Raw genomic sequence first — 72,089 nt, forward strand, 5'->3', positions numbered from 1 at the left:
TCTAATCAAATTAACTAAAAGTTTATCTATTTTGTTGGGTTTTTCATAAAAACAACTCTAAATTTTATTTATTAATTTAATGGGGTTTTTTTAGTTTCAATTTTAGGTCTTTCAGTGGTCATTTTATCTTATGATTCTATGATATCTGGGCAGTTCTCTTTGATGATTTCCTGAACAATAGTGTCTAAGCTCTTTTTTTCATCATGTATTTCAGAGTCCAATAATCATTAGGTTGTCTCTCCTAGATCTATTTTCCAGGTTGGTTGTTTTCTCCATTCGGTATTTTACATTTTTTTTCTTTCTTTCTTTTTTTTGGGGGGGGGTTTGCTTGACTGATTCTTGTTGTCTTATTGAGTCATTCATTTGCATTTGTTCAGTTCTGAATTTTAGTGAATTATTTTCTTCATTTACTTTTTTTACTTCTTTTTGTATTTGGCCAATTGAATTTTTAAATGAGTTGTTTTGTTCTATGAATTTTTTTCCATTTCACAAATTCTGTTTTTTAAAGAGTTATTTTATTTTTCTGTTTCACAAATTCTGTTTTTCTGGGAGTTGCTTTTTTGTCCATTTTATCAAATCTATCTTTTAATGAATTATATGGCTTTTCCAAACCCTCTTGCACAGTTTTCTTTTCTTTCCCCCAAGTTTCTTGTAGCTCTCTTTTAAGATCCTTTTTAAATTTCTTCTAAGAGAGCCTTGTGTGATGGGGACCAGGTTATATCACTTTTTGGTACTTCATCTGGAGACAATCTGCCTTTGGTTTCCTCAGTGTTTGAAATCTGTTTTTCTCTTTCACCATAAAAGCTATCTATGGTCAAAGTCCTTTTTATTTTTTTACTCATTTTTTTTAATTAAACTCTGCTTTTAGGGTGAGTGAGGTTTTCCAAGATTCCTCTATAAGCACTGGCTTCCTCTATCAATGGCCCCAGCTGTGCTGGGTCAGTGCTGATTTACTCCTGGAGCTGGGTGAGTGTGGCCAGGTCCTGTGAGCATTTGGGGGTTCACTACTGATTTTTTGTGTTTGTGTTGGATGTTTTTATAACTTCTCTGATGATCTATTGGCTTGCAACCAGAGCAGAATGGCCAACACTGCTGTAGGTTTCTGTAAATTTCTCCTTGTAGATTCTCTGCCATGTGAAGTGCACACAACCCTGAAGAGTCCATACTGTTGGCAGAGTCCGCACCACCCTAAGATGCTACACTGTCTGTGCTAGCTTTTGTGCTTAGCTGCTTGTGCTTGGCTGCCTCCCTCCTGTTTCCAAATGAAACAGACCTTTTCTGGCAATCTTCAAAATTATCTTCTGATGACAATTTGTTGCACTCCCAATATTTGTGGGTTCTGCCAGTCCAGAACTAATTCAGAGACTGAAATTGCTAATTAGTCTGAGGACTGTAGGACAAGGTCAGAAAGAAAAATGTGTCATCTCCACCATCTTGTCTCTGCTCCTGGAAGTACCTTTGTTCCTTCCTTTCTTTCTTCCTTTTTCTTTTTCTTTCTTTCTCTCTCTCCCTTCCTTCCTTCCTTCCTCCCTCCCTCCCTTACTTACTTTCTTTCTTTCTCTTTATTTTTCCTTGTTTCCTTCTCTTCTTCTCTCTCTTTTTCTTTTTTCTTTCTCTCTTTCTTTCTTCCTGTATATGTGCTAGGTGGCACAATAGATAGAGTACCTGGCCTGAAGTCAGAAAGATTCCTCTCCTTAAGTTCGAATCTATCCTCAGACACTTACTAGTTTGTATGACTCTGGACAAATCATTTAACCCTGTTTGCCTCAGTTTTTCCACTTGTAAAATGAGATGAAGAAAGAATTGGCAATCCATTCCATTGTCTTTGCCAAGAAAACCCCAAAAAGGGATCACAAAAAAATTGGACTTGACTGGAAAAATGACTGAACAACAAGAACAAAATACATACATGTATACATACATACACACCTATATATTATATGTATATGTATACATATATATATATATATATGCACAGAGAGAGACAAATAGAAAGACAGAAAGATAATTATTCATTCAATAAGCATTTATTAAGCACCTCTATGCCAAGCACTCTGCTAAGCACTGGGAATTGAATTGAATTGAATGAAAAAGAGGCAAAAGACAATCTCTTCCCTCAAAGAGCTCACAATCTAGTGGAAGAGAAAACATACAAACAAGCAAATATTGAGCAAGCCATATACAGAATAAATGAGAAATAATTAAAAGAGGAATTTGAAAAGGTTAGGGGAAAATGTGGAAGATGGGATTTTAATTGGAAAAAGAGATGGTTGTTTTTCAGAATCAAAGATCAAAATGACATCACTGTGTCAGTCAATGTACAAGGTATCCAAATGTGGCTGATAAAACCAGTATGAGCTCTGAAGACAAAATCCATGTAAATATTTGTAGTGGAGATGTCTATAAATTTGCATATCTCACATTTTTTGAACTATTGAATTCTACTTTGCTCATTGAACACAGAGTCTTCTTTGGTTTGAGCACATCAAGCTGGGTGGTCCTGTGCCAGTGTTTCTAATGTCTCACAAGAGATTCCAAAGAGAACTTGAGAATGTCCTTTTCTCTCTTCTTCTAACAGCTGTGTGAGATCTCATCTTGTGTGACTTCCTTTTTAGGCAAATGTACAGGCAGATGGCCTTTGAACAATATGGCCAGTTCATCAAAATTGAATTATCTGCAATAGAGTTTGAATGCTTGGTAATTTAACTCAAAAAGGAATACCAATGTCTGATATCTTATATTGTCAGTTGTTCTTTGGAGGCTTCCTAAGACAATTAAAATGGAAGTGATTTAGTTCTCTGGCATGTCACCATATGTTCAGGTCTCACAGGCATATGACAATAAGATCAGCAAATAGCTCTGTAGACCTTCCTTTTGGTAAGCCGCCTAATACTTTTTCTCTCCCACACTTTTCTTTGGAGCCTCCCAAACATTGAGCTAGCTCTGGCAATGCATGTATCAACTTCTTCATCTATGTACACACTCCTGGAAAGTATACTACCAAGGTAAGATATATACTTATCCCTAGCATTCAAAATTTCTCCATTTGCTGTACTCAATGATTCCATATGTGGATGGTACAAAGCTGGTTGATAAAGAACCTATATTTTCTTTGTCTTAATTGTCAGGCCCAAATTACCATAAGCAGCAAAGAATTGATCCATTTTCAGGGGATGCGTTGAGTGAGTACACAATCATCTGTGAACAAAAAATATACACCAACTCTCCTTACACTTTAGTCTTGGTTTGTAACATTTTCAAGTCAAATAATTTATCATCAGTACAGTAGTTCTCATGGAAGCAATTTTCACCCTCATTGAAGGTATCCACCTACATCTCTAAAAACATCATGGAAGTAAGTATGAAAGCAAGCACACATACCTGCTTCACACCTTTGGTGACTGGGAAGACTCTCAAGATTCATCCATTATCCAAAACCCATGCACACATGCCATCAAAGAACTAGTGTACATAACTCATGAACTTCTGGAAGTAACTAAATTTTATAATGAACTTCCATAATCCCTCACAACTGACTGTCAAAGGTGTCAGTGGCCCTTGATCAGTTCTTCTTCAGCCCTTTCTGAAGCTATATAGATAAACATCTTCTAAGTGAAGGATCAGCCTATTAAGGAGGACTCTGACAAGAATCTTGCTAGCAGTAATTAAGAGAGAGTTGCACACACTACCTCCCTTGGTGTTTGTCATAGCATCACCTATTTCCTTTTCATTTATAGAAATGGACAATGGAAGCATTCTTGAACTCCTAGGGGATAACCTCCTCTTGCTATATAATCCAGAAAATTTTAGTCAGCTTTTGTATAAACAGTGGACTCCCTGCCCTGTAAATCTCAGCTGGAATAGAATCAGTCCCAGGCACTTTGTCATGTGAGAGGAGCCTAATGGCATTCAAAAGCTCTTCTTCAATTAGAAATTCAGCTAAAGAGGCATTGACTTTAACCTGAACTCCATTTCTCCAGGACCATATCTTTATTACTAATCAAAGTAGATCCATCAGAGCTGTACCCCAGGTCTTTGACCTATAAATTGCTTTCAAGGCATCCTAAAAATACTTTGCATTGGTACTCTGAATTCCATCTGCCTTGTTACTGAGTCAAGAATCCTTCATCTCTCTAACCTTCATTTGTACTTACTTTTGGTGGAGTTCAATGCTGTCTTCTTAGAGACAAACTATCCTGCTGCTAAATGATGTAGAATTCTCATTTTTCATTTAGTTACTTTTGAATTTCCCCATCATCTTCACCAAACATTTTCATGTTTGTGATTGTTCTGGCCTTAATGAATAAATGCAGTGCTGTACACCAAATCTCTGAAAGCTGTCTACATCTATTCTGCTGCACTATTGCCAACTCTTTGTTGATTCAACTTTCCCTCCAAATTAGTAGCAGACTGTTCATGTATAAAGAAGTGGTATAATCTGTTGACATTAATTCTTCTGATAGTCATGTTCCTTGGAGCCTTTGCTTCTGTTGAATATGAATGTTTTGTCTGGAAAGGATAAGTCTATGATGGGTCCAGCACTCTGCATCACACATCTTCTTCATCACTTTCACATCCTGTCTGTCTCTCCTCCTTATAATGACATAGGCTATTAAATTCCAATGTTTGCTACAAGCATATATCCACAAAGTTTAATGAGTTTAGGTAAGCATAAGATAGTGTTGGTGATGTGACATGAAACACACATATAAGTGACTGTTGCTGTTTTCAACTTCCTGTGTCTACTCTGGTATTAGTCACCCAGAACTGAATGTCTGATTTGGGGGGAAGAGGTTCAGTATAATGACACTCATACTATACTACCTTCAGGGACTGATGAGAGTAAATAGAATTATTTGTCTCCATCCAAAAAAAGTCTTAGGCTGCTTTATTATTTTAGTTCTTATGTCTATTTGTAGCCAGCTGTCACTTTGAAATCCTGTCAGTGTACTGGCCTGGAGCACCCCCTTTTCCTATTCTTTGTTCCTAATCTGCTTAAGAAATAAAACAATTGTTTGATAGAATTGTATGTGAGTTAGAAGTAAATAGGTCCTGAATAAGGAGTACATAAGTGAGTTAGATGATTCACTGGATTAAGCACTGAATTTGGAATTAGGAAGATTTATTTTTCTGAGTTCAAATCCTGGCCTCAGATACTTACTGCTGTGTGACTCTGGGCAAGTCACCTAACCCTGTTTACCTCAGTCCCTCATCTACAAAAATGAGCTGGAGAAGGAAATGGCAAACATTCCCAGTATCTTTACCAAGAAAAACCCTAAATAGGGATCCTGATGAGTCAGATATGATTGAAAAAATGACCGAACTAAACAAGTAATAGAAAGAAATAAGCATTTGTTTGCTGTACTAAGTCCCAGGCAGTGTGATTTACAATTGATTTACAAATATCATCTCATTTGATCCTCAAACAATCTTGTGAAGTAGGCACTAGTATGATCTGTATTTCAGAGTTGAAGTGTAATACCGGAGAAACTGAGGCAAAATAGAGATTAGAAAGTATTTAATATTTTATTTGAAAGAGAGAGATTTACTGGGACCAAATGGATCCATAGTTTGGTCCCAGGGCTGAATGAGACTATTGTCTCCAAGAATCCAGCAAACAATGTGAGTTCTCAAAGATATATATATATATATATATATATATATATATATATATATATATATATATATATATACACATATACACATGACTCAGACACAGGAGGTAGATTGAGGCAGAGGTGGAATCAGGGAAAGGAGAGCAGGAATGGGACTCTGACAGGGTGGGGGGAGACACCAGAGCTGGAGATGACATAATGGGGGGAGGCACCCTGGAGATGGGGAGAGGCATCTTGATAAAACAGTATCTGATATTCTGATAGTTTGGGATGGGGAGAGGCATTCTGATATTCTAAAATATAAGATCTTTTATCACTATCAAATATTCTGATCATTAAGAGGGAGGGGTAATTGAGTAGAAAAATTAGAAACCAAGGCAGAACAATTCAGGGAAACTGAGGCAGGGCAATTTAGGGAAATTGAGTCAGGACAATTAAGGAAACTGTATCAGGACAATAAAAGAGAACTGTGGCAAAACAGAAGAAACTAACTCAGACAGAGGTCAAGTAAACATCACACAGCTATGAAGAAACTGAGCCATATTTGAACTTAGGTCTTATTAATTCCTTGTTAATTTATTGTGCCATCTAGATGCCACTGAATAGTCATTGAACTTCATTCTTTTGCATAAAGTTCCTGAGTCACTAAGCATAGATACAGTAAAAAAAAATCCTTATTTGATGTTTAATCTTTTTTTTTCTTTTTTCTTTACCTTAGCTGTATTTTACAAAAGTTACTGTATAAAAATTAATCCCTGCCCTCAATGAGTTTAAAATCTAGGTGGGTCAAGGTTTTTCAAGGGTTAATGTTGAAATTTTTTTCCATGAATATATTTTGAAAATAAAAAGCTTTAATAAAAAATAAAAAAAAAATCTAGGTGAAAGAAATGCATAAAAGGCTAAATAAGAAGCCAATATACAATTAATGTTAAATAGCTGCACAGATGATGAGATGTCATTCATGAGCTTTGCCCTGAAAAGGGAAAACCATATGGTTAATCCGGGTTCATATCCAAGACAAAGATAATTGGAGAGCACCATGTCCTTGAAAGGGCATGAGGAATCAGCAAATTACATTAAGAATAGATAGATAGATGGATAGAGAAGTGAAAATAATTAAGCATTTATTATGTGTTAAATACTGTGATAAATGCTGGGGATGCAAAAACAAATATGACATAGTTTCTGCTTTCAAGAAGCTTACATTCTTAATACAGAGAAACCATCAGATAACAGAGTGGTTCCCAAGAAGGTATGAGAAATCTCAGAGATAGCAAGTGGATCTATAAATGCATCAATTACTGTGCCCTTTCCAGGAGCAATGACAATATGGATTTGACTATGATTTCACAGCTATAAAGTTGGAGAGAAATGGTAAAATCCAGTGGTCTGGAGGGTGTCATGGTAAACTGAGCTGATTGCAAGAAGATGAAAAGACTAGAATATTGGAATGTGAAGGATGGCTGGAACTGGCTAGATAGTGAATTTTCTAACACAATTGCCAATCAGGTCAGCAGGAACTATCCTTCCCACTCATCCCATCCCCTTCCCTCCACAAAAAAAAAAAAAAAAAAAAAAAAAAAAAAAAAAAAAAAAAAAAAAAAAAAAGGAAAGAAAAAGGAAGAATTTGTAAAATTATAGGCCAGGGAAACTGACTTTAATTCCAAGTATTATTCTTGCCCCAGAGTTCTTAACCTGGGGTTCATGAACTTGATGTTGTGGATTAAACACTGGTCTTGGAATCAGGAAGATCTGAGTTCAAATACTGCATCAGGCATTTTCAAAAAGTGTAGATCTGGTCAAGTAAGTCACTTAATTCTTCAGATTGTTTTACTTGATTTTCACAATAACTTGGTATGATAGATGCTATTATTATAGAATAATATAGCACTCCCTAAATTTTAAAGTAGTTACCATCATTATCACAGCAGATTTCTATAAAATTAGTTCTTTATGTAATCTTTTTTTTTAATTTTTATTTTATGCATTTAAAATATCATTTTGAGGAATACGAGGCTTAACAAGATAGTAAAAAGGGTCCATTATACAAAAAGGTCAAAAAGACCTTTTTTGGACTATTTTAAAGGGATATTTTATAACTATATTTTTTTAAAGAGGCAATAATGTAAATATGCCAGCTTGGCTCTATCAGGGTCATGTCAGAATTAACCTCATTTCCCTGTTGGTTAGGCTTATTGCTCTGTTATATCAGAAGAATGCCATCTGCACAATTTGCCTAGATTTGAATTACATACTTTATCAAGTTTCTTACAATATTCTTTTACCAAAGAATAAGTGATATAAGCTAGATAATAGGACAATAGGTAGATTCAAACCTAGTCCAATAGAACAGTTATTAATGCTTCTATGTCAATTTGAAAAGTTTCAAGCTTTTATCTTTGGTCACATACTGATTAAAAGTTTTAACAATGACTTAGATAAAGGTGTAGATGGCATGATTATTAAATTTTCAGATGACAAGCTAAGAGGTAGAGCTAACACACTAGATGACAGAGTTGAGATCTCCCACAAAAAAGATCAATAGGCAAGAATGTCATATCAAAGCTAAGAATATTAAATTTTCTAGGGATAATTATAAAGAGGGACATTTCAGCTGCTGCCTCCCCCCACACACGCTTTCCCCCTTGTAAAAAAAAAAAACAGCTTTACAAATACATAATGGTAGAGACAGACATTAATTCACCAAAAAAAAGATCTGGAGGTTTTAGTGGACTGAAAGCTCAAATTAGTCAAGACTGTAATAAGGCTACCAGATAAATGAATGAAATTTTATGATACTTTAAGTGGCTTAGAGCTTAGGACTATCCAGTGATAGTGCCTCCGAATCCTGTCCTGATGAGACCACAGCTGATTTGCTGTATTCAGGACATGGTATTATATCTTAGGGAAGATTGTATTATGATGTACAAAAAGACTTGTTGCAATCTTTCACATTCTTGTTCTTTGTTCTGGACTTCTTACCATGCTGCCTTCTGAACAGTATCATATATTTACATGATTTCACCCATATAGAATCTTCCCTAAGAGCATGCTCTCTTTATTATTTGACATAGAGAGTAAAATATTCTGCAATTTAAATCCTAAAGAGTTGCCTTGTGTACTAAAAGATTAATTGATTTTTCCAGGGTCATAAAGGTATCAGAGGCAGGACACTCATACTCCAAATTCTGCTCTTTATATATGGTGTGACACAGGATCTCCTTAAGCATAGTCCTTTAATCAGAAGAAAGCATTTCCTGGGGGTTGATAATAGTTGTTTAATATTGCAAAAGAAGATCCATCCCAGGAGTAAAAAGTATGGAGTGGACAGAGAATGTGGTATGAATCAAGTCACCTTTACTGCAATTCTTCGAATCATACAGTAGGAGAGTAGCAGGGAATTAGCACGAATGAGAAAATATATGAAATGAGATCCAATGCTAAACTAACACTCAAGAATTGTGTGAGGTCTGCATAGTGGGAGTAGAAAAAAGTAGATACTAAGGTGAAGTAAACCTATTGCTTTAAATCCTAAGTTTCTGCATAGTTCTATAAGTAATGCCTTCTCATGAAGTGACATCAGTACTTGAAGCACAATAAGTAGAGATCCCCAACAAATTCTATGATTAAATGACACCATTCTCAGACTACAACAGTCTTTGCATATGTAAAGAAAGTTAGTTTGGCCCAGCAATACCACTTTGAAGTTTATCCCCCAGAGGGATCAAAGAAGGAAGAAAAGGACCAAATATAAAACTGTTTTAGCAGTTCCTTTTACAGTGGCAAAAGAATTGGAAACTAAGGATATTCCATCAATACAGGAATAGCTAAACAGATTATGGCATAGGAATAAACAAAATACTATTGTACAATTAGAAGTGATGAAAGGAGTAGTTTTTGAAAACCCTGAAAAGACTTTTATGAACTGATGCGCAGTGAAGAAAGCAGAATGAGAACATTTTATGAAAATAGGAACATTGTAAATAAATAGGCAACTTGAAAGACTAAATTCTGAATCAAGGAATGACCAAAAAAAAATTCCAGAGAACTGATGAAATATATCCTCCACAGAGAAGTGATGATGAATTCAAAGCATAGTGAAACTTTTTTTAAAATTATGGTTATTAAGAATATTTGTTTTACTTAATTACACATGTTGTTTACAAGGTTTTGGTTTTGGTTTAACAGGGGAATAGGGACAGGTGGAAGTGAAGAGAAAATAGATTTGTTTCCATTGGGAAAAAAAGGAAAATAATTTTTTAAAGCACATAAGCTATGAAAAAAAGAGGGGTTGTAGAGAAGCACAAGTGGACCTGGATCTTGGAAAATGATTGAGATTAGAAGAACTGAATGTATAATAGGATTACTTACACTGATATGTGTTCAAACACTAAAGTACATTTCTCTTGCAAACAAGAAGGAAATTCCCTCCCTAAAGGCAAAAGTAATACATTATATTTTTACTGCCTCCCCCACAACACCCTAGGAGAGGACTCTATGATCAGTGAGTGGTCAAATTATTAGTAGTAATTATTAATAATAAATTATTATTATAGTTTATATTTACCAAGTATTGTGCAAAGTACTTTCCTCATAATAATCTTTTTAGTAGTGCAGTAATTGCTATGTTTATTTTGCAGATGAGAAGATTAGGTTCATAAAAGTCAAATGACTTCTCTAAGGTAGTACAATCCATAAATATTGGACTTGGAACTTCAATTTTTAACTGAAAATTGCAAGTTTTTTTTTCTACTATATAGTGTCTTCCAAAGGCTTATGTAAGGGCTTCTGTTTTTCTGTACAGGGAAATAAATTCCAAATTCAATAATCTGTAAAAAGAAAATCTGGCTTAGATAACTTTTCTTGTCATTTTTTAAATTAGGTGTTTCAATGACCTGAAATCAGATGAATGAAGTTTACATTGTTACTACGGTGGGCTACTACCCTAAAATCTTCATACCTAAAATGAATAAAACAGAAGATGAAGATCATGGGTCCAGGTCTGGAGCTGGGAGTTTAGAGACCATCTAAACCAAAGTCTCATTCAAAAAATTTTACTCATTTTTCCTTTGCTAGCAACCTTTATTCATAATGTTACTGTGTAGAGAAAGTTGATAGTCAAACAAAGGCAGTGAAGACAGCCACAGTCATGAACTACTATGTATTTATAGCTATATGCATATGTCTATAGCTGTGAAGTATATAAATAGAAATGATATAACTTGAGGATGCTCTTTTTGTGTACACCTATAAAAAATGAGAACAGTGAGACAAATTTTGTAGATAAGGTATAGAATGAAAGGGATGATTCTATCAGTCCATGTCTAAACATTTCATTCTAACAGATCACCTGATCTGTTTCAGCAAGGAATTCCTGCACAACTGCTACACACTGATTCTGTTACTAGGTGAATACTCCAAAGATGGAAAGATGTTTAACAAAAGCTTCTTATTTGTAACCAAAATCTCCCTTCTTACCAAGCATATTCAAGTTGCCTGCCATAAAATATACAAGATACAGCTTGTACTTTGTGCAGTTTGAATCCTAGATTAAATTGAAAATAACCAAGAGAGAGACATCAGTTTCAATAAAAGGGTTCAGAAAAGGAAAATTCAAATATTGGTAGCAGCTGGAAGGGTTCTGGTGAATGTATCCTAGTAGAGATCAGCCTTGTTTTCATTACCCTTTCCTCCAGGAAGTCTACTCTGATTTTCCCCAAGGCAAGAGTAAGCTCATTCTCCTTTCAGCTCCTGTAGTGCTATGATTGTACTACTTTGACTCCATCACACACTGAAGGCAGTGTATTGCAGTTATAAGACTATATTACCATCTTTCCTGTCCATTGTAAGGTCTTTGAGGGTAGAGACACTGTCTTATAAATTTTCCTTTCTCCCTATGCAGCTTAAACATAGTTGATATTCAACATTTTTTTAACATTATCACTACATGTCAGGTAGCTTTTATTGTGATTCAATTGGCAAAACCTCAGACAGACTATTGGATGAATACCAGCTGCTTTAAAATACCCAGTAACAATCTGAAATGGGGAGAAAGATCTTCTAACAACCCCACCCCCTTGCAAGAAAAAAGCATCCAGTGTGTCTATAGAGATTTTTTTGTTTTCTTTAGGTTTGTTTACTTAACAGTTAAGTAAAAGTATCTTCTTATACTGACAAGATGATAGAATAGGTCTTCCTCCAAAGTACTGATTTCATGAAGAGGACATTATTTTGAAGACAAAAATTCCAACTTTTATTGTGATCTTAGGGAAGTCATTTCACCTCTGAGTCTCAGTTTCTTTATGTGTAATAGAAAGAAAGAGGGACAGGAAGAAAAGAGGGAAAGAAAGGAAAAGGGCATTTGTTAAGTGCTTGCTATATGTTGAGAACTAAGCTAAGTTTTTAAGAAAGGTTATCTCATTTAATCCTCATAACAATATAGGAGTTATTATTACTGCCTCCATTTTACTTGGAGAAAACAGGCAGGCAGGGACTTGCCTGAATCATATACAGATAGTAACTGAGTCTGGATTTAAGTGCTCTAGACACTGTACCACTTCACTTAAGGCATTTAACTACATCACTTTTTAGGTTCCAGGTTCCTTCTTACTGGAATGCTTTCTTAGACTAAGTGATCATGTAAAGGATAGAACACTGAAGCAGGAGTCATTCTAGTCTATGTTCTGCTATTACATAGACGTTTGACCTTGAGCAAATCTCGACCTCTGCTAAATTGTCAGTGTAGGAGAGGTTCTGGTGTAGCAGAAAGAAAAAAAAAAATGTTATCTGTGATCAGTTAGCTGGGTTTGACTTTAGGTTCTGCAATCTGTGTGATCTTGAGCAAGTCACCCTCAGAAGCCATTCCCTCATTTTTAAAATGGATAGAATTTCCTAGTCTTTAGGTTTAGTTCAGAAGAAAGATTAGGGTGCTGGAATCTGAAGCCAAGGTTCAAAAAATCCCCTGTGATGCCTATTACCCACGTGACGTTTGGATAAATGACTTAAAACTCCCTAGGTCCCAGTTTCCTTATAAGTAAAAACGAGAGGATTAGACTAGATGGCTTTTGAAGTCCCTTCTAGCTCTTGATTTATGATCCTATGAAGTCTCTTGGAACTCAAAAACCTATATATTCTAAACCAAAGTTCCTTCCAGCTTTGACACTCTACTTATAAGACATACTTAGGTCTAGTTCCCCAAATGTAAACTCCTGGAGGGTAACTTCGGCATGGAGCTTGGCAATTGATGATGGAGAGGAATTAACAGGTGGAAATGGAAGTATTCTTCCCCTCTCTCCCCCGCTCTCTATGTTACGTTTCTGCCAACCTCTCCCTCCCTTGCTCCTCCTCTAGAGAGCTGCTGTCCAGGCCGAGCCCCAAAATTGTCCCTCTCCTCACTCCTTTTCCTAACCCTGAAGGGTGCAATTCTCCCGAGCTCGAGCCACGTACTGGGCATGCTCACTGGCCAGGGCAGGTTCTGGTAGTCCGCAGGATGATTTTGCTGCGTTGTAGCATCTGGGGGATGGAGGGGGGGGGTACTCAGTGACGCTGCGGTAAATCACACCTCAGTTTAACCTGCCCCGAACACCCTGGGCAGCGAGGTCTACTGGAGATCTGCTCCTGAAGCTGCCGGTTACCCTCTCATCTACGTCGTCACCGCCACCCCTCAGCAGAACTCTGTTCTGGGCCGGGGCCGGGCACATTGCGGGTGTTCTTTTGACCCTTGGAGGTGGGGTGGAAGCAGCGCCCCTGGGGCTTATTTCTTTGCAGACAAAAGAAGGGTGGTGTTTGTATTTCCCCCTAACCTCCAAACCCTGGAAACCTCTGGCCTGCATAGCTGCCAGCCAGCCCCTGATCTCTGGCAGCAAAGACAGCGCCTTCCTTCCCCCTAGCTCCAGTGGTCGCTCCCGCGAGTCGCGGCCCGTGGGCGCGCGCTCAGAGCCCGGGGATTGGCTCGCGCTCCCCATTCAGGGGCTGCGCGGCGCGGCGCGGCTCCCCGTGTGTAGGTCTGTGTGCGCGCGTGTGCTAAGTAAGCGTGTGTGTATGTATGTGTGTGCGCGCGCGTGAGTGTGTGTGTATGTGTGTGTATGTGTGTGTGTGTGCGCGCCAGTGCGTATGTGTTATGGGTTTGATTCAGGAGCAGGTTGCACAGAGCTGCCTGGGTGGCTCGCAGACACAGGTCGTGCTTGGGCGTCCTCCTAATCGTTTCCGAAGTAGGAGCAGCCGCGGTAGCGGCAGCGGAGGCAGCAGCAGCAGCAGCTTTCGCGGCAGCAGCAGCGGCAACGGCAGCGGCAGCATCCGCGGCCGCAGCAGCCCCAGCAGCAGCCCCGCCGCACCACCGTGCGAACTGTGAAGAAGAGAGAACCACCGTTTGGGGAGTGCGGGGGGCGGGTTTAGGGAGGGGGTGAGAAAGCCCGCCCGGGTCTCTGGGATCTATTTCTCTCTATCTCTCGAGGGTGTGTGTAGTCCCCTCGAAGTGAAGGAATTTTGCTATAAAGCGAGCTGAGACGGAAGACTAGGCTAAGTTACCTCCCAATGTAGATGGTGTCAGGGAGTGAAGCTACTGAACGAGCCACTGGTAAATGCTTTTCACTTCTTACTCTTAGATGCTTAAGGCTTTTTCTATTGCTGTTCATTCTGCAATAGCTCCTGAAGCTGCTGCTCTCTCTTTCTCTTTGCGTTAGTGCAGTTTCCAACTTGTTTTGTGTTTATTTTTCTATTTTTTTTCCTCCATCATTAGATGAATTATGAAACCTTTTTAATTCAGTACTTCGGAGAGGTCATCATTAGTTGCATGAGTTCGGTGGCGGGTGGGGGGGTGGGGGTGCGGCGGAGGGGGGAGCGAGGGAGGAGAGTACAGTGTTATTTCCCTGCAGAAGGGCTGCTGTGCTTTCTCTCCATTAATTCTCATCACAATTGTTAGGATTTTTTTTTTTAAAGGATGCGTTTTTGTTGCACGGATGTTTGAGGTTATTCTTTTCTAGGATTGCAATGTGTTATGACTCAGTTTTGACAAAATGACAGATGTCAGTGATTCCAGAACTACTATATGGTACATGTTGGCTAAAATAGCCAGAAATACGAAGGAGGAATCATTTACATTCCAAAAGAGAAATTCTTTAAAAGGCTGTTTTGCATCATTGCTGCAGATTTGTGAGAGGCAGTAATGGACAACACTACTCATGCTGCTTGCAAAGATAATAAACATATTAAGTGTTTTAGTGCATCACATACTGTCCTGTCCTCCGGTGATTGAGCTGTTGCTAAATTGTACTTAATAATAAATTCAGGGCTGTAGAAAATGAAGGAGATTGCTGGTATTGTCTTGCTTCGATTTCTGAGACAGTGTATGGTATTGTCTAACCCCAAACTGAGTCCTTCTTAGACCTTACCTGAAGTGGCATCTAATCAAGGTGTTTTTTTTTTTTTTTTGGTTGTTGTTTATTTGTTTTTGGTTTTTTCTTTTTTCTTTCTTTCTTTCTTTTTTTTTTTTAGGATGGAGGAAAGTGGGCAAAGAATTGAATCTTTCCACTACAAAAAAAAAAAAAAAGAAAGAAATTATTTCAAATACCCAGCATAATGAATGCAAATTAAGCTCTAACTCCTAAAAAATAGAACTCCTACAATTCATTCTTTCAGAATCTGTTTTCAATAATGCAAAAAGATTCAAACTGCATGTTTAAAACAAATTCATATCATTTAAAGCAAAATGAGGTTTTTATGAACACCCTTATTTTAGTTGTACTGTTGTTGATTTTCTTAAGTTTTCAGTACAAGTTTAGTTTTTTTAAAGAGTAGTAAAGGGTCAATAAGTAATGGGAAATCTTCAGTTCAAAAACAAAAACAGTTTCCCATACAGTTGTAAACATTCTATTAAGTCAACATCCTATGTGGAAAAGAGCTAATGTAATGGCAGCTTAAAAGTACAATGTGATGTTCTGTAGTAAAGTAGGTATTATTTAAGAATCATTATGGGATGGTCCAAACTCCATTTCAGAATAAGGAATAATCCAAAAGTCAGGGTTACTATGAGTCACTCATCAGTACAAAGGGAAGGTGGAAAGAATTTTAAGGAAACAGCTAAAAGTTTGTTGCCCCAACATGTATGGCATTTATCCTACCGTAGTGTGAAAGAGTTTACATATATGATAATCCTGCTAAACTTTTTAACTTCACAAATAATTTAATAGTCTCATAATTCTAACAAAGTCAGTACTGAATATCCATCCAGTTATATGGATCAGTTCTTTTAAAAAAAATAAAAAGTTTTACCCTAAGTAAGCCTACATATTCACCTGCTCTATATGGAATGTGTTGACAACAGCTTTTTAAAAAATTGTGGATAGGATTCAGAGATCTAAAGCATATTCATTCTTTTGTACTTTGCAGATGCTAATAAAGCATTTTATTTGGAATGGAAGCTGAGCAATACATAAGGTTTTTGGGATAGAAATATTGCTGTTTATTTTTTTTCCCATGGACTCATAAATTGACCAATTTGATAAAGCTTTGCTATTAAAACAACAACAACAAAACACTGAGTTGCTTCCATTCATAAGTATCACAGATGTCTCTCAGTAAAGCTTTTGCTTGTCTATATGCCAAGAGAAAAATGAATTAATGTAGTAAACTTTGAGATGCTATGGAACCTAAAGCTTCTCAAAACAAAAACAGATTTTCCAAACTATGGATCTGCATTATTTAAATTACACACACCACATTTGGGGGTATGGGTATAAGTGACCAGTTTTAGATTACTCTTACTTGGCCCATATCATAGAACGTACAATTGTTACATAATATAGTCAGTGCATGAATATATTTATAAAACAAAAAACACTTGGCTTCAATGTTTTCTCAATTCCAGATGTCATAAAGTAAGTTTTAATTGACATATGGATCATACCTGTTTTTGAGAGAGATTTTTTTTCTCCTAGTTTCTTGGCAACTTGTGAAGGCTCAAAATTTTTGTTAAGATATTAAGGATATCTGTGTCTTGAGTGTAATGCAGGTTTCAGTTCCAGAGTCAACAGCAGGATTTGTATTGTCCTTATGTAATACTAATTGGTGTAGTGTGCATGTTTTGGAGTGTTTCTTTTTGTCTTGTTTTTAATAATACATAGTTAACCTCCTTTTAACTCTTATGTCTCTGGTTTTGATCTATGGTTGAATAATGAAAATATCATTTACTTACTAGGCTTTCTGAGTTGCCACCTTTTATCTTTATTGACCCTAACATAGTATTTTAGCAATTCCAACAGGCAGTCATTGAACTTCTTGGGGAACTAGAGAAAAGGCATTATGTCATTAGGCTATGTAGAAAGAAAGACTAGTATCCAGGAGTATTGATTTAAGGAGCTTAACTTGACAATCACATTCGTCTGTTTTGTTAGACTTCACATTTTCATTTTGTGAAGAATGGAGGTTTCCTTGGATATGTGGTGTGTGTCATTGTCATGGAGCTATTGGGTCTTCCCGAAATTTTAATTGCTGTTTTTTTTTCCCCCTACATTTGTAATTGAAATGAGTTGCTAACTTCTCCCATTATTTTTAGAAAATGGCAAACCTGGTGAGCCATAGTCTCACTGTTTTTTATTGCAAAAAATGGTTCAAGGTAATTTTTTGAAGTGACTCCTGATAGAAGGCAGTCAAGGTCATTACAGTGGGGTTTAGCCTTTTCTTCTTTTTTTCTGACCCATTTGAGTAGTCAGATCCAAATGGAAGATGAAATTAAAAGGCAGGACTCAATTAGGATTAGACTATTCTCTTCTAGATAGAAGTCATGAAAACCATATTTTTCTTTACAGCAATTCTTTCTGAAGCAACAGATGGAATGTTTTTAAATGCTGTGCGCAGCTGATGTCTGTTAACCATTGAGCAAAAGAGAAGTTCTTTTGCGCTCTATCCTCAGTCTGCAATAAGCTCCTCTTTCTTGATAGCCAGCAACTTGTGGGACTGTTTTCTATGAGAAATCATTATTTCACAGCATAGAGGATGTTTTATAGTTAAAGAGTAAGCCACTTAAAATTTCATAAGACCTTTTACAATTTCATAGTGTCATTTTGTGAGATTCTAGTACATAAAAGGCAAATTGCTTAGAATCAAATTAGTCTTGCAGTGGTGGTCCTACTACTTGCTTTTTTTTTCAAATAAAAATTCCCCTTGTAAAAAGGACTTTTCCCCCTCTCAGGAACTCTTTTTTTGTTTTCTGTCTTTTTGTTTTTCCTGTTCACTTTTTGGGTTTCTTTAGTGTAGGAAATTCTTCTCCACCAGCACAGATCTGTAGCTTATCTGCTACTTATCCTAGAGAGTTCTCTGGCATGATTGAGAGGTTGAATGACATGTCCATAATCACATTATTTATATTTTATCAGCACTCATAGAGATGGAAATGTAGCTTGTTTTGCTTTTATAAAATCAAACTCACTTGTGTTAACTAGCTTAAATTTGCTTACTATGGAAGATAACATGTCATGTTATATACTTATTTATTTTAATTTCCCTATATCTTTAGGTTATATTAAAAACTCTTACTTAACACTGTTGCCTCAGCCTAAAACTACTTTGTGTTTTGAGATACTTTTGCAAATTATAACTTGACCTACCCGTGTTATAAGCAACAACACATTGTGAATAACTTCTCACATTCATATGGGAAGATGACCACACGAATCATTATCTCCATGTTACAAATCAAAAAACTAAGACCCATAAAATTAACTATAATCTTCAGCTCATGACTGTTAGAACTAGAACTTGAAACCAACACTTTGGATTCTAAGTCCAATTTTTCACTATTTATTTTCACTCAGCTGCTGTTTTAATAACCGTTACTTTTGAAGTTCTTTTTAAATGGGTGTAAATAGATATGATCTATCTGTGCTTTAACTATTAGCTTGTATTACCTAGCATTTTCCAAAGGATTTTGTAAAGACCAATGAAGTGTAAAACATTCCCCTTAAAGTTCAAGTTACTCATTGCCCCAAGACTAGTAATATATTTTAATACTGTATTATGTTTCAGAATTAGAAACATTATAATATTTTGTGAGTTCATAAAGAGAGGAAAATGAAGCACCATATGAGAGTTTGCAAATAAGATTACTTTGCAATTTTTTCCTAAAAGACTAATTTGTCCACCTCTACTGGACATACAATTATAAGCCTTCTAGACAAAATCAAAATTCAAGAAGAAATGTACTTATTAATTTTTCTTTCAAACTTAATGAATAGGGAGCAAGCATATAGGCTATATGTCTACATTAGTTTCAAAATGGAGCTTCAACAGCTAATAATGCAGCTAAATTTCCCCATCTCCTTTCCCCGCCAAAAAGAAAAAAATATTTCTCAAATGATTCGTTTTATACTTAATTTGAATAAGTTTCGTTTTGATGCAACAATTGCTCAGCAAACTTCATCTCTCATCTTGTATAGTCGCTGAAAGAATGTCACTAAGTGAATTCTAAAGATGCTCTATCTGACTTGGAGAGGAAGTTTATAATTGTGAGAAAGTAAAGGGGACAAATCTGCTCCTTAAAAGTTCAGGGCTGGTCAGCTTTTGTCTCAGGACCCTTGAAGAGTCCTCTACCCTTTCTTTCTTACTTATCTTAACCTAGAGGATTCTTGGTTTCATTACCTTTTTTGTTTTAGTTCTATTTGAGGCCAATTGTGTTCAAGTTACACTGAGTATTGTAAATGAAGGCATTTCACAAATTCAGAATATGAGGCTTGAAGAACTTGTTACAGTGATCTGTACTGTAGTTATTTTGTGCCTGCTAACTCAAGCCCCATGTTTCTTATGAGTAATTTTCTATAAGGACATTTCCCCCTCTTCTTTATCTTAGATTTACAATGTGGCTTTTTGAAAAGTCATTTCTTATATTTAGAACAACTTTGCAGGAAAGGTAAAGCTTGCAGTTTCCTACCTTCCCATAAAGAAATTGTTTTGAATTCTTTAAATTAAAGTCTCTAGTTGTATTTATTCAAGATTATTAGTATTTTTAATCACTCATTATAAACCACAGAGCAATCCTGGTGAACTTAAATCATGATGTTATTTTTTTTCAGGTAGTATTTTTGACACACTTGAAACATCAGTTATTAGTAGTACTGACAATAACAAAGGCATAAAATCCTAGACCATTAACTTGGATTCTATATCTGAATCCCTTGTATCTTCCTTTAGTGATCTTTCCTTCACTCTTAAATCTCTCTCCCTTCTTTATTCTCCTGTTTGTTTTTTTGTTGTTGCTGTATAAAATTAAAAATAAAATACATCCACAGAGGAAAACATTATCCAATGAAAAAATATGAGACACAGGTAGAGCATCCCCAATTTTAACATTGACAATACCTCAAAAGAATGTTTTTCAATTTGTATTTTGTTTTACACTGCACAAACACATTGTTAAATGATACTTTGTTAACTAAGTTTTACTTTAAAAAAAAAAAAAGATCTGTTGCATAATGGATTCTGTCTAAAAATTTGGCTAACCTCTTTAGCATACATTTCCTAGTTCTCTGTCTAATTTTAATTTCCATCTTCTATTCATCTTCAGGGGTTGCAAGTTGTTGTCTGGGGCATGTACAGGTGGGATTAGCTTACATAATAATCATTAAATTTCATGTAAGTAAATGTTTTGAGTTGGGGGGGGGAATAAAACCAAAGTCCTAGAAAATTTACCAAAGCTAGATAGATACAATTGTGATAAGCTAATCTTTTTTTTAGAATCTTAACTTTAAACAGTAAGAAGAAAATAGATGACCTCAAACCATAACTATATTTTAAAAATTGGATAAGTTAAATGTTTTGTAAGATCTGACAAAAAATTAAAGATATTTGCACCCTCACCTCTGACCTCATGAAACAGACAGGAAAAAGGCATATGTGTGTGTGTGTGTGTGTGTGTGTGTGTGAGTGTATAGACACATTTACACCCACTACACATATGCACACACAAAAAATACTTGTGGACATTGGAATTGTTCTAAATATACAGTTTATTAAACAAGTGGCTCCGTTTTTCTTTGAAGAGTTTTTATACAGAATGAGGATGTACAAAGTTTGCAGCAGCAAGGTATTTGGATTAGATGATTAAAAATATGAACAATTAGAGTTTCAATGTATAAAGAACTTCTTGGAGGAGTCTTTAAAAAATTGGATGGGTTAACCCTCCATTTTCTGAGTTAGTTTTTATTTTGTTTTGAGTTAGTTAAACAACCTGTATCGTTATTATGCTCATCACAATAAGACTACCTACTTTCTTCGTACCTGACAGACATTTTGTTGATAAGTATATGTAAATAATTATCACTAAAATTAACAATACTAAGCATACTAAAGACACATTTCTCCATGGTTTGGATGTAGGAATTTTATTATGACCTAGCATCTGAATTTTCTCTTTAATCCTGTTCGACCCATAAATAATCAGACAGTTAATTGAAAACAATTACAAAGAAAAAAATCAAATTTATTTATTATTTATGTTGAATTTGTGTGTTGCTTAATTATCAACTGAGTGGATTTATGTGTTATTGGGGTTGGAAGGATATGAGGTCTATATGTTCTATGTCATTATACTTTACAGTCGAAAGAATAAAAACATTTAAAACAAGACTCATCTCACATGTACAGAAACAGCTATTTAAAAATTGTGAAAGGACAAAAGACACTCTTGCTTGGGGAAAGCAACAGAAAAGAATGAATACAGGCTATTTCCTTATCCTTAGATCCTATTCCTCTACCTCTGTGTGACATTAAAAAATAAAAGGTAGATCTTTTTGCTATAAAATTTTTTAACATTTTGGGGGTTTCTCTCAGTAAATCTGGTGACAGCTCATATAATGACATAAAGCATTATTCTGTAGAGGACAGCTTAGTTTCTGATCCTGTGTGTGTGTGTGTGTGTGTGTGTGTGTGTGTGTGTATGTGTGTGTGAACTTTTTATAGGAAAACACAAAAAATTAGTTGTGAGTAGCTTACCCTCAAAGAGGCATTCCCCATTAGTTATATGCATATTGATGAATAATTATATTTATGAATCTATTTCAAAATTAAGAAGTAATGTTGAGATAGAAGGAAGAGGAAGAAAGGTTCATAAAACCAATTCTGTCTTATTTTCAAAACAATTTATCTGTAAGCCAAAGGCTATTCTTAACAAAACATAATATTTAGGATATCCCAATAATCTTAGTTTTAACATATTAAAGCTGAAACCTGAACTAAGACTTTTGAAACACTGTATATACTGAATGTTCTAAACAATAACTTTGTCCCCAAAATATAACTGCTTCAGTCCTCTTTATACAGAAGGATAGATTAATGGATTTGCAGCCAAAACCCCTGGGTTTTAATCTGCCAAACAATACTTTTGTCACTATGGACAAATCATTTCCCCTACTTGGTTTTAATTTTCTTAATTTATAAAGTGATGAGATTGGACTAGATAACTTCTCATGTCTAACACTAAAGCTATGCATTGTCACAGAATCACAGAAGTCATTTATGCAAATATTAACCTGATCAAGAATAACTAGTTCACTACCATTTCACATAGCCTGTTTCACTTTTGAATATCTTTAATCTTTAGGAAGTTTTTTTTTTTTTTTCCTTTTCAATATCAACCCATTGTGCCCTAGTTGTCTCTAGGAGCAAAAAGAGAAAGACTAATGAACAACTCTCCTTATTTAATGATAGCTATAATGACCTTTCTAAATCTTTTCTCATCCAGACTATGTTCAGTTTCCTTTATCCAATTCTCTTAAGACATGACTCTCTTTGGAGATATACTTAGACATATCTGTTTATATACATGTACGCGCATATGTATTGAACATTGACATCTTCTGCAACTCAGTTTTGTCAAAGTCTAGTTAATTGATTTGTCTTTAACCTATACAGGCAATCTGTATCAGAAGGATAACTTAAGCTCATTCTTCCTGACTCCAAGATTGAACTAGGAGGCTACTCCCCCTCTCTGTATACACACACACACACACATACACACACACACACACACACACACATCTATCTCTCTATATATATACATATATTTGAATGCATATGCATACATGTATATTGATTCCTATTTTCATAGGGAAGAGTAGATGAAGTATGCATCCCTTGTGCTGAGAAGGTTTTATGTTTAGTTTTTATAATTCTGGGAACTAATCATTGTTATTATATGACCACTCAAGAATTAAAGAATTTCTTTTGGAGTCAGGAAAGACTTGGATTTGAATAACATCTTTTGTTATAATTAACTATAACTATATAGAAGGTTCTTGACCTCCCCAAGTTTGTTTCCTTATCTGTAAAATGTAAATAATACTTGTAATACCTCTATATCAGGTTATTGGATAATATATATGTCTGCATACACACATATAGTACTTTGCATATATTAAAGCTTCATCTAAGTTTCAACTATTATTATTGAATTAAAAACTAATTTTATGCTGTCTTATTTCAAAACCACTCACAATTCTTGTCTCAATTTAAATATTTTAGAATTTAGAGTTAGTCATCTGTTTTTAATTTTTTTCCCCTCCATTCATCCCCAGTCATAACTTAAAATGTGGCTTATCTTTTTCTCACATTTTGTGGGAACTATCTTGAATATTTTGATTTAGCTCAGATTTTGTTCAACTTACTTTTTATGTTAAAATTCTGGCAATATGTCAGTCTGTAATATGTTCTACAAAATATGTAATAACTGAGAGATTCACAGTTGAAATGAAATGTGTGAAATATGGAATTTTTGACAGAAGTGTAATTTTATTTGTTTAAGACTTTATGTCCATGAGCTACCAACTTTCCCTAAGTTGTTCCCACCACCAATATATGTTAAATGGTAAGTTTATATGCATGAAGTGGATATACTCGATATGCATCTTCAAAAGAAACATTTTTTAATTTAAAGCACATAAAATTTTATCATGAAATATAATGAAATCAATTATAGGAATTGAATGATAAAATCAATGCTTATTCTAAGAAAAGAATGATCTAATATTTGATCTGATAATTAAAAGTTGTTTTGTTTGGGGCTATTTCTACTGAATTGTTGAATTAAATACAACAGATAGGGCTTTTGGTTACAAAGAAATTCTATTTGTATCTGTGGTTTAGTGTTTATTTTTTAAATGAGAGATGGGTTATACACTTCCTCCCAACCCCTTTCCTTTTTGTTAAGTTACCTATGCTAAATATGAAATATATTTGTAAAAATTATAACACCTTAATAGAAATAAAAAGATGTGAAAATTCTTTGAAAGTAAACTATTCACAGTTTGATTCTTCTTATCAATTTTTACTTTCAGAGCCAAATGCAAATGATCATAGAGACTGAGCTTTCCAAAACAATGATTTTTACTAGGATATTTCCTAAGGCACTTCTAACATCATAAAATAGTTAAGAAAGGCACAATGGTGGTTATCTTATTGTATATGATCTTATAGATTGTTCCTTGGCAGTTTTCAAGTTAAAATTGTGTTATTATTTCTTGACTTCCATTTTTCTGGTCAATCCATTCATGATGTGTTTATTACATCCCCATTTGGGTGGAGCAAATGGGAGAAGGGTGGGCTTAACATCTTACCTGACTTAAGAGCCAGGAAGATTTGCCTTCATGTCCTTACCTCTAAATTTTTTGGGTGAGGTTTCGAACTTCCAATTCTATGGCAGCGGGAAATTTTTAAACAAAATAAATAAAAATACATCAAAATAGACAATGTTAATTGTGGTTTTTTAAGTCAATATTTAGCTCATAGAGATCGTTTTCCATTTGAGTGTGACACCACTGCTTTAAACAATCTTTTAATACTGTAACTCTTTTGATAGTCTGGTGAAGCCTTTTGGACCACTTCTCAGAATAATGTTTTTTTTAAATACACAAAATAAAATATGAGATTACAAAAGATATAAAATATTTTGAAATACTTATCAGAATTTTTTTTAGAGTTCAGAGATCCTATGTTAAGAACTCTTAAATAGGGATCTTATCAGTTAACTTAAATTTTTTAAAAGTCTTAAAAAGATTGAAGCAAGATCAGGTTAGAAGATACATATAAAAGAATGGCACCATTTGGTAAAAACAAAAATAGTGTCAGGACTTAAGCTCATAAAGAAAATATTATATTGAGAGTATCAAAGAAGGGATAAGGTACCTGGAATAGCTGGGACGATGATAAGTGATGAGAGAGAAGGCAAAATTGCTTGATTCATATTTTGTTTGACTCTTCCCTACCAAGTAGAATAACCTTTGCACCGGGAATCACAAGATAGATGTCTGAATGAGATTTGGTACCTCAGATAAATAAGGAGATAATGAGAGAGAAGAAAAGAAGCATTTATTAAATGCTTACTATGTTCCAGGAATTGTGCTAGGGATATCCTATTCCATAACTATTATCTAGTTATCTTTTGATAACTAGATAATTAAAATTGAGAAGGAATATCCTGATACCTTTCTTGGGGTAATATCTGTCAAATTTTTAGAGTAGAAAAAAAGAAGAATGTTTTCAAGAATAACCTAATAATTGTTATCATCATCTAGTGGTGTGTCACCTACAAATTCAGTGAACTTGTCATCTATGCTTTTAACAGTGTTAAAGAGAACAGGATCAAGCACAGATTCCTGTGATATTCTTGTGGAGACCTCCTGTTCCAGTGACATTAATCCATAAACAAAGGATTCTTTGAGTCTGGCCATTCAACAAATTCTGAATCTAACTACATTTTCTTCAAGTTCACTTTTTTCCATCTTCTCCTTAAGAATGGCATACATTCTCTTTAATGATCTGTTCTACAATTTCCTCAGGAATCAAAACACTTGCCTACAATTCTCAGATTATTTTCTTCCTCCCCTACTTTTTTTTTTCTGAATTGAGACATTTTATGGATTTCTCTGGTTTTCCCTAATTTTTCAAACATTACTGACTGGTTCAGCAATCACATCTGCCACTTCTTTTTGTAACTAAAGAGATAATTCTTCAGTGACTTGAATTTTTCAATAACAACTTGCCCTCTTCAAAATCATGTCTCAATCTGGAACCTCATTTGGCCTGGAACATCCTTCTACTCTTGTGACCTGCTGACTGTGGAATATGCCTCCACAAATCCTTTACCACTCATCCCATTTCGGAGTTTGCCCTGAAGCATCTGTTTTATGAAAAGGTTCAGGCCAGTCTGCTTTCATTCTTCATCTAACCTTATTCTGAACCTTCTGAATAGTTTCATTTCCCTCCCCCTACTTTTCCGCTCTTTTACTGTTCTCTTCCCTCATTAGAACAAAAACTCCTTTAGGGCTGGAAATGTCCTTTTGAGGGGTGGGAAGTAGGAGTGGACTTGTACTTATATGTTGGAGATCAATAAGAATCTATGATTCCCATCAATGGAAGAAACTGGGAATATTTAATGTGAGGTAATATTAAGGTTTCTCAAGTATTTTAAGTTCCATACCATAAAAGGATTATTGTTCTCTTTTTTTCTTCAGAGAGTAGAGATAGAGAACTTAGTAGAAATTTGTAAAACAATTAATTTAGACTTGTTGCCAGGGAAAACTCTGCAATAATTGGAGTTCTCCAAACATGAAAGTTATCTTCATGAATTCAGTTTCAACCTTAGACACTCACTGGCTATGTGACTCTGGGCAAATTGTTTAGCTATATTTGCCTCAGTTTTCTCATCTATAAATACTCCAATGTATACTCCAGTATCTCTGCCAAGAAAACCACAAACGGCATCATAAAGAGTCAGATATGACTGGAAAACAACTGAACAACAACAAATATGGAATAGACTAACTAGAGTGATGATAGTTTCCTTTTCATTTGATCGTTGAGAGAGGATTAATTGTCAATTATGTTATAATGATAATTATGTTAGAATAGTAATTCCTCTTAGATGTTGCTGGGAAAAGTTTTTTTCCAACTCTTATATTCTTTAAACCCATGAACATATACTGACTGTACTACCAAAGGTAAATCATTTAAACTCAATTCTTTAAGATAATAGAGTGTTTCCACACTAGGAGTTACCCCACACTGATGAAATCACAGATCAAGACTTCTATTAGATGATGATAATAGCAATAATTATTAAACTCTTCTTGAAAGCACTGGGTTTTTTTTTTGTTTTCTTATTTAAATTTTTTTCATGATAAATATTATCTTAAGAAAGGTATCAGGATATTTTTTTTCTCAACTTTTAATTTCTTTTTTTTTTCAGTCAGTTACTTTTCCAATGGACCTGCTTAAGAAAAGAATAAGAAGGAATAGGCAAAGATCCAGAGGAAAAATGAAAAGGGAGGAAAATGACATCTAAAAATTCTTTTAACTGGGCAGTTTTATTCCATAAGCCTCTTTCTGGAGAACCTTGCTGGGTAGCATTTGGGTAAATTTGTATATCTGTTACTTGGATAATTATACATTCAATAAAAGAATGTCATCATGTGTTAATACTGCTGAGTAGTTGCTGGGGAATATGTATATACACACATCTATGTTTGATGGTAGGGCATGAATATGTACATAAATTCACATTTAAACAATTTTTTAAAAATTATAAAATAGTAAAAAAAATGATTTAATAGTTACTAGGGGGAAAAGGAATTTATTTTAAAAAATCAAAAAACAACCCCTTAATTATTTCTCCAGTTTTTGGTAGACATGTGCAACTTGATTTCTGGAAAGAACAAAGATATTTGCATATGACAAATACATAGGTTGAGATCATTTTTCAAAGTATTTTTTTTCACCTTCAAAATTCATCATTTATAAATCATTTGTGAAAAATGAGATGTTTCTAAGAGGTGATAGATGTCAAGGGAGAATTTCTATTGTAAGAGACTGCTTCATGGCCCTCAAGTCCTAATAGTCTAATTCTATCTACAGGTATACCCTGTTTAGCTCTGATTATCTGTTCAGAAGCTAATTGGAAAAGTGGGTTTTCAAAGATGAGAAGACATGGGTTCAAGTCTTCCTTTAATTTACACTGCCTTTGTGATTTAGTTTTCCAGTCAATTTTCCAAAACAGACTCAGAGCAGTTGCCCATGTGCATTAATAGGGGGAGTTCTCGATACCAAATAAATTAATTCACAAGTTCAGTTGCAAGAATGTCAGATTATTGAATGGTGTTCATTTTAGTGGTACCTTTTAAGTTGCAGATATTTTTCTAGGAATTATAGTTTACCAATAATAATAATTATATTCATGCTACCTATTATAGGTAAACCATGATACCATCCATCTTTTATCCAAATGCAAATTTAAATGGCTGAGAAAGCTAAGAAAAACAGATTTGGGCTTTCTACTTCTTAAGTCCTTTGTCTCAATTTTAGTCATTTTCCTCCTCACCCCCATTGTACATCTAGTTTTCAGGATTTCAGTTTCTATCTTGATGGTCAGGATTTCCTATACAAACCACAGTAATTTAGAGTTTAAGAAGTTCCAGTTTGCTCCAAAAATTTCTAAAGGCATAGGGAGTAGAGGAGAGAGGAATGAGGTGGTTTGCCATTTGAATGAAATTATTTCTTCCTTGGTACCAAGATATCCTGAGGGATGGGCAACAAAGCAATAAAACAGCTGGTAAGTGCCTTGGAGAAATCCTTCCTTTACCTGTGAATTTGGAATTTCTCTCTCTTAAGATACCATAGGAGTTAGAAAAAGAGATTTTTGTATTAATTAAGAAGCAAGCTTTCATTTATGACAGTGCTAAGTTAGAGCCAGTGCTTTTCAATATCTTTGTACACTATATTATTTTTATTCTGGGGGGGGGGGGAAAGGTTAGTAAAACTTCACTAATTTTGGCTTTCTTAATCCAGATATTATGACACTTGACTCTATATGAAGAAAAGTTTTTTTTTCCCCCTAAAAAGCCTGAATTTTAAAAAATGGGGGGAGGGTGGGATTTGTGGAAACTTATTTACAATAATTAAACCCAATTTTTTTATCCCATTAGTTTTTAGCATTCAAATTATGACACATTTCAAATGCCTCCTCAATAATTTAAAGAGGAATGTCTAGTGGAGTTTTATCTAGGAGAAGCTTGTAAACCATGAATATGAATTCTTTGTTGTTCAAAGCCAAAAATTAAAAAAAAAAGAAACACATTTATTTTAAAATATCACATAATTTAAATTTTTCCTTAAATCAGAAACCTGTCCTTTCTCTTAATCCAATAATCAGTGAAATTTAATGCTAGACAGCTCAGTATTATTCTGCAAACATTACTGCAATAATCCACAAATTCTGTAAAAGTTTTACTTTTAAAATATTTACATTTATATATACACTTTTAAAATATGTTTATCCTATCTTAAGAATATTTTAAATGAATTAGGATAAAATTAAAATGTTTTCAAGTCTTTAAGTATAACAAAATAAAAACTATATTAGGAAAATATAAAATAAAGTATTATTGTTATTTATTATCAATGACAGATTTGTCTAATATAGTCATTCAACTTGTTGAATTCTCACATGATTGATATTTTGTAATGTAAATTATAGAAGGATTAGATAGTTAAATATTGAATACTCTCATTTGTTGTGCAACATTAATAATGATTCTCTAGTTTGAGGAATGAACAGGTGATTTTCCAATAATGAATAGTTTTAGTTATTAATGTAATAGATTTTACAATTTCATAATGCAAACATTCTAATGAAGCTGTAACTTGAAAGGGCTACAGAATTGTTAGTTTTAGAATATGTCAAATTTGGCATTATTTTTTTCAGGTATTTTTAAAAGTAGTTTTCTTTATTTTCTAATGACACCACTGTGATCATCTTAGATAGCTTTGTGAATTTGTTAAAAGAACAGATCTACTCTATTAGGCCCTTGAAGAAGAGAGCTGTTAAAGTCGTTTAGCTGGCATGAGGTGTAAAAGACTGAAAATTGGATTGGGCTTTGAAGGAGGCCTGGCAACGTTGAGTGTGACAGCTGAAATAGGATTGTGCATGAAGTTAGAAAGAAAGGAAAAAGGAAAAAGAAACAAACCAAAAAAAGGTGGGGAGGTATATTAGTGGGGGAGGTATATTAGTGGGGCAGCCATAAATGAAATCCTTAGACCTAGAAATAATTCTAAAATATTATTAAGCAAACTTTTCCTGTTATTTTATTCTTCCATTGCCTTTCAAGAATATTTCCCTCTTTTATTTTCCTTGTAGTTTTTCTGTTTGGGAATTTTTATTTTAACTGTCTGATATTTCATCAGTTTAAAGAATTCCAGATTTGATACTTTTTTTCTATCTATTTTATATATACTATATATTATGTATATATATGCATACATATACATTATATATACAGTTCTGGACTTTCATGACAAATTATAGTCTTAGTTGTATTTCCCAGGGGCACTGAGAGAGAAGTTATTATCCCAGAATAAATGCAGGCATTTGTTTTAGGTAGCACTTGAATTCAGATTTTCCTAATTCTGAGGCTAGTTCTTTATTTGGTATGATTAGCTTCCTTTCATTCGGGACCTAAGGTGAGGAGAGGAAGGAAAGAAGAGTGAGTGTAAATAAATCATGTTAGCCGTGGATATTTCAACATATCGGTCCTGAATGTGGAACTCGAATGCTTCTCAGTATCGAACTTTTGCTGGTTCTTTGTTGTTGTTGTTGTTGTTATTGTTTATTGTGCGGGGGGATCACACACTTGAATTTTTGATGAGTTAGTACTAGTTAGAATTTTATTTTGTTGTTCAAGACCTGGTAATTACAGAGTCGTTAACGCTCACCTTTTTTGTTCAGTATGGTTAATATATTCCGTATGGGAGTGAAAGCATTTTGTTTTAAAAATATTTGGGGGTGCTATTATTTTAGCACAAACTTATTCTGTGATAAAGAAGCTGGCTGTAATTTACAGAAATGACTGTTTCTTTTTCTTTAACTGTTGGATAATTGCTCTTTGTGTACAGTGGAGAAATGTTCATATAGACCACTAACAATAACTAGCAGATGCACTTGCAATTATCTGGAATTTAAGTAAATTTTGCATCTGATACACACAAAGCAAACTCTTTGTCCAAGCTGGCTGCATACTGGCATGTGGGTTGCTGTGAAGACAATGAGTAGATTTTTAATAGAAAACAAGTGGAGCCATTAGTAATTTTGTCTTTTTAGATATAAAAGCACCTACTTTAAGGGATGGCCTAGAACTTATTCATATTCACACTCAGTTCGACATTATATATGGCCTTTGGATTTTTCCCATTCTTTAATGTTTAAAATAGATGTTTTTGTTTTGTTTTCTTTGTCACCAAATGCAACCTTTTAAGAAGGATGTTGATGAAATCTGCTCATTAAATATCCTCGTAGAATATTTAGCTGCCCAATAAGATTGAAATCCATTTATCAGTTTATAAAAATGCAGAGAAAGTGATTTGCATGTAATGAATCAATAAGCCTATTGATAACAGTTTACATGTTACTCTTATACATCTATCTTACAAGTGGATGAGGAGCATAATAACAGAACTGAATGAAGTGCTGTTTGGCTTTGTAAACAAAACAGGCCCACAAATGCGGAGCCAGCTGTAGAAAAGCAACTTCTCTGAATCCTGATAGAGATGATCCCACCACTATTAGACATACTTAAGTAAGGTCTCTGAAAGATTGAACATTGTATGGATTTTCAATTAGTATGCCTACAGGATGTCATATGTGTGTGGATATTTGCCTCAATTTAAATGTTTATACTTTGGTGATTCCGTTTTTAAAAAACAAAGTTGCAATTAAGCCCTTATAATAGGCCTAATAGAATATCTTGCATTTCAAAGTTTAAAGATGTTTTATCCTACTCTAGCCTCTAGATGAGGCTGATACTGAAAGTCTCTTGTATAACATAAAAGGTTTTCCTATCTTTCTCTCATACCTCTTTTTCCCCAATCTAAAATGAAATCTAGTAATAACATGAAGATCTGTCTAATTCTTTAAAGTATCAGAAACCTTAAGGGACTTCTAAGTGGTTAAGAAAGAAATTGTAAGAAATGGGAAGCTTGGAAAGGAGTTAGGAGAAAAAGGAGGCACCTGAAAATGGATGTTAGAGTGTGAAGCAGCCTGAGACAGAAGTACTATTGAGGAATATTGTTTGCAAGGATGAAACTGTTTCCCTAAGAACTGAAATACTTCAGCTGAGTATTTTTTTTATAGAATTTTGAAAGCAACACAAATTGCTCAGATGTACGTTGCCAGATTGTTATGGTTTGTCAACAGCTTCCCTCAATTCTCCTTTGCCATTTTTTCCCCTTTTCTTCATTATACACTTTATCGTTAGGCTTAGAGGGGTGGGGTGGGGGGGCATGTGCTTTCCTTGGGCACTAAGTAACTTGATGTTTTCAAATTCCTTTAGAGATCAGTAGGCATTTTTATCTTTGTGACTCTGAGAGCCCCTTTTCCTTTTCTGAAGGGGAGAGACAGCTTACACATGACATAAAAGCAGGGCTTTGGAAAAAGCTGATCTACTTTCTGCAGTCAGAGAAATAAGGATGTGTGTTGTACACACACTGCCTCTGGGGGCTCAATTTATGATATGTGCACAATAACTGATTCTTGAAAAGGATAAGAATATACAAATTCATTTCTCAAATTGAGAGGGAGCAGGAGGAACCAGCACCTAGGAGGATGAGAGCCCACTAATAGCTCAACCCAGTAGAGAGTCTTAAATAGTTCCAGAGCCAGAAGCCCAACTGGCTGCAGAGCTTGCCAAGGAGACAGATGCTGCGGTTGGAAGACAGTTTTCCACAGTTAGATATTTTGTTCTTGTAGATGGCCAACCATGACTCATGGGGAAAACAGAAGAGAGAGGGAAAAAAGAAGAGTAAATTAATCATTTTATTAATCACTATTTAGAATTTACTCATGTAAGAAAATGTCAACTTCTCATGAAACCAAAAATATTTCTGAAATCATTTTGGGATTTCAAATTATTTCAGGTACCAAAGACTTCAGGTTTAAGTTATAAGCTCCACAATTTAGAATGACACATGAAAAAATAAACAACAATCCTCAGAATTCATATTAAATTAAAATGAGAAAAGAATCATTTCCCCCCTATGACTATTGATATCAGCTTTTTTGGTATATTTATACCTTCCTCTGTTTCCATCATAGGCAGAATACCATCCCTTTAGCATTGTGTAGAAAGGCACGATAACTTGTATTGGTACTAAACCATAGTACTAAACAAAGTAATCATAGTAAAACATAGTTACTATGATTACTATGTTTAGTACTATGGTACTATGTTTAATACCAATACATGTTTAGTAGAACTCTGCTAAGTACTTTACAGATTTTATCTCACTTGATCCTTACTACAACTGTCTGAAGTAGGTGCTTTTATTATCCTCATTTTATACCCAAGGAAACTGAGGCAGACTGAGGATAAGTGAATGCCTACAATCAAACAGCTAGTGTCTGAGGTCTCATTTGAAATCAAGTTTTATTAACTCCCCATCCCTCTATCCACCATGACATTTAGTTGTCTCTAAGGACAAGAACCTATATAAGTGTATACAGAATAAATATAAAAAGAGTAAATACAAAGTAGTTAATGGTACTTTGTCAGGAGGGAAATTACATTTGAAGAATCAAGAAAGATTTCATATAAAAGATGATGCGTGAGCTATGTCTTAAAAGTCAGAGAAGGATCCTTTAAGATGGAGGTGAGGAGAGTCTTTATCAGGAGAACAGCTAGAACACAGACATGGATATGTAAATGAAATAAAAAATACTGACTTAATCGGTTGTTTTCAGTTTTTTTTTTTTTTTTTGAGCTGTTGGGACAAAATCATTGAGATCTCATGAATGAGAATATTTCTAGAAAGAAACTTTATTTCCAAGTGTGCATAAGAAATGTGAAATTCAATATAATAGATAATGGTCTCATTTTTAGTCTCTCCCCCCCTTTCAATTTCTTTGAAAATAAACAAAGGAACAGTTTGGCACGTTTTTTTTTTTCACCTCATTCTTACCCAGTTTAGGGACTTTCTAGTTCAGTCTCACTTTGAGCCAAGTTTACTTCATAAATCTACTCTGTAGGTCTCTAAAATTTGGAATAAGTTACACATTTGAGTGCCTGACAGCAGCTTCCATGCCAAACTTTTGATCTTCCATTTTTCTGATACAGTCCCCAAAGTGTTGCTCTTTAGATCTGTATGTCCTTTGTGTTTTGTGATGGCAGATCTCCAAAAGGGTGTGTATGTGTTTGTGTGTGTGTGTTTGTGTGTGTGTGTGTGTGTGTGTGTGTGTGTGTGTGTGTGTGTGTTTGGGGAAAACTTGGGTATTTTCACACAGCCACTTCAGTTTGGATGCAGCTAACTGAGAATTGCTGCTGTGGAGCCAATTTAGTGAGAGTAATTTACAATTGACTTTTGGAAGATGTAGCTTCCCTTCTTGAGCCACCTCCCATGTCCAGCCAATATGGAACTATATGAGATGAAGCTCTTCACCCTGCATCCTACGTGTTTTTCAGCTATATTTCATTGTCAAATCAAGTACTAAGAGACTATCATGTCAATTTCTAGCACTCCCTGGAGAATTTTGGGTCCTGAAAACACTGGATCACATTGATCCATGTATGAAGCTGGTTTCTTCTGTGGTTCATCAACAAATGCTGATGCTCTATATTTAACTGTTTCAGAAAATCTCTTTTATAAGTGTGCAAAATATCATTGGGTTTTGTGCAGAATGCCAGAGAGGCCATGATATTTCATAGCCTTTAGTGTGAAATGAGTTTGAGGGATTGTGAAAAAAATTACCAATTCAAAAAAAATATTTTTAACAATGACTAGGTGAGTGAATGAGAGAGTAAATAAATTTTCAGATTTCATAGCTCATATACCAAAAGCATACCTCTCTCTCCCTTTCCTTTTTGACAGCAAGTCAAATAGAATTTATTTGGTGGCATTCACTATGCTAATCTTTAGGAATACAAGAAAATCAGGACCCAGGCAAACAATTATGTACAAACAAAATATATACAGTGTAAATTTGAGATAATCTCAAAAAGAAAGTACTATGATTAAGAAGAACTGGGAAAAGCTAGTGGAAGGTAGGATTTTAGTTGAAACTTGAAGTCAGGAGAAAACTGAGGAAATTGAAGAATAGTTTTTTTTTAAGATGTACAAGTGAGTCAGTGGTAGAATTAGCATACCAGGCCCCTGAATTGCCTATCAAATTATTACTATTGGTTTTTTGTAAATAGTAATTTTTGCTTTAATGTGCAGCATTTACAGAAAGCTCTGATGCAGAAGGTAATTAATAAAACTGAAGGAGAAACTATTTCTTTAGTTTATTATACCAACTGTCATGAGTCCAAAGTTAAAGGATTTTTTGTTATGTATTCTTTATCATCTTTGAAGATAACTAGAGGTTTTCATGCTCTTTGACTTGCAGAACCTAAAAGGAAATTTTACCAACCCTATTATAATGAGTATGGGTTTGCTACTGATGAAATAGACATGCAAGCTGTGTTAAGAAAGGCTTTCTAAATAGTGCTATGACTGCACTGGAGAGAATAGGCTACAAATTTATAATTTGAGCATGCAGCATTTTATGGGGGAGAAAATACAAAAGAGTCAGGGGAGTTTGGGGTTCTGATGCTAGGGTAAGCTACCTGCTAGCTGTGCATTTACAACTCATTTGATCTCTCTTAGATTTAATTTCCTCATAGATAAAATGAGGGAGTTGGTGATGATTTTCCAGCTATAAAGCTCTAAACTTAGGCAAATCATTTTTAACTTCTTTTGGTTTCATTTTGCTTATCTAGAAAATGAAGAGATTGGGCTAGTTAATATCTAAGGTCTTTTCCAACCCTAAACTTTTACATCTTATGTTTCTATAGTGCTCATCAAATCTTGATTATTCCACCATGTGTGGATTTCCCAGCTGGTAGACAAAAATCTACCAATCAAATTTGAAAAGCGGGCATTTTCCCAACATTGTATTTCTGACCCCTGTCCCTTGTCATTAGTTGTTCTGTGTCCAAGGAAGGTGATTTTAAAAAAAAAACAGTTAAAAATAATAAAGAAGATAAATCTTTTTGTCAAAGAAATTAAATGTGCAATTTCTAAGCCAAATAGAATTCATTTTAGAATATATCAACTGTCATTCTATTACACTATCAATGATCAAACATTTTACTGTAAAATTCTTATCCTTTACAGTAGAAAGTTATGGGTTTGTTTCTTTGTTTAATTATAGGACCATTTTAAGTGAGCTATAGGAACTTGCTATTTAAAATAATCTAAGAGGAAAGTCACTGAAATCAGAATTAAGAAAACCTGACTTTGAATCCTTAATCCTTGAATCTCTTAGCCTGTACACTCATGATGAAAATAAACAGATTGATTATGTGATCTATGAGGTCTTCACTATCTCTTATCTGTAATTCTTTTTTTAAAAAAATATTTTATTAAAAAAAAAAAGAATAGAAAAAGAAAAACAGGAAAGGAAATAAAACAAAACAAATTGTCATATGTCCAGGAGAACATCAGAGAGAATTCAAAATATATAACAATAAATTACCAGTTCAAGAAAGGATATATAATTGTAGAAGAAATTATATTTACTAGTGTCCATCTTTTCTTTGCTTCCTTGCAAGTTATTCTTTTGTTCTCTGTTGAACAGTTATTCCTTTTCCCCTTTTTACTCCCCCACTTCCCCCATGCAAGCTATAGTTAAGCACAAATATATGTTATATATATATATATATATATATATATATATATATATATATATAATATATATATATATATATTATACACACACACATATATATATATATGCACATACATACCTACACACACAAATCCACATCCCCCACATTGCCATATATTCAATGACCCACACATACACACATATATTTACACCCCTCCACAGATCCACTCACACATGCACACATTTATACACACACACACACACACACACACACACACACACACACACACACGTACTCAGAGACACATACATACACACACATATACATACACATTCACATGCAAACATGCATCCAAAACATCATTAGTATGGCTGACATAATATGGACTTCTTTCTTAAGTAAATCTTTAAATCTGATTTATCTTTCTTATCTCTTCTTTCTTATCCATGCTAAATCTTCTGCTATAATTCTGCTCCTTAACTTGCCTTACTATTACTTAACTTCCCCTCATTCATGGATCTTTAATGGATCCCTCACTTATTTTCTTTTTCCACTTTTGCTTCACCCTTCCCCCATTCCTCCCCTCACCTCTCCCTTTATCCCTCCCTCTTCCTCCCTCCTTATTTCTTTATAGATTTTTGCAAGGTGCTATACTCTTCATTATATATGTGTGAATATGTATATATATGTATGTATGTATGTATGTGTATGTACTATTGCCTAGTTACCCATTCCTGATATGAGTAGATTTTTAGAATTAGGAGCCCTCTTCTACCCTCTAATGCTTCTCTGTGTTCTTCTCCTGCACCTCATTTGTACAACATAATTACTATTTTTACCTTTTTCTAAGTAGTTTTGCTACTATTCTCTTTTGAGCTATCCAACTGCTGATGTCAATCTTAAACATATGGTATACACTACCTTGTAAAAAACACAATTTGTCTCTATTAAATTCTTTGAAATTGATCTTTAATATTGGCTGTTATATGTTAAATTTTCATTGAGTTGGGTTTGGTTGAAAGAAAATCTGCAAGTTTATTGAATGTCCTTTTTTCATTTAATATTATGGATAATTTTGTTGAATATGATATTTCTGGCCACAGGTCTAGTTCTTTTGATTGTTGGTAGATACGATTCCAGGACCTTTGGTTTTTTAATTGTGGCTGCTAAGTCCTATACAATTCTAATTTTTATCTCCAATGTTTTTGAATTTTTTCCTTGTTTTTTGGCAGAATTTTTTTTGACCTGTGTTTTTTGAAAATTCCTTTGTTTTTTCCACAAAAGATTTCTTTGAGGTGATAATCAGTGAATTTTTTGCTATTTCTACTATCCCTTCATGTTCTATCATTCCAGGACAATTTTCTTGGATTATTTCTTGCATTAATTTGTCAAGGTGTTTTTTTTTTTTTTTGATTAGATTACTTAACTTTCAGGTAGTCCAATTATTTTTATATATTTTTTTTCTTGATCTATTCTCCAGATCTGTTGTTTTTCTTATGTTTCATATTCTGTTCTATTTTTTCATTCTTTATATTCTATTTTGTTATTTCTTGGTCTCTTAATAGCTTCAAAGGCTTCTCCTTGTTCAATTCTAATTTATAAGGAGTAATTTAATAAGACTCTGTCTCTTCTTTTCTAATTGTTAAGTCCCCCCCCAATCTTCTTGTTTTTCTTAGATTCATTATATTTTTCTATTTTTCCCCTAAATGTCTCTTATTTGATTTCTAAATTCTTTTTTGAGTTCTTCTATATATTCTCTCTGGCCAGGGAACCATTTAGAACCATTTAACATTACTCTTTGGGGTAGAAAAAAATGTTTGTTTTTTTTTTTTTTTTACTTCAGTGTCCTCCTCTGAATATGAACCCCAGTCTTCCCTATTCCCTCCTGCAAGTGGTGGAAGCCAGCAGTATCCCTGCTCCACTGCCTCTGCACCCACTATATCTACCTTATCATTTAAGATCTTATCTCTGAAGCACAGCTGGACGTGGTGTTCTCAATCAGCAAAGGTTCACTCATATGTTCAGGACTCAGATCTCTCAACTGTACATACTGTCCACAAGGTGAAAGTTTCTGTGGTTCTTGCTGCTCCAGCCAGGCCCAGCTAGCCTGAAGGGTCTCCAATTGGTGTTTCTGTGGAGCTAGCCCAGAGGTATTTGCACTTCACGCTGAATAATCCCCAACCTGGGGTAGTCCTTCAGATATTAAGTGGGTTGTTCCAGGAAGACCCCTGTTCTGCCCCAGATCCTCTTGATCTTTCACCCATCTGTGTTCACCCTGAGGCGCAAATTTGTTCTATTTGTGGAGAAAAATTGGAGAGCTTGAAGTTTACTGACCTACTACATCTTCCCAGAATCTCACTCCTACTTTTTTTTTTTAATTTACATTCCCTTCCCCCTTTGATTTATCATTCCTTTATATGATACCTTCTCTTATGGCCAAAGATAAGTGTCTGGCAAAGCTGTTACTTTAAAATGTATACAAAAAAAGATATAAAAACAGATTTTACCTGAAATGTGTTAGTGTATAAAGCATAAAGAAACAGACTAGAGAACACTTTAACATGCCCATTCTATGGTCCATTCCTTTGCAGTTAACACTCAGAATTCTATAAAAATCAATTCATTTTTATCTAAAGGGGGGGTAATAAAATATATACAAATGCTTGAAGATTGGAAAAAATAATTAAAAGAAAAAAATCAAAAGTATATAGAGCAGATAATGTTTGAAGAAAAAACTCTTAAGGATAGGCAGTTCCAGTTTTCCTGGCAATAAGGAAACAGATGAGGAGTGAAGAGGGTATATAGAAAGTACAAATCTACCACATCCTAATAGGTAAGACAGGGAAACTGAAAAATTTTGTCCATTAGAGATCGCTACTTAAGTGGGTCAGTAAGCAGAACAGGCCTCCAACTGTCTTGATTATATTCAGTTGGAAAAAACAGCACTCTTGGCCAATGGTTGATGATATAGAAGCATCTTCTATCCCCTCTCTCTTTTGGGCGGTGAAGATTGAAAATTTGGAGGCTCTTCCCATATACATCCAGCCTTATCCTTTATTACCTCCTTTTGGCTGAGAAAAAACAAACAAAAGGAACAGCACTTCCATTTAGCCCCCTTACAGAGAAGATCAACATTGATAATTAGTAAAAGTGAGAGTAATGCTAAATTGTATTTAAATTCAGAAGACAACAATTTTTGGTTCCCTAACATGGTCAGATAATAAGGTAACTGACTTAAAGTCAATAAAGGTTTATCATTGCATGCATAAATTGCATGTTTTGGTATATATACATGCACAGCATAAATGGATTGCTAGTTTTCAAAGAACTAAAACATAATAAAGTGGCCTTAATATTTCAAAGATCTCTGCTTTTATCAGTATAACTGCTCTTTCTAGTAATGCAGTTAGCAAACTCTCTATAAGTCAGCAGACTTCCTGAAGTGCTGAGACTAAAACTAATCATCACCCTTTGACCACCTTCTGATAATGAGGTCTGTGAACTTAGCTAGCTAGGATAGTCTGACAAAAGACACACAGACTGCCATTGGTCTAAGCATGAATCCTTTAGCCTTTGCCAGAGTTTGAACCCCGTTGGAATAGCTCTCAGGAGCTCAGTATCAGATTCTGCACCGTGATGTGGCATTTAAGTGTGATATCAGTGGAGAATCAAAATATGCAGAATGCTAAAGCTATGCCAAATAAAAGTTAATCATTCTTTAATAGGATTATTTTAAAGGAATTTTTGTATATTGTCAGGTCTTTGTATCATCATGATAATTGCCACTTGTCACCCTACTGTGGAAATGTTGGGATGTCACCTAGTAGAAAGTTCCACTTGATAGATCGCCAAATAATCTAGTTTTTAATTATGTATATTTTAAATATGTGAAATGTACATGCCAAGCATGTTAGTATAATGATCTTAAGTTCTAATTTAAGCTTACTTTGTGATCCTGGAGCAAATGATGTTTACTCCTTATTTTCTTTTGGTGTTTGTTAAATTGAGGAAGGGCAAAGTGTCAGAGATTGGATCTGCCAAGTGTACAGTATTGTTATTCATCACATAACTCTAAAAACTGAATCATTTTCTGCCTTTCATTCTAGGCATGCCCTATTGTCCTTTCCAGAATTTTAACTTGATAACTTGGAAAATTTTAAGTTATCCATTCAAAAAGAATTCTGGAATAAGATAAATGTTGACAAAGCTTAAGGCTGGATGTGAATAGTGCTTTGTATAACTGTTACTATTGAAACCTAGGCCAGCATAAGAACCATCCCCTTAAAGAAGGTCTGCAAAGCTACAGGAATAGGGTTTCTTTAAATTTTGATGCATCTTTGGTGCTAAGAGACTGAAATTTTCATGTTAAGCTTGCACATTTTCAAAGAAGAATTTGACCATAATAGAGTGGGTGTTTCTGAGCTTGGTTAAAGGTATTGAAGTTTGAAAATGAGAAGGAAAATTGCCTTCTGAAACCAAAAGTATTGTGGATCTCTTTCATTTTTCTAAAGTTTATGGAAAACTTATTCTCAGGGGAATAATATTTCACACTTCCTATTCTCATGTGCTAAGATAGCTATATTGGGTTTTGAATCTTTATTTCTACACAATGCATAACAATATTGAACTGACTTATATGGAATCTCCTGAGGACTTAGCAAATAATGTCTGAACATCTGGTGTCATACTTAAATGCATGAAAATAACCTACAGAACCTAAAGAAAATGGATTTCTTAAAAGAAGAGTTGATATCCAAAGTTGAACCTTCTGTAGTTTTATGTGGGCCTGGAATGTTAAGCTTAATCATGTTTTAGGCATTTTCATAGCAGAATTCAAAATCCCCACTGTCACATTTTATTGCAAATATTGCTGTCTGTGTTATCCATAATGTCAGCCTTTTGGATCAAAAGAAATAATATTACATCAGTACCAATGATTGTTTGCAGAGCATAACGCACTCTACAAGCCTGTTGATAATTGGAATTTAAGGACCTTTTTTAGTTTACTTCGTTATAGACAAACTTCTTTGGAGACTGAGTATTTAATTTATTTTTGCTTTCTGTTTCTTTTGGCTGTGTTTATTCAGTTTACCTCTGAAGGAAAGAGTTAGCTGCTCATGTTGATTTAATTCACATTGTACAAAAATTCTTTTTGCACTTAGAGCAAATCGACTTCATTGCTCAAAATAACACATTGCACTTCTTACAGTGGTAAAATATGAGAAAGGAATATTTTTGGATAGATGCTATGCTTTTTTTTAAAAGAAAGTTGAAAAGAAGTCCTTATCCAAAAGGACAGTTATATGTTTTAAAAAATATTTATTTTGAACACCTACATGAAATGAATCATGGTATTAAAAATTTCTTCTTTGTTTTTGTTTTGTTTTAACCAAAACTTTGTCTTTTGTTAACTCTTTAAGTATACTACATCAAAAACCTTATTAATTGTCATAATTGTCAGTGAATTCAAGTATTTTGGAGTTATGTAGAATGCCAAAGATCTCAAATTAGTTTCAAATGTATCTCTATCACCTAAATGTTAATAGAAGACATGATGATGATGATGATGATGATGATGATGATGATGATGATAATGATGATGTCTTTTACTTACCCCATCTAGGATTCTTCCCTTGAGAAGCAGCTAAAAAAGCTACTTTACAAAATTGCTGAAACCATTTCCTCTACCTTTTTTTTCTACAGAATTGAATTATTCAGTAAATGTATGTAGAATTCCCTTGATTTCACTCATAATTTCCCCCCCAAATTCTCCAGAACTCACTGCTTTTTAAAAAAGGATAATTTTTGTTGTTAATACACAGTTGTTTTGCCCACCCTTTCCTCCCTTCTAACAAAAATTTTAAAAGAAAAAGAATAGAGCTTTTCATCAAAAATGAATCTATACATCCTATATATCTGACTCTACATGTAATATTCTACCTCATTAGTCTTCCAACTCAACAGAGAAAGGAAGGAGGTATATTTTCTCAATTCTTTTCTTGGGCTTATCTTGATCATTAGATTTATACAGCTTTCATTTTCATTTTGTTATTTCTCTGTACTTCATTCTAGTAGCTATATGTTTTTGCAGAATTTACTTTTAAAATTGCATTCCAATTAATTTCAGACTGACTTCCCTTGTCACTGTATTCTATTCATAAGTGTTGAATTAAAGGGGAGGAAAGTATATATGTTTAAAAGCAAGATTTCTGTATTTGCCACTGGGCCATTAATCTCTTTTTCTTTGTTTAAAAGTTGGTTTACTTTCAATCCTATAAATTGTACTAAGTGTTTTTAATCTGTAATAAATTTAACAGAGATGATAACTTTTTTGCTGGGAATTAATATAGAGATGCTAAAATGCTGCTTAATAAACTAGGTGTCTTCCCTGAAGGGCATTTATTAAGATAGCTACTGATAAAATAACAATCTCAATCTCTTTTTGCCTTTCTAAGTCAGGTGCAGATATAAGTAGAAGTATATTTGGGATTGTGATAATCCTTTCTCATGTTCAAATAAGACTTGCTCAATTGTCAGGGAATAGGTAAATTAAATTTTTTTCATTATTATTTGAGTTAAAAATCTACTTTATGGTTCAGATTACAAGTTTCTGTCTCATAACAATTTAATTTCAAGTGATCAACATGTCAGAATTACTTTTGTCTTTAGTTGCCTATAATTATTAGATATATTTCTATGTGACTTGGTTGACAAAATGCATTTTCTCTTAGATTTTTACATTTTTGTACCATCTTGTAAGTTTTGCTGATTTCAAAAAGACAGGTTGTTCTCACTTAATAACGGATCCTAAAAGCAATAAAATTAGAGTGCACATACTATTAAAGTGAATTTTTTAAAAAAGTATTGAAAATGGATTTTTTTAGAACACTATGCTATGGAATGCAGTATTCCTTCCAAAATGAAATTTAATTTTTTTTTGGATAGTCCACATGACTGCTCTCAACCCCTTCCCCCTGCCAATTAGCATATAGCAAATGTTGGTTATGTTGAAAAGTATTCTAACATTGGTAGTTGGTGCATTTAGCCTTTATCTGTTTTTTTTTTTAATTTCCTCACATTAAAAAAAAAATCTTTCTCCTTATAGAAGACTATTACTTTATAAGATTATAGATCTGGAGCTGGAAAAGAGCATCTTTATTAAATATTTCTATAAGTATAATAATTCCAGTATGAGGATTGATGGCTTAGGGAAGTATGTTAGTGCTTGATTGGGGGACTGGCCATTGAGAGAACATGAGAGAACTTGAGTTAATTAACCTATTTTCCTAAAGTTCCACTTCAGATCATGACCATGTATAGATAATTTATATGAGTTCTTATGTGAAAATAAATAAAATATATCAAATCAACTAGCATCTAAACTTCTAGGAATGAATGTGGATACCTGGATCTTACAATAAGAGATATATTCTCTCCTTTGGAATCTGTAGACAAAGCTAGTTTTATAGAACACATCAGAATTAGATATCATTTTGCCATTCATATGAATGGAAAGCTGTAGGTTGTCTACATGCTACAATGAGGCATCCGACTTGAAGTTCTGTGGCAGCTTTGCTGTTGTTCAGTAATTTTCAGCCCTGTCCAATTTTGGGATTTTCTTGGCAAAGATACTGGAATGTTTTGCAATTTCCTTCTGCAGCCCATTTTACAGATAAGGAAACTGAGGCAAACAGGATGAAGTGACTTGCCCAGGGCCCCATGACTAGTGTCTGAGATCAGATTAAAATTCAGGAAAATGAATCTTCCAGACTCCAGGCCTAGCCCTCTAGCCTTTTGTGGCAGCTATAATAACTTAAAAGAATAATGTCAAATTGTGAGCTGTTAATAGCCGGTTTTTTTTTTTTTGAGAGGTGTGTGGCATTCACAAAGTTATGTAATTTTAATGTCCAGAGAAATGCTTCTACTTTTCTAAATTTGATGTATGTGTCTTTATGAAAATAAATTATGACTTGTAAGACTATTTAGGAGTTCTCTAGAGGACTGTTCTTTGTTATGTCAGAGGAGGGTCTTTAAAATATACTGGAAAGGTAGTACTGCAATAATACTTCACAGGCATGACATACCTACTCATGTATCAAGAACACTTGACAATTTGTGTCCTTTCTTAAGGTTTATAATTTTAAATGAAGTGTTTTTGTTAGCTTTAATAGGTAAAGTTTAAATTATAGTTTTTAAATGCCATAGAATAAATGACACATTGAATAAAGTGCTGGACCTAGGGTTGGGATGAGTTCAGTCCATCCTGATATTTCTTAGCTGTGTTACCCTAGGAAAGACATTAAATCTCTATCTGACACAGTTTCTACAATTGTAAAATGGAGGATAATAATAGCACTTTGAGGACCTCTTGGTTGTACAGTGGATGGAGTGCTAGGTCTGGAGACAAGAAGATCCATCTTCCTGAGTTCAAATGTGGCCTCAGAGGCTTTACTGGCTATGTGATCTTGGGCAAGTCACTTAAGCTTATTTGATTCAGTTTTCTCATCTGTCAAATGAGCTGGAGAAGGAAATGGTAAATCATTTCAGTATCTTTGCCAAGAAAACCTCAATAGGGGTCACCAATTGAATACAATTGAAATGATTTAACAGTAACAGTAGCAACTTCCCACAGTTGTGAAGATCAAATAAAAAATTGTATAGTGCTTAATATAGTTTATTGACAACACAATAGACAACAAATATTTGTTCCCGCCTTTCCCTCCAATATAACTATGAGTTCTAAGACTATTCAGCTTTACCTTAAAATATAAAACTACTAAAGTGTATAACCAATGTTATGTGCAACCTAGACCCATGAGAGTGATCTTAAAATTAAACAGAATACAAACTCACAAAATTCTCCAGTCCCTTACCTCTGAACTGACTGAATCTAAATCCTCATAATAAGTTGCATGCATATTAATAGGAGTGTAAAGAATGACAAATGAGAAATTTCTTAAAAGGAGAAAAATACATTTTAACGACAACAGAAATCTCCAGATTGTCTCATCTTTATCATTGTTGAGTTGTTGTTGTTTTTTAGATGAAAACCTGAGATTTTCTTCCTTGTCCCAATCTGTTTCCATAGTACAGTGAGTTTTTCAGAAATTAGTTTCGTTGCTTTTGCTATCTTTGCACATGCCACATATAAATCGAAATGGCATATACATCCAAAACATGTAGATTTTCTTAAATTAGAAAACAAATCTAACTTGTCTAAGATAAATGTGAGGCTTGTGACTGAATGATCATGGACTGGGCAATGTTCAGCCCATTGCAGGTCTAGAAGAGAGATGTACTCAGCATTTAATAGGAAGAGTGCTATTGCCCTGTTTCCGTCATCTTGTACTCATTTTGTGGAGGCTGTTCAGCAACCTGCAAGTACAGAAGGGAAGATGCTCTTCTTGCCATGAATAAATCCATTGTAATTAGCATTCCTTAACATACTGGCAGGGATGTAGAAATTCATGGTTCTGACAGATTTTTTTTTAAAGTTACCTTCACTTTTTTGTCAGCTTAAAACTCATTTACAATTTAAGGATTAGCCTTGTTGTTTAAACCTTTAACATTGAATTTTTATACTTACAGAATTCTCTTTTAAAGATTGTAGAGTTTTAGATTAGGGTTTTTTTTTTTTTTTAATTAAGGGAAACCACCTGAATTCAGATTCTCTCCCACTCTGAAAAGATAACTTTTAAACCTGTTTCCCCCATTATTTAGCCATCTTACTATCTCTTCTAGACCTGCACATAGCTTTAAGATTATTTTGGAGTCTATGACAATAATAATTATAACATAATAGTTAGCATTTATAGAATGCTTTAAGTTTTACAAAGCATTGTACATATGCTATCTCTTTGGTCTTCACAACAACCTTGTGAGGAAGATACTATTATTTTTTCTTATTTTATACTTGATGAAGCTGAGACTCATCTGAGGTTTCAGTGACTTGTCCAGAGTCATACAACTAGTATCTGAGACAGGATTCCAACTCAGTTATATGTTTAGCCCTCTCCCCTTTCTTTACTACCCACCTGCCATAGAATTTAATGCCATAGTATAGGACTATTCTAGGATCAGAGAATGCCATTCCTGTCAGCTCTAGCTTTTTCCACAGTTTAAAAAAAAACCATGAGAAAACTTCTTGGGGTAACTGTGGGGTCAGAATCATAAAATTGAGGGAGGCTTCATGATTGTTCTGATTACTTTATTGTTGTTAATGTCTGATTCATTTGGCGTTTTCTTAGCAAAGATACTGGAGTGGTTTGCCTTTTCCTTCTCCAGATCATTTTACAGATGAGGAAACTGAGGCAAACAGTATAAGTGAAATTCCCAGAGTCACACAGCCAGTAAATGCTTGAGGTCAGATTTGAACTCAAGAAGATGTGTCTTCTTGATTTTAGGCCTTTCACTCTATCTACAATGCCAAATTCTGCTTCATTTCACTAATGAAGCAGAGACTCAGAGAGATACAGTGACTTTCAAAAAAGTCATATCTATAAAGTAGCCATCTAAACTAGAACCCAGATTTTGTTGATTTCCAGTCCTGTGATTTATAAAATAGAAAATGAGTTAGGATTCATTAATTACATAATTGATCTTCATTCCACCAGATGTGGATATCAGTACCTCTTTGGTATAAAATATCCAAAAAGGTTTATAAATAGAATCACATTTTTAATCACTTGATGGGGCACAAGGATTGTTTTATTATTATGTCTTTAAGTCCCATTTCAATCAAGACATAGTTTGTCAGCAAGTGGAGATGAATTATAACCACTTCTGTTTTGTAGCAGCTGAGCTAAGTTATATAGAAATATTTTTAGGATGATTGTTTTTTCTACCTACTATCTCATCTTTTGTGTATTTTTTTTAATTTTAAAGTTTTGGGCCTTGTCTGCATTCTTCTTTCATGAGCCAGAATGCCCTTTGACTAGTTGACTGTTTTAGAGAAGTTAAAAGTAGGGTACAATGTGTTTGTTTACTCCATAGTGGATAGAATGCTAAATTTGTAGTCAGGAATCCCACATGAGGCATTTACTCGTTTTCCTCATCTATAAAATGGTGATAATAACAACCCCCACTTTACAGTGTTATTATGAGGATCAAATTAGCTAGTGTATATGAAGTGCTTTGTAAATTTTAACGCACTATATAAATACAAGCTATCACATTTTCTAGTCCTTGACTAAAAGAATAAGTTGGTAGTCATACATGGTATCCAAAACTGAATAAAAAGAAAACAGAAAAAAGGCATAAATAACATTGCTATTTTAATTTTAAAAAGTAATCTTACATACCAATTTCAAGAATGAATTTTATCTTTATGAATATTGGAAAGACAAAGCAGATAAAATTTTTGTTTTGTTTTGTTTTTTTGGAGCTACATGCACAATTTGAGAACTGTGCCCCCCCCCTTTTAAATTTATAGCAATGTATTAATGTGCATACTTGCGAATTGTACGCATCATTCCCATTTGGGTCAATGTGCACAACTTGAGTGAATCCAGAATGTCCTATTTACAGAAATGCGCTTCAGGAACACTCACAAAGCTTTAGCTTTAGTCCTGAGATGCTCAGCCCATCCCGCTGGCTGCTGCTTCAGCCCCTTTTTGCTCCACATAAAGAAATGAGAAAAAGAAAGGAATTGCAGGTTTGGCTGTAGAAGTGTTTGTTTAGCAAACACTTGTAAGAAATGAGCTTCTTCCAGAATACGTGACAGGATCAACTCATGCTGCCTTTCAGATCAACTCATTTGCACCTATCCACAAAGATTCTAGGCCCCAAAGGTAAGTTTTAGACTTGGATCAAATGAACCCCCAAATCCATAGCATCTGTCATTGTTCTTATGGAAAATGCAAGTATGCCATTTATTCTGCTTTTCCTTTTTTCATCTTTCTTTTACAAATATTTCTTTTTTTTTCCCTCTATTGCTTTGCATCTCAACTACTTTTTCCTTTATGAGGCTTGTCAAATAGTCATTCATGAATAAATAAATAAATAATTCTTGGTGGTGTGCCTGGAGGCCATTAGAGTAAAGGTATTATAAAATTCTAATTAATAGTAATTGAGCAGAGAGTTTCTACATCTAGATCTCAGCCTAAATTATCTTAGTGACTATCCTAGTGGCATAGTTCCAGGTATTTGAGTTAGTTTGGTTTGGCTTTCAGGGAACAGAAATGATCATGCTCACTTCTAATCTTAACAGTGGGAGTTATTAATAGCATGTCATCTATCCTGAGAACACTAATTCGTGTGTGTACACACACACACACACACACACAGAGAGAGAGAGAGAGAGAGAGAGAGAGAGAGAGAGAGAGAGAGAGAGACGCCTTCTATTTCATTGTTCACCTTTGGATCTCAATCTTTTTCCAATTAAGTCACTAACACAACTGAAAACCAAGAAATGGCTAAATTAGTGTTAGAACAGTTCAAAATGGTCCAAGATAGACAGGATCTTTCCCTTTTTTTTGCACTGAGGTTAACCAAATGAGTCTGAAACCTTATATTTATCTGAGGTTAGAATACAGGTACCTCTAAGGATATAGAACAGGAGTAGGTTAGATAAGCATGAATTTGTGTTAGTTATTCATCATTTTCCAGAAGGACCAGTGACACCATGAGGATGATGTCTTGAGGTCAACAACTTTACATAGCTCTGTTGTGTAAATCCAATATGTGTTGGTAACAGTATGTGTTTTGACACCTAGATAACTTTGGACTTTGAGTCAGAAAAACCTTATTTTTAATTGTCATTACTTCTGAGATCCTGGAGTCATATAACCTTTATGGCTTCAGTTTCATTTGCAAAATAAGCATACTTAACATCTACCTTAGGTTATTGTGATGATAATGGATATGATGTATATAAAAACTTTTATAAACTTTAAACCTCTACATAAGAGCTAGCTATTATATTATTAATTCTTTGATATCAAGGACTATGTTCTTGCCCCTTCTTCCTTTGAAGGAAGGGGCTCAGTTAAACCAGCTATTAAAAAAAAAAGTTTATCCCTGTACTTTCTCATAGTTTAGGCTTCCTACAAATTATTTTTTCCTCTGTGGATGTTATGAGCAAGTTCTAATATTCTCTTGGGGCATCTAGGCAGTACAGTGGATAGAATGCCAAGCTTCCAAGTGTAGTCAGAAAGATCTGAGTTCAAATCCAGTTTCTGGCACTTACTAGCAAGTTACTTAGCTCCATTTGCTTTAATTTCTTCATTGAAATAAGCTGTAGAAGGAAATGGCAAACTACCCCTGTATCTCTGTTAAGAAAATTCCAAATAGGATCATAAGGAGTTGGACATGACTGAAATGACTGAACAACAATAAAATATATTTCCAGATATTAGTACTAAATTGGTTATATTTGATCTTTGTATTTTACTTTGCACATTCCTAGGAGATTTGTGAGCACCAAATAAAGTGAATATTATACTTCTTATTGAATATTAAATTTAGATCAATATTTCACTGCTGAATTTTTGAACCACCAGGCAAATTATACAGACTTTCAGGATGCTGGTGTTGTCAGCCAGAAAATATCTGAATTAGTAGTTTTTTTTATAGTGCATAAAATACTAAATTTGATATATTTAATAGATAATGTTCAATTTAAATATATGCACATATATATAATACACATATTTATATATATTTATACTGCATTCTTTAAATGGATAAACTGATATTAAAGCTGTACAGCCCCTGACTGAACTAAGTTTGGTACTTTTCTGAAGGATAGCCTTTTAAGGATGTGTATTATATACATACAAATAGAAGAGATATGATTCCTGATTAATTGAGAATGAACTTGGGGCAGTTCTGAAAAAAAAAAAACTTAGAGATTTTTTCTAAATATGATATAATTTTTCATGAGTCCTGGATATAGTTCTTCAGTTAGCATTCTTTTCCTCTTAAAATATCATTGAATTATTTTTTATAACTGTGATTTATTTATTGGACAATTAGATAGTGCTACCTAATTGAGTGCTAGGCCTGGATTCAGGAAAACCTGAGTTCAAATTTGGCATCCCACCCTATCTGTGACTCTGAAAAAAGTCACTTAATCCTACTTGCCTCAGTTTTCTCATCTATAAAATAAATTGGAGAAGGAAATGGCAAACAACTTTGGTATTTTTGCCAAGAAAACCCCTAAGGACTCACAACTGAAAAACAAAACAAAACAAAACAAAATGACTAAATAGCAGTTTACTTATGTATATGTTTTATATCAAACCCCTCCCTCCCCCTAGAATGTAAGCTCCCTGAAAGCAGCCATTTTTTGTAGTCCCTTTATAGTGTGTAAGCCTATATTTTTGTATACTTCAGGTGCTTAATAAAAGTTTTCTTGAATTAACTTATTGACTTCAGACCAGAATGAAGAACAAGAAAGAAGGCCATGCAAATTAGATATCAGGACAATAGGTTTTTTTTTTTTAAACAGAACTTTTTGGAAACCCAATTTTCACCCCCAACATATTTTACATTTGATATTAAACACATATAAGTCCATGTGCTAGTTGCTTCAAGGATATATGAATATGAAAGTACTGAATGATGAAATTTCAGCACAGATTGGGCTAGAAATAATTCAGTTCCTCCAGGGAAAGGTGAAACCTTTGAGTTGCGGAGTGGGGGGTGAGGGGGGGAATGGACAGGAAGAGGGAAAAGAGAACAAGCTTTTAAGTGGTGGGGGGACTCACTATGCTAAATTTTTATAGTGCTTTAAAATTTTAACCCACTTGTTCTTCACAACAAGTAGATGCTATTGTCGTCCCCAATTTACAGTGAGGAAATTAAGGTAGATAGAAATTAAAAGTTACTTGCAAGGTTATTAGGTATTATAATCAGGTTTAAATTCTGATCTTTTCAACTCCAAGGCTAACACTCTGTGCCACTCTCTGCACTTAAGTGCATAGTCATATTTATGGAAATTCATGTTGAATCTATCACCCCTCCATTTCAGCTCATGTGCTTTTCTTTTTCTAATGTTTCTCTACATTCTTTTTTTTTTTTTTTTGCATTTCTTTCATTAGAGGTAATAGATATATTTAAAAGGAGATAATTGTGTGAATTTTTTTTTCTTTAGAAAAATTCCTTTTTTTTTTTTCATGTAGGTAGTACTTTTAGGAGGCCAAAGGGCTTGGGTTCATGTTTATATCAGGAAAGAATGGAAAATTGACTGTAAATTGAAATAAAGCCTCACCACTTCCTCTTCATAAGGGATGGGGGGAGAGAGATAAGGAGAGAACCTGTATGTATTCCTGAAAAGTCTGAATCACAGAATATTTGCATATGTATTTATACTCTTTTCAAATACATGCAGAAGCTGAAATTAAGTGCTAAAAATAATATTTTCCATTTTCAAGAACCTCTGTAATAAATAGCTACAACTTTCGAAGTGCAGTATTAGAGTTGGAAGACACCTTAGCGATTATCTGGTTCATAGTTCAACATCCTTGTCTGAGAGATAGAAAAAAAAAATGCTAGATAGGTGAAGTAACCTGGAGTTCTAGAAGGGTAAAATAACCACTTATGTATAACAGTTAGTATTCTGAAAATCTCAAAAACAATTCCCTATTATAGGTTAGATATTCCTTCATTTGTCTTTTTAGACATAATTTATTTTCTTTAATTCTATCTTCACAATTAACACAAAAAGTAAACTTCATGCCATTTCAGATCACATTACAAAATTCTAGTTACTGAAATTAGCATGACAAGGTTTTCTGTCATAAGAGAAAGAAACAGGCTCTTTGGGAGAGTTAGTTGCTAGGTTGGAAGAGCTTTGGACTTGGACATCAAATTGAGTAGTTAATTGCTTCGTGGCTTTGGGCAAGTCATTTAACCTCTCTGAATCACCTTTTCCTCACTTGTAAAATTCAGCTAATATCTCCCCTAGCTTCTTCAAGAGGAATACTGTTAAGATGTAAATTATTTCTAACACTGATAGATGTATGTTTACTGGACTTCATTTATTCAGTACCTCCTATATATGACATTGTGCTGGGTAAACGCAACACAAAAGGAAAAAAAAAAGTTCCTAACTTCAAGATTACATTCTATATAGTGCATATAACACCTGATGTGTTCAGGTTAGCCATTCCTAGTTCCAAATGATGTGTTTGGTGTTTAGCACCAAATGCTAAACACCAAATGATTTTATGTAGGTACCAATTGTTGGGGTTTGGTCATGTGAAGAATTCACAGTGACCATTGTCTTTGGCAAAAGGTAGATTTATTTAGAAGAGGTAACAGACAAAATGAAGCGATACAATGGACATGGGGAATGGTAAATATGAAGTAGAGTTGGGAGAGTATATAGTTAGCAAGGAAAGGGGTTTTAGCAATTAACAATGGAAAAGATAACTACTCTAGTGAAACTTAACAATTAATAAGGAGAAAAGGAATACTCCATGAAGTGGTAGTATACCATTGCCTGGTAGACTAAATCTATAGAGGGGTTTAGCACCCTAAAACAGTTAGTTAGCTATAAGATGGAGAAAGATAGTAAGGCATGGTGGGGGAATGAGAGGAAAGACACCAGGTGGTATGGGTGAGGGGTGAGGCAGAATGCCATGAAAGACTGACCCAAAGGGGTTCAGCACAGATGGCATGGGCCATGGCCAGATTTATAGAGGAAATTTAACCTCAAGGGTTTGACAAACCACTTTTTTGACATAACTTGAATTTCTGACAACATAGCAAGATGGGGCTACAGGCAACCTCCACAGAGAGTGAAATTATAAAGTTTGACTGATCCCCATCAGTGCACTTTCCTCCTTGCCTTAGGGAATAATCTTATCAGTACTTTGGTCTTTTTCTGCAGACCTCATCTAACTTGGGACCTCATCAATACCTACACTGAAAAATGACTAGTATGTTTGAGGAGAGAGAGAACTAATAACTAAAGGGACTGAAAAGTTTCTTTGCAGGTGGCATTTGAATCATACCCTAAAAGAAGCTGTGAATTTATTAGAAATAATTAAACAATAATAAAAGTATTATGTATAAAGACAGGCATAATATACATTCTGGTAGAAAACAGGTATGTCTAAATTTCCACTAGAAGATCTTTCCCACTTTGAAATGTTATTTCCTTCTTTAGACTTTTAAGAAAATGTAATTCCTTTTATACCTTTCCATAGTCTATTCATCACGGATATTATATTTAAATATACATATATATATATATATGTACATATACATATATACACATCTATCTTATACCTCCCTATTAAATTACACATTCTATGTATCTTCAATATCCTTAATGTAATACTGCCCTACCTTACTCAAAAGGAATACTATAAAATGTAAATTATTTCTATCACTGATAGATGTATATTCATTGGACTGCATTTATTCAGTACCTCCTATATACAGGACATTGTGCTAGGTAGATGCAACACAAAAGGAAGAAAAAAAGCTCTTAACTTCAAGATTGCATTCTACTTAGTGTATATGACATTTGATGTGTTCAAGGTAGCAATTCCTAGTTCCAAATGATGTGTTTGAGTTCAGCAGACTGGGTATTGAATATCCTCAGTGTCTAATAAAGGACTTTAATTATAGCACCTAAGAAATGGGTGTTGAATAAATAAGTGAATCTAAAATAATTTTTAATATTCATTGATATGGGAGATCAGAGACCCTACTTCATTTACAGAGTGAATTATGGAAGATGACTTTTTTTGGTAGCTATGTATGCACCTTTATCAGAAGAACACCAAGAATAGATGACAGAAATGTATATCTTATTCAACTTTCTAGCCCTCCCTACTCCTGCTTCTAATACATATCCTTACCCATAGTAAGTATTTGATTAATATGTATTATGGAGGACTAGAACAAAGTGTTTGCAGTTGAAAAGAATAATAAAATAGAGGGTTAAAAAGGTAAGAGAGCAAGAATGGGGACCGTTTTGTTAGCTTGCAAGAAGAGTTAGGAGATTTTACCTAGCATTTTTTTTTTAAAGAGGAAAGCCTGTTCTATAAGATTGGGAAAGAGAAATAAAAGAGAAAAGAAATTGGAAGAAAACCTTAAGGAACCAAGAGACAAAGGAAGAATCTTTTTTAAAAAGGAAAGAAAGAAAGAGCAGTGTCTTCCTAAACTTGGCCTGAAAGGGAAGGTTGAAGTCTGAATGACTAGAGCTACATCAGTTCTGAGCCAAAAGGCAAAAGAGAGGAACAAAAGAAACTTCTATTGTTCATATAAAATGGGTCCTTGAAAAACAATCCATGGAAATGTAGCTAAATTAAGAAAGTAAGGCTATCATAGCCATAATTACTGTCCAGCAAAAATCCCAGGGGTTATGGGGGAAGGGGTAGAACATTGTTAGGGAATGAAGGGCTTGGTGGCCAGTTGGAAACAAACTAGATCCCACGTTTGGCCTCATTTAAGTTACTTCATGTGTGTTTGCCCGTTAACCCCTTGTAAAGACAGGATTGTTGATTAAGAGTTAGATGCATTTTATAGTGCCCGAATTTACGCCTAATAAAATAAAATAATTTGCTCAAGATCATACAAGTAATAAATGGCAGAAGCAGCATTTAAAGCTAAGACCTCTTTCTCCCCATCAGCTCTCCACTCCACTACTGTGCTTTGGTAAAGGGTTGAGTCCCACAGAGAAGGGTGTTCTTTACTATTTCCCCCCACCTAACCTTTTGGGAGTGGGGGCCAAGGACCAAAGTTATTCCTCCAGAATTACTAATTATTCTAGTGTAGGGGACAGGAAATGATTGATTTTGTACCTTTGAAAGTATTGTATATAGCTGTTTAGTCATTTGTAAATATCGCAGTTAACGTTCAACAACAGGTTAATGTTATAGCATTAGCCTGAGGGGCTGGCTGACATTCAGTGTAAATTAAGACATCAGAAAACACCTGCTCAATGTATAAAATGCATCAAACTAAACATTTGACTCCAGGACTTAAGTGCTTACTCCTGAAAACTTTCCTGTATTTGGTTTACATCGAACATTAGTTATATAGCAAAGTCTTTAACAAAAGCTAAAATAAAACTTACCTAGGAAAGCATCCTAGTCTCAACACAGTGGGATATAAAAACCAGAATGTTAGGGATAAAAGAAAGCCAAAAGAGCCCCAAGCCAATATCCATTCTTTGAACACAAGGACCCTGGCAGCCTAATAGTGTAGTAGTTAGAGCATCTGACTGAGAGTTAAGGACATGAGTTCAGGGGCAGTGAGATGGTGCAGTGGATAGAGTACTAGCCTCGAAGTCAGGAGGACCTCAGTTCAAATATGACTTCAGACATATTTTAACACTTCCTAGCTGTGTGACCCTGGGCAAGTCACTGAACTCCAAATGCCTCAGGGGAAAAACCAAGAACCAAGAGTTCAAATTCAGTCTTGGACAGCTAGCTTGGACAGTGTAGCCTTGGGCAAATCACTTAAATGGTGTCTGCCTCAGTTTCCTCAACTTTAAAAGGGGAGGGTGCTAATAATAGCACCTATCTCTCAAACTTGCTATTCTGTTCAGATGAGAGAATTTTTGTAAAATGCTTAGCAAAATGCCTAGCACATAACAGGCATCACATAAATATTATTATTATAAACCAAGTGAAATCAACTTGCATTTATTAAGCAATTATGTTTCAGGCATTATGCAAAGTGCTAGGGCTATAAAGTCTTCCAGTTCAATCCATTTCTCTTGGTATCACTTAGGGGATTTAAATGTAAAAATGTCATCTTGTGAAATTCAGTACATTTTGTCATTAGATGTATAATCACTGAAAGGAGAGTTAAGTACCGTTTGTTAACTTAATTTTTAAAAATTTTATCCACTTAGAGCTCTACTTCCCTCCCTCTATTTCAAACTCCCTCTATCAAAGTCACACAGTCTTGACCTAGGTTGTCTTGACCTCAGGCCTTTAATCCACCATACCAGACTGCCTCTACAATTTTACATGTAGATATAGATAAATATATATATAAAATGAAAAATTTAATCTAAATATTTAATATTCTAAAACATAAAATATGTTAACATATAAATATATAAGATTTGTAAATATAAAATGTTAATCTTCTAAATCTGTAACTTAATGAAAGTAGCATTAACCTTAGAGTCAGGAGGACCTGAGTTTATTAAGTTGGCTATTAGAAAGTTTCCCTTCTTGGAGCCCAAAAGCTTCAGGGGAGTTACAGATCTGCATCTTTAAACTTTTGTTTATTTAGTGATGGCTCAAATCAGTGTCACAAGTTTTTCAGATTTGTCAGAATTACCAAAAAACTGCATTTCCCTATTTTGAAAGAGGTTTTGAGGAAGTGTCACAGCATTTGACATTGGCGGTTGCTTTTCAGAAACTTTGAACTTGTTCGCGGTGTAGGGGTGTTATCAGGGAAGTAGCTAGGTAATCACTAGGGTAAAAAAGAAGGGGAAAGTTGGGGGGCAACTGGGTAGTGCAGTGGATTGAGCACATGTCCCAGAGTCAGGACCTGAATTCAAATTTCACCTCAGACATTTACTAGCTTTGTGACCACAGGTAAGTCACTATTTTTGCATTGCATGAAAGAAAAGAAAAAAACAAAGGTGAAATTGATACAAATTAGGTCATAATGCTCCATTACACCAATCCTAATCCATAAGGTCAGCCCGTTGCATGTCCTTGGACAGTCATAACATTCCTTCTAATTTTGTACAGATTTATCAAAGTAGAAAAGGGGAAAATAATAAAAGATGAGGAGGAAGGAGAGAACAGGCTAAAGGTGGTGCGATGACCCCATACAAATGTGTTGAATCAGAGGAAAGAATCAGCCTTGGGTACTCTAAAGTGAGCAGATGTTTCTGGTTAATTCAGTTGCCCTGATCAAGCGATTAAGGGAATTAAACGTGGCCCATCACATTATGCTGAGCATCCTTACACCCACTCTTGTTTAGAACCACAATGCTGCTTTGAGTTGAAGAGTTATCATTGAAAAACAGACTGAAACACAAGCCTTATCAATTCCAGATGTGACTTTTAACCTTATCCCCTAAACAAATACATTTTAATACAATAATTCTGTAATGACTGAATTAGACTGGTAAAAAGAAATCTTGCAGGAAAACATCATTAGTTCTGCTTTGTGAGTTAGCAAGCCAACGTTACTTTTATTAAAAAGTGATTTTAAATAAATATCATAAAAATTAGCTATGGCCCGTCTTTGTGTCCTATGTTGTAATCCATAGTAAGAGAAATAAAATCTTTATGAAGTTGATTAAAATATTTACCTTTTTTTTGTCTAATATGTTGGCAAATTTAATCCTTATTTGTTGTATCAATGGTTTTTAAACAGTTTCCTTTTGATTATGTAACTTGTCATCTAAGATATAATGAAACTATCAAGAAAATAATTCTATTAGCAAAAGCAAATATTTAAAATTCTTTTTGGTTTAAATTGGGTGAAGTGCTGATGTATTTATTGAGGTACTTTTTAAAAATTTTTTTTTCTTTATATAGAACATGCTTCATTATAGCATGCATACAAGCCTATTTTTTTAGATATATCTTATATGGTCAAATCACGATTATTAGATAGTTTTATATACCTATTAATGAGATTATTTTTTTAAGAAAATGATCTTGGGAAAAATTGCTTAGAAATGACTTTTGCCAAATATATGATGTCTGTAAAATATTTTATAAATGTTTATTTTTCCTCATGCTATTTCTAAGTGATTGCATATTTTTATATAATCACTAGAAGCATTGAGCATCATCCTGCCTTTTCAAGCTGGTAAAGATAAATATGATTTAGCAAAAATAAGATATATGTTTTTTTTTTTGGTTTTCTTCCCCTTGGTTTGGCTTTGCTATTGTTGTTCAGTTATTTTTCAGTTCTGTCCAATTCTTTGTGATCCCATTTGAGGTTTTCTTCGCAAAGATATTGGAGTGGTTTGTCATTTCATTTTCTAGCGTATTTTTTACAGATGAGGAAGCTGAGGCAGGGTTAAGAAATTTACCCAGAGTCACACATCTAGTAATGTATGAAGGCAGATTTGAACTCAGGTCAACCTGATTCTAGGTCAAGCATTTTACTATAGCACCACCTAGCTACCCCTTTGGCTAGCCTATTTAAAAAAAAATAGTACCCTATGTCATCACTTAATGAGACCGAAGATCAACTACATGAACACCTTTCTCATTTCTCACAACATAATTCACATTTTCTCTTGCCTTGGAACAATACCAAAGGAACTTGGGCCTGAATCAGCATCCAGGTATAAAAAAGTCAAGAATCTCATCTTCAGTCATCAGCCTGTCCCTGAAGAATCATTACGTCCATAATTAATTATGTTGACCAATAATTTCTGATGATGTTCTATTTGAATTATATCTACATGTGTGTTAGAAACGATAGTGAACCAAATTCAAAAGAATTACTGATTGGAGATTAAAATGAAAAATTGATATGTACATGGAACTCTCCATTAGCAAGCAACTTTTTTAAAGCTCTTAATTGAATAGAAGATTGATAAACCTACATGAATTCTTATCTGATAAAACTTAAGTCTTGAAGCCAGAGTAGATCTATTTATTTATAACCAAGCATCTCCTCCTGATTTGTTACTATGTTAGGAATAGAAAGAAAATGCTTTGTTTCTTTCTATTGTCATCACTCACTTTAATGAGGGACAAGAAAGGTTACCCCAATGAGAAGTGAGTTGTTTTCATCCACTCTGAAAACCCACCTGCTCACTATCTAATGAGCATGTAAGATTTGGTGGTACCATGATCCTTCGAGGTTATTGCTGATAAATGTTCTGTTGAAACAACTGTTGGCAGCTATGTTGATGGCTCCAATTCAGAGTATCTCTCATTGTGTACTTAAATAAAAGTTGCCAAAATATGTTATCTGACTGAATACTACCAGGTTATCAGTACCCTAAGTTATAAATTTGTGAAAGTTCTTAATTTCTTTTTCTTTTGAAAAGTTCTTATTTTGAAGATTTTAGTCTAGGGATTCAGACTATGAAATGTCTAATGATGATTCGAATTATTTGCTGAAAAAGAGCAATTTGGTGTGAAATTCTACCACTGAAGTCCTCTTCCAGTACCTCATGATGGTGTGGAGATTAATTATGCTGGGTGCTTGAAGCCTCTAACAGTAGAACATAAGCTCTGGCAAGCCCTACCAAGCTGGATAAGCTTCAAATACAAGCCCAGTGACAGACTGTAAATCTGTCATCTGAGGACCAGACTAGTTAAATTCAGGAAGATTCGTTACCAGATTGGCCACCAGGTGATGATTTTTTTAGCCACCAGTAATTCATGAATCTGTCTGCTAAGATGCAAACAGAATGCATTCTTCATTGGCAAAGGGATTAGCATCAGTAGAGAAGTATCCATACAGTTGAAAGTCAAGACCTCAAGGTCTTGATGTACTAATGTAAAATCCCCATAGGATTTATATTGCTTCTGCCTTCAGTTTCTGTTTCCATTTTGCAAAGCATCTCTGAAAATCATAACAAATAAGTTTGCTAATTTCAGAGCCATTTAGGTCATAAAGGATGAGCATAGACTTATGGCAATTAATGGTATGACTCACCTATTTTTAAAATGAGTTGTTTAGAAACTGTTTCAAGAAAATCTTATTAAGAAATTTCAAGAAGCAGCTATCTTTTGCCTTGATTGGTACTTATAGCATATTCTTCTACTATTTTCAGATCTACTTAATTTTTCTGATTATCAAAGCTTCACATAGTATAATTTCTCATTTCAGCTGTTTTATATTTATTCCCTCATTCATGTCTGTATGTGTGAACTATATACAATATATTCCTTTAAGACGCTTAATGCTCTCAGTAAGATATACCCTCGATTATAATATAGGCAAGTAGAAAAATAAGTATATAAAAGACAGTCAGTCACCTTTCTGTAATATAAAATAAACTTTTTGTTGAAGAGAAGAATCGTTCAGGCTCATTTCCCCATGAATAATTTATCATAATTTTGATCATCATTCCAGGAGTAAAATAAATTGTATTTTACTGTTTAGTTTGTAGAAGGTCAAGGATAAACTCATAATATAGCCTGTTCTGTGTCTTTAAACAATAGTACTAATTTTCAGAGCTCCTTTTGCCTAATAGCTTCAGAGGTTACTTGTTTTTAATGCATTAAATAGAATAATATTACTCATTACACTGTATTTATGATGGTTGTAATATATTTCCTTAGCTAGTATTGAAGTGTGTATGTATGTGTGTGGGGGGTGTGTGTGTGTGTGTGTGTGTGTGTGTGTGTGTGTGTGTGTGAATCTTGCAACTTTTAAATAACCTGTAGCATCAGATATGTGAGGAAGGAGGGACATTGAAAAGAAATTATTTAAGAAAGTAATCTGGACAAATCCTCAGAAAAATTTAAACTCACGTCTTTCTGAATCCAAGCCAGCATTCTGTCCACTGTACCACCTCTATACCCTATCACTCCTTAAGAAGATATTTTTTAAAAAGAACAAAAATAAATAAACAACAGTAGATTACTTCCTTCCTCTAAAAGGAGGAAAGAGGTAAATAACCTCATAGTATATGTTAAATGAGTTAGTAATCTAACAGAAAAACTTTGCTTGGAGCAAGGCCATTTCAGCAAATAGTGGTAAGGAAGAATAAAAGGCATGTGCCATTGGATTTGTCAAATATAATTGTCAGTGGTTACCTGTGGATAGAGCCTATGAAACATGTTAAGATCCAAACATGGAATCTAAAGATTAGCATGGGTGATACTGACATGAACTCAGTCAGAAAGATGTTGGCAGAGTGTTAAGGAAAGATCTGAAACAAATGGCTTATTAATTTGTGGAAACAGTAGCTTGAGATGTCACTTCAGAACAGGCCATTGTTACCAGTCTTTCCGTCGGGGCTATCTTTAAATTGTGATTTAATAATCAATGCAATTTTGCAAGAAAAGGGTAGAAACTTTGCACACTTAGCTGCACTTTGTACAAATGCAGCACTTTTTGAATATCTAGTAAGACATGATGTACTGGGTAGAATGATACATTAGAAACTCAATCTTTCATGGGCTGACAGGTGACAAATGTCTATACTATAACTAATAAACTTTACTGGAACTAAACCATTATCACAGAAAGAACTGTTGTCCACAAATAACAACGATCCATAAAAACTTGAAAACATTGTTTTTTAATGGATGTTGCCCTATCACATACTCATCTCATCAAACACTCATTACAGAATGAAAAGCTTTCAATATATATAGATTTAGCAGGGGAGATTACAAACAACTGGGAATAGAATAAAGTACATATCATCCCCTTTTGTCCTGTTTGCTAGTGAGGTTGTACTAAGAATGCTTTTACTATCCTTCAGAGGAAAAGTTTGTATCCTAGTCCCTTTTTAAAAATAAAATTTATGGATATATTTTGTTTTTATGTTTCCTATATGTTCTCTTGTCTCTATTCTCTCTCTTTTCAGAGAACCATCTCCTAGAACAAATATGTTTTAAGAGGAAAAGAAAGAAGGGAAAGAGAATATCAGAAAAACTAATACATATAAGGGGAAAATCTAACAACCTATGTAATGTTCCATATTTGTGGACATGTTGGAGAAGGAGCAGAAAGATTTTGTCTTTTGTCCCTCTTTTGGAGGCCAAGCTTTTTCACCATTAATTTTTTTATTTATAGCTCTTTCTATTTACACTGTAGTCATTGTGTATGTATATTTTTGTTCCACTTTTATCAGTTCATGTAAATCTATGCTTTTGTATCTTTACATTTGTCCTTTCTTGTAACACAATAATATCTCATTATATACATGTGCCACAATTTCTTTAGTCTTCCCCAGTCAATGATCATTTATTTTGTTTCCAATTCTTTGCCACCATAATAAGAGTTTCTGGAAATATTTATGTGTATATGGAACTTTTCTTTTTAATCATAGGCTTCCTTATTGCATATATCTATGATCCTAATACATTTATTCAGCTTCAAAAAGGAATTATTTTTGTCTGTCTATCCAGTGATCCAAAGAACATTAAATATAAAAATATAATTTCAAGATAACTGCAATTTTAAACTATCATCTCTATTCAAATCATCTGGGGGAAGTAAAAGGAAAATGAGATAATGATGACCTCTGACATGTTTGTAGAAATCTTTCCAGTTAAGGTGCTTTTATACATTTTATTTGTTCACCACAACTTCCCAAGCATCACATACTGCCTTATGTTAAAGGTTGTATCACAATATAACTTTTAACTTAAGCATAATATGGATTTTTGTCCCCCCAAAAAAGAAACTGCTGCTTAGAGTAGGATTTATGCAAACTTATGTGTATAGTAACCAGCAGAATCAAGGGAAAAAACCAACCAAACAAACATATAATCTCTTGGGGTACCATTCCTCATCTGTAAAATGAAAAGGCTTCTAAGATCCCTTTCATTTCAATAATCTGTAATCCTATAAAGTTGCAGAGGATATAAATGTTGCATAAAACATTTAAGAACATATCATTTGAGCTGGAAGGGATTTCAAATGCCATATAGTTCAAACCATTCATTTTACAAATGAAGAAACTTGGGCCCACAAAAGTTAAGTGATGTTCACACAGTAATATACTACATAGGTAGTGTAGCAAAAATGAGATTTGAACTGAGATCCTCAGAATTTATATCTTTGTGGACTCTTCCTTTTGTTTTATGCTATTGCTAATTCTAAATACAGTAATAGTATAGGAAGGGTCAGCACAATGGATAGGGTGTCATATCTGGAGACAATAAAATTCATTTTCCTTGATTCAAATGTACTCTCAGATACATAATATCTATGTGACTGGGTAAATCATTTAACCCTATTTGCCTTACTGCCCCATCTATAAAATAAGCTGGAGAAAGAAATAGTATACTACTCCTATCGTTAAGAAAACACCAAATGGAGTTGTAAAGAATTGGACATGACTCAATAACAATGACAAATACAGAAAGCTTGTTGGAATAAAATTTTAGAACATTATTTAAAAAGGGTTTAATTCCCTATTACTTTGTGGCATGAGTAGTACATGAAATGTACAATGACTCATAAAGGCCTTTGTGTTACTCTCTTCTACTTAATATTATAATAGTATCTTCTAACCTTGTTTGGTTTCTTTTGTTTAAAAAAAAGTCTTAGAAAATCAGTTTTTTTCTCTAAATACTAAAATGGCAGCATACATTATACCATATGCTGGTCTTTTAAACTTGGCAGATTTCTCTTTTTGCCTCTAATCGTGGCTAAGGTATCTACTTTGCTTTCAGCAAACCTGATATATATGTTACCCATGTGTGTCTCATCTCCTTATAGACATATTCTTATGGCAATCATTCCTCCTCCCCCTTTTACTAACATAACAGAATTCTACCATTGTATATTCTGTCTTCTGTAAATGTGATTCTACTTTATTTTCACTGAAACAGTAATCATGTAACAATAAAAATCCACACTCCAGTTCCTTCTTGCCTTCATTTATATCACTCATTTGCAATCCCTTTTTTCTTAAGTGAAGGTTGGTGCTTTTGTTAATATCACTTATTGAGTACTTGTGTGTAGAGTGGGGTTAATAACAAAGAAAGAGATGTCACTGATCTTAAAAAGCTTAAACATCTAGATGGTGAAATGTAGCATGTAGTAAACAAGTGAAAATCATATTATTAACAATTTACCAACAAGTTTAGTATCATATAGTTGGTACAAATCTAGTACTCAAATCAAAATCACAGCATCATAAGATTGCTGAGCTAAAAAAAACACCTCAGCAGCCATCGAGTTAAGGGCACACTGGACACCCAAAAATTTTTTATTAAAAAGATGATGGAGATCCTAGTTTTAGGGTTGGAACCTCCTCATAGCAATCTATACATTTTTTATTGGATTACTTGTTAGAAAACTTTTTTTCTTTCTATTAAGCCCAAATGTGTCCTTTGCAACTTTACAGGATTATATGAGGTAAAAGGAATCTTAGAAGTCTTTTAATTTTATAGAGGAACTGGGACCCCAAGAGATTAAGTGATTTGCCCAGGTTTATAAAGGTAATAAGTAGCAAAATCTGAATTCAAATAGCTCCTCTGACTCCAAATTCTGTTTTCTTTCCCCTATTCCACCACTTTTTGTTCCCCTGTGGAGCTGTTATTCTTAGTTGTTAACTTTTGGGACCAAACAGATCAAGGTTAATTCCTCTTCCATGTGGCGACCCTTCACATATTTGAAGACAGCTCTTTCTAAGCCTTTTTATGGGATAAGAATACCCAGTATTTTCAGTTGACCCTCATATGATATAAACGCAAGATTTTTCACTAAACTGATCATCTTCCTCTACACCAAATCTTCTTAAACTGTTGGTCACAACTCCATATAGGGTCATGTAACTGAATGTGGAGATTGACAAAACGTGATTTATTATCTAAATTTTGTTATACCTGTGTATCTGAAATAATGGAAAATTTTCTCAGGTGAAAATGGTGGCAAGGGGGAAAAGTTTAAGAAGCTTTTCTCTAGAGGAGTGCTTCATAATATTTTTGTGTATCATAGAACCCTTCATAGAATAATGTTTTTAAATGCAATAAAATAAAATACCTAAGGTTACAACAGAAACCAATTAAAAACAGTTATCAACTTTTCAAAAAAAATTCAGACTCTTGTTTAAGGATCTTTGTTCCAGACACTGTAATTTATCAATGTTCTTAAACTGTGGCTTTCAAATTTGTAGTCTACCTACTGAAGAATTCAATGGAATTATTATCTTCTTATTCCTATATACTGTCAGTCAATATTGACACAGCTAAATAGCACAGTGATTGAAACATGGTCCTAATGTCAGGAAGACATGAATTCAAATTTACTCTCAAAACATTTACTAGCTGTGTGACCCTGGACAAGACACTAACCCTGGTGCCTGTTTTTTCATCTGTAAAATGAGCTGAAGAAGGAAATGGCCAACTACTCCAGTATCTTTGCCAAGAAAACTCCAAATAGGGTCACAAAGAGTCAGACACAATTGAAGTAATTGGAAAAAGTAACAATAACAATAGTCAGTATATATTTATGCAGCACATATGACATTTGGAGCATTTTAAATAAAAGCAAGACAGTCTCTGTCTTCATGGAGCTTGTATTCTAATACGAAAGACAACATCTACCCATTACAAGCAAATGCAATATTTCTTGGCTTCCATATCACACTTCTGACTCATTGAACTTGTAGTCCATGGAATATCTAGATTATTTTTTCAGGTACGGTTTTATTTTTTAGCCTTTTACATTTTATTTTGTGAAGTTGATTTTTTTAACATTTAATTTCCTCAAGGTGAAACTTCAAAATGTTGCAAGAAATATTTTTATCTGTATGAGGTGTACTTCACTTCATATCCTGAAAGGTATTGTGAAATAGTAGAAAAAGCAATAAACTTCAAACCAATAGGTGTGTATGTATTCATACAAGTTACTCTTCTTTCAATTCAGGTTAAGATATTTGACAAATATTTCCCTTCAGATTATAAACTTCTTGATGGTTGGGATTATTTTATTTTTTGTTAATTGTATTCCTCGTACTTAGCACATTGTCTGACATATAGTAGGTGTTTAATAAATGTTTTTTTAGATTAGATTGTAGTGTATTGAAAATATCTATAAGTTTCATTATGAACCATTTATTCATAGTTAACCACATTCTCTATGTTTAAAAATCTATGTTGGCTATTCTTTCATGGCATCATAAGATTAAACAGAAACACTCCTCCCTTTTCTGTGGTGTGCTAATATGGCCTTCGGGACTTATTACTACTTCACCCTTTTAAATGTTTCATCCCTCCCTCTAAGGTTCTTAGTTTCTATCACTCCAGTGACTGACAGATGAGGGAAAATAACGCTATTGTTCTGCACTACTGGGTTCAATTCAAGGACAATAATGGGGAATCCTTTCACACCCTGGCCACAGAAATCTCATCAGCAATTTTCAGCTTACTCTGTGTGGTTCTGCCCTCCCCCCACTTTTTTTTTTTTTGAGACATGCTTTTCTGAAGTAGTTAAGAAGAAATGGAGGGTATTAATATACATTAGTAATTTGATTTGAATTATTCTTAGCTTAATAAGTGAAGACTATTACCCACATTATATCTGTTACAGATGAGAGAGCTGCATACATGGATGAATGTAATCCATTTATTGGTTTGTGTGGACATAAACCTCAAGAGAGTATTTGAAAGTTACGTAATCTGCCAGAATACTAGATATGGTATTTAGAGCTGTTTAAGAGTGTGCATAATAGTTTTCAAGAATAATACCTATTTTGATTTTATGTTGTTGATCTGAATGGGTTTATTGTCAGACTCATTATTCATTCATATTGCTGCACCTAGAACTTCTGTGCTTTCTGGGAAAGCAGGTATATGTCCCCTGAAGTAAATATACCTTTAAGAATATCCATTTTTTTCAAGAACTAGCTTGGAAGCTATATATTTGGTATTAAAACTATAAAACTAAAGACTAGTTGAGTTGTTAGAAGCCTTAGAGATCATTTAGTTCATCTTTTCTTTTATATATAAGGGATACTCAGCCAAGGTTAAGTGATTTGCCAGAGATCACACAGTTTAGCATGTGGCAGAGTTGAAAACAGAACTTAATTCTCCTTATTCCAAATCCATGGACCATTTTCCTATGCCTTTATTAGTGATTAGCTACTCTTCTCTATAGACTATAAGATATGTAATAATATCCACAATAGGGAGAACAAACAAACAAACAAAAAATGGGTTGTCTTTCCCTCTGCATTTAAATTCCTGTAGCTAAGTGTTTTTAAACCGTCATGCTTTTATGTCATATTTCTAATGTCATAAGTAATTGAAATTTTGGAATTATTTACACTTCATTAATTTGTATTTCAAAATATGAATATCATCTGGAATGCTTTGGATTAAGAGTTGGAGAACATGCTAACGTGATTCATTTTGATTGTTAGATTAATTCAAACATTTTTCTTTGAGAAGAGTATTACATGAATAAGGATAGTTCATGTTTTTACTGGACTTTCTTTCCTGTAGCTTTTGATCACAACTATAAGAAAGAGCCCCCAAAAGAAACACTAAGAAAGAATATAATAATTTTAGGGTGGTCAAATCTTTGCTATGATTTCATTGTTATAGGAACTTCCCAATGAGGAAACTACATCTACCACCTGCTCTTCAAATTACACCCTCAAAGAGAGGCACCTAGAGTACATGTCTAGTTTCTTTCAGCCATATATGTCAAAAGCAGAGCTTGAACTTAAGTCTTGCTGATTTTGTGGACAGCTCCCTATCCACTACACTGCATTGCCTTTGATGATTTCTTTTTAAATGGAATGCCCTTAATGTTGACTGAAGAAAATTAATTTTGTGACATGTACATGTGAGGTGCATAGGAATTTATAGCATATAATACTAGTTCACTTTTCCATGTAAATCAAAGAATACTTTAATTACATTATGGTACAATATTTTTATCTCATTGTGTTCTCTGATCAGCATGTTCGTGAAATGCACATTTTATAGGTGAAAAAATTGCTGGGCTTGGAGATAGGAAGATCTGAGTTAAAATTCTAACCCAGCCCTTAGTTAGTCCCAAGAAAGTCACTTAAGTTTGGTAAATGTCTCAGTTTTTCTCATTTGTACTGGGGTAAATAATTCCTTTAGTTATCTACCACAGAGTGTTGTTATGAAATTCAAGTGGAATGACATATGAAGCACTTCCCAAACTTTACATTACTTTATAAGAGGGAGCCTATTATTACTGTGTCTAATAAAATTTCTTATAAAGCAGAAGTAGGAGAGGAAGAAGTATGTAGATCTCAAGCCTCTCCCTTTATGGTGCAACTGCACTCCAAATGCTCTTCAAACACAGAAAGAAACATTGGCCATGTTTTCATCAGTTCTAAACATGATTTTTGGAGAAGGACAATAATGCACTGAATGAGCTACTTGAAGTGGAGCCCACTGGCAGTTCCTTAAGATTATTCAACATTTTGGTGATAAAAAGTGGTTATATCTAAAATCCCAGTAAAGCCCTTGGTAAGTAATAGAACAGATGGCACTTTACAGAACTTCTGTCTTTGGAAGGAAACCACAGAAATAGGAGCCTCTACTTTATTTGGATCTTGAGGGTCTTCAAGGACTGTTGGTAGGATGCCATGTCAAAATTTCTATAGACTACTAAAATCCTACTTTATCCTATAAATTTTATATTTGGGATAGTATATGGTTAGGTAAGAATTACTTTTATTATCACCAGTATAAAATTATAAATTTTTTATTTTTATGTTTTATTATTAGGTTAGTTAGATTTGGTTTTAGAAAGTAAATATTTGCTGATTTTGAGGATTTCTTTAAAGAGTTATTTAAAAATATGGAGAAAGAATAAAGCATATATATATATCTGTGTATATACATGTATTTATGTGTATATATGTACATATTATTCTCCTCACATAAAATCAGAACAGCTTCAGAGCCAATGTAAATATTTGGACATGTTGAAATTTTCTAAAGGTAACCTTACTCCATATGATGGGTTTTAGTTACTAAACTCTTCAAGGGACTTTTCCACAAGATTAGCTTACCTATAGAGTGTCAAGGGACATGAAATTCAGTCAATTCAATCAATCAATATTTATTAAGCATTTTGTTGTGGGCAAGCTTAGCAGTGTAGCAAAATAGAGAGCCATCTGTGGAATTCTGAAGATCAAGATCTGAGCCTCTCATTTTACACATACTAGTGATATGATCCTGGGTAGATCATGTAACCTTAGTGCATCAAGATTCCTAAATTATAAAACTATTATCCAATTCCATTTATAGAGAAATTTCCTTGATGGGAGTTCAGCCATGCCAAAATAGTCAAAACACGATCTGATTTCTAAGGACAAAGACAAAATGAAACAATCATTATCTCAAAGAGCTCATGTTCTATGCATATAGGATTTAAATGCAGATAAGTGCCTTGCTGATTTTTAAAGAAGAAAAGACTTTGGGCAGGGGGCAAAAGTAGATCAGGGAAGGCTACCTGGAATAAATGACATTTGAACTAAGGCTTGAAGGAAGGTAAGGATTCTGAAAGATATAAGTAAGGAGTGGAATGTGGTCCAGGCTTTATGGATGGCTTGAGAAAATGCCCTAAAGGAAGAAATGAAATATCACATTTGGTAACCAGGTTAATAATTTAACTGGAACATGGAATAAAGATAGAATAAGCAAAATGATGAGTACAGAAGGATGAAATCAGAAATGAGGCTGAAAAGATAGACTGGTGTCACATTGTATATGGCCTTAAGTTTCAGCCTAGAGAGGATGTGTGGTATTTTCTTATAGAGACTATAGGGAGACATTGAATTTTTTAGCAGATGAGTGAAGCTAAAAGGAGTAAAGAGGAGAGACAACTAGACCGCTTAGGAGACTATTACAATAGTCCAGGTGAGTAGAATTAGTGAGTGAATGGAAGGGGATAAATATTTATAGAGCACATACTAAATGCCAGGCACTGTGCTAAATAAGCACTTTGTAAAAAATAATATTTGTGGGTCATAAATGCAATTGTATATCACACATAACATGATAAACTCTCTAAACACACACACACACACACACACACACACACACACACACACACACACACATATATATGTAAAATTATTTCCCCCAAAACTTGGGAAGTAGTAGCTATTATTATCCCAATTTTATAGTTTAGGCAACTGAGGAAAACAAAGTTAGTGACTTCCCCTGCATCACATAAATTACATAGCAAGTAAGTGTCTGAGATTGAATTTGAACTTAGAGATCTAGGCCTATTGTCAGGATAACCTGTTTAATATTCCATATTATTAAATTATTATCCCCATAATAAGGGGATAAGAGCCTAAACCAGAATGGTAGCAGTGTGAATGGAGAGAAGACCAAACAATAAGACATCTTGTGGGAGTTGAGTCAACAGAATTTGGCATTTCATTAGAAACAAGAGATGGATGGAGGTAATGAAGGAAAAGGAAGAATCATAGATGACTCCAAAGTTTCACATCTAGGTGACTCAGAGAATAGTGTTGCACCAACCGTAACAGGGAGGTTTGGGGGAAGAGAATGAATTCCACTATGGACATGTTGAATTTGAGACAATATTGAAATATCCTGCTGGAGATATTTATTGTGCTATTAAAAATGCAGGGCTGGAATTCAAATAAAGGCTAGGCAGATATATCTGAGAGTTCTACCATCTGTTTATTGTATAATATTATAAAAGACAATTAAATTTCTCTTGTCCTTAATTTCCTCATCTACAAAATGTCAGGCTTGACCTTTGGCTTCAAAATTAGGAACATTTACATTTTGTTTTTAATACTATCACTCAAACTTCTTATTAATATTATTTATCAGTGATGAAATTGGATCTAAGAGATCACTTCTAGTCTACCACTTTACAAGATCATAAATCTTGCTGGAAGCTTTAAAGATGAGAAAATGGAGGCTTCTTTGGGAATTTAAGGGTCTTGGCCAAGGCCATATAAGTAGTAATTATCAGAGGTTGTATTTGAACCCAGGTTTTCTGATTTTGGAGCTTATATTCTTTCCACGGTACTACACTCCCTTCAAAGAATGTAAGAAATTAATTGTCAGATAATTGGATCTGCTTTCTAGGGTATAGCCTAATCTCTACATTTTACTTTTATGGAAACCCATATTTCTCTTCTAGTTACACGGCTCACAGTTTTAACCAGACAACAGAATTTCAAGTCACTAGAAGTAAATCAGTTTTGTTACATCTAGCAAGTATTATAAGATTTAAAATTGGTGAGGACATTAAAGGAATCATCCATTCAAAATTCCTTATTTGACAGATATAGGAAATGAAGCCAGGAGCTATTAAATGAATTATCTAAGCTCACCCAATTAATAACTAAAACAGTCAGACTTTGAGCTCAAGCTTCCTCATTCTAAATCCAGGAGTCTTTCCTTTACATCTCATCCTTCATTCTTTAATGCTAGAATTTTAACTGAATCAGTTGTTTTTCCTATTTACCTATAACCCAATATATTTTTCTTAAAAATCTGTAACATGGCTTAAGATCCCCCATTATTCATCTAATAATTTTTTGTTGTTGTTGTCATTTACTTGTTTCAACCAAATGTAACTTTTCATGATTCCATTTTAGGGTTTTCTTGGCAGAGATACTGAAGTGGTTTGCAATTTCCTAATAAATAGGAAGGAAGGAAGGAAGGAAGGAAGGAAGGAAGGAAGCTAGTAAGTGTCTAAGACCAGATTTGAACTCAGAAAGATGGGTCCTACTGGATTCAAAGCCCAGTGCTCTATCCACTGTGCCTCCTAGCTGCTTATCTAATTATTAGCTACATCATAATCTGCTTTTTTCAACTGCCTTTTTTTTTTCTGTAAACCTTGAATCAAATCAGTTCTTTTCATTCTATTACACACACATAGCTCTTCACATTATTCCTTTTTCCTCCTAAATCTTCGATTCTTGCCTGCTTTTTTTCCCCTTTCTCTCGAAGTCACCTATTGACTTTACTTTCTTTCTTTGCCTAAATAAATTGTTGCTGAATTTACATCTTGTCTTTCACATTCTTTTGTCACTATAGTAACAGAAGTGAGAGACACTCAGTAGCACCAGCAGGGGGTGAAAGAGACAGAGGAGCAAAGTGGCTCTCTGTAATACTTGCTTCTCTGCATAGGTGGTGATCCTGCCCTGCACTTAATAAAAAATTTTTGAGGCACACAGATGATGCCTAAACTTCATTTTCTTGATGGCAGATGCAGTTACTTGAGAAAT

Source organism: Antechinus flavipes, chromosome 2 (assembly GCF_016432865.1).
Source record: "Antechinus flavipes isolate AdamAnt ecotype Samford, QLD, Australia chromosome 2, AdamAnt_v2, whole genome shotgun sequence".
NCBI lineage: Eukaryota > Metazoa > Chordata > Mammalia > Dasyuromorphia > Dasyuridae > Antechinus > Antechinus flavipes.